At 37.4% G+C, this 72,089-nt stretch overlaps 1 non-coding gene across 1 annotated transcript; it reads right to left on the bottom strand.

Annotated features, from left to right (window-relative positions):
• Window positions 1–46,784: 46,784 nt before the first annotated feature.
• LOC127089102 (small nucleolar RNA R71) lies at window positions 46,785–46,891 on the bottom strand. Its single transcript, XR_007790879.1, has one exon. It is a non-coding gene; the product is annotated as a small nucleolar RNA R71 (small nucleolar RNA).
• Window positions 46,892–72,089: the final 25,198 nt, after the last annotated feature.

The raw sequence follows: 72,089 nt of genomic DNA, 5'->3' as shown, positions 1-72,089 counted from the left end.
GATCATGTTTTCAAGTAAGTTCATTCCTTGGAACGCTCTCTTGGACCGAAGTGATAGCTAGTATTGATCAATCGTACTAGAGTTTTTGTATTTTCATGTTTAGTATTTTAATTGTCGTCGATATTTTTCCCTTTGTTGTTAATTTTCAGTTTGTGTTTACTTTAAAGTCGATATATCAACGTGAACATGTGTTATTCCTACCTTTAATTAATATACTTTCCATTTCATCCAATTATTTTATTTAATAATCATTCTTGCAAATATCGTACTTCTTAATTATAGCTATTAATTTTAATTAACTGTTTGGTAGCCTTAATAGGATTTACCTGCCTTAATCTCTAAAAATGCCAAATTGTGAATTTTAGGTTAATGGCATTCGCCATTAGCTTCGAATTTAAAAGGCCCAACAATTTAGGCATATGGCGTTCGCCATATGCCTAATGGAGATCGCCATATCAGGAAAACAATTTTCCTCTCTTTTCTTCTCCCTCCAGTGTGTTTTTTAAAACCCTTCATTCAAATCCCTTGAACTTCCTACTCTAAACATTATTAACTCAAACCATTCAACACCCAACCATTCCACTTCTTCCCAATAATTATAAATTCACAACCACCCACTTTCTAACTTCACAATCCTTTCCATTCACTCTTCTCTTCTCAAAAAACCATAACCTTTTCTTCCTATTCCTTTTTCCTTCCTTCAAAATGCCTCCTAGAGAAGTTGGACCAAGAGAGATGGACTACATGAGGATTGCATTCTCCGAGGGAATCGATAGAGAGAATTAGAGGAGCAGATACCACAAACTCTTCAAGAGAGACGTCTTAGCAACTCGGTACCCTGATGATGTTTCTCTTCGTGATTCGGGTTTATTTGACAGTGTCCATTGGATGCTTTATAACTTAGGTATGTCTCACTTTCTTACTTTAACTAGTCCTACATTTATTCGACTTACCTACGAGTTCTTAAGCTCTTTTCGGTACACCACCCCTATAGGAGGATCACGTACCACCGGCACTGCACATTTTAGGATGTTCAATAGAAATCACGTTATTAACCAAGACCAACCGGCCGATTTACTTTCGTTCCCTCTTGGATACGAGTTTGCATGCCAACACCCTTTAGAGAGCGAATGGGAATCCAGCGCTCTCAACTTTTGGTAGCAACTAACGAGTAAAACCACCACCGACTGGGAAGGCCTTAAAGCTACCGCTATTCAAAACCAGACCATTCGGTATTTGCACTGCATTTTAGCTAGCACTATTTCTGGTCGAGAGAATACCATAAACGTAAATTCTAGGGACCTTTTTCTTCTTTATTGTGCCTTGTCTGGAATAAAAGTTAACCCGACACCATTCTTACTCGCACACTTCCAGTCCACCAGTGTTCGGACTAGGGGTCCTATTTGTGTTGGAGGGCTGATTACATCCATAGTCATTGCTTTAAACTTAGGCACGGAGTTGGTTATGCTTGAGTCGTTAGAGACTCATTTTCTGACCTTGATTATTACCGTAGCCTGTGCCTTATTAAGAATAAACTTGACGGCAAATATTTTCTGATGATTAGTAACCGAGAGGTTAAGAGAGTTACTTTACCTTGCGCCTCACGCATCGACGTGCGAATAAGCGCTAATTGGATTTTTGATCTTAACGCCCCCGAGCCCGATCATATGGAGCAAGATGTTCCCTACACTGGAACCCATACACACACCATACCTGCTTTTCCTGACTCTTATGCATGTACCTCATCCAGATATCATCCCCATAAGAAGTATGACTACACCACCATGAGGACAACTCTTGATGACGTCCTAAGTGAGATTAGACATTGGAATGATGCTGGCACAGGCCGTGATGTCCTACTTAGGAACATTCAGAGGCAGTAGGAAGAGATGAGGGTCACCATTGATCAGATCAGAGAGACTCAGCTTGACTTCGTTGAGCGGACCGAGCTCAACATGGATGGCCTCATTGAGAATATGAATGGAGTGCATGTGGAAGTGGCAGGTATAAGGGAGTATACACAGCATGTGGCCTATCCTGCATTCGATAGAGGAGGTTTGGTGTGACACAAAGGTCCTGCATTCGGTATGAGGGAGTACACACAGCATGTGCAAAATTTTCCTTAGTTGCAATCAAAGTTATTGCACCAATTTATGGAATAGATTTAATACACAACAATTAAGCGAGATTAAGTTTACAATTAATTTCACACAAGATTCAATTTATGCAGAATTTAAAGAGTTAGAGAAAGAGAGAACAACGCCATACTTGTTTAGGCAGTTCCCCTTTCGTCCTAGCTTAGGGTATGTCTGCCCCCAATTCTAAAACTAGAATTGAGATGTTTATTATCAAGTTGCAAAGTTTATACAAGACAAGAAATAATCACCACCAAGAAAGCCTATGTGTTTTTGCAGATCCTATTTACTTCTCTCCCCTTGATTCAAGTTAAACCAAGTGATTCAAGCATTCCGAACAAACCACCAATTGTAGCTACCTTATTGCAAGAACTTCATGTTCTCCAAAACTCTAGCTCGACCGATTTCGATCGGATATGTGTGAAACCTTCGAATGTAGCTACCTTATTGCAAGAACTCCAAGTTCTCCAAAATTCTAGCTCGACTGACTTTAATCACAAGACGCTTGAACCCAAACCTTTCTTCACAATCCTCCGGTTACCATTACTTGTTTAAACGAACCCACCGTTCTTCAAACCTTTCACTAGGCTGAATCTATGAAGCAAAGATTTATGCAAAAAACCCCAATACTTGGAGGACAAAACCCAATGGTTTTATTCAAGAAAAACCCACTCAAAGCCTCTACCCAAACTAAGACTACACAATCCTATTAGAATGTTATCACCACAATAATGCACTATGATCAACAAAAATTGTTATGTGTAGTTGTTGAAACATGTAATGAAGAATGAAGATGGAGAGGAACTTTAGTGTATATCTTTCACTTTTCTTGTTGACTGTTGAGAAAGAGACTCTAGAATATATATATGATGCATGGACCATGTCACAAACATAATAGAATGTTTTTACAAATATACACAGTAGAAAATTGAATAAGAACAGCGACCACTCGACCTGTTCAGACCCGCAGCAAAATTACTCAAGTGAAACTAGTCATGAGTCGACTCAAATAGGGGATAAGTCGACTCAAACATGTTTTTCCAGAGTTGAGTCGACCTATGCTCGACCTGTTCAAACCTGTGGCAACATGGCTAAAATGAAACAGGAAATGCATTGATGAAACAGGTGGATGAGTCGACTCATTTTGTTTTCCTAGGATTTAGTCGACCTATGACTCGACCTGTTCAAACCCGAGAGTTACACAAAATGGGATATGCATAAATGAGTTAACTGCTCCAAGTCATGAGTCCACACAAAGTTCTACCGCTCCAAGTCATGAGTCAACTCAAAGTTCTTAAACTGTCAAAAAAAAGTTTTTGAGATGTATTTCGGTCAATTCAAACCATTCTCTTATGAACCTAAGGTACCAACGATGATCAAGTGCATTATTCACATCTATGATATGCTCCTATATGCATGGACACATTGAACTTATACTTTGAGCATGTTAGAGGATGAATGCATTATATGATATGATGACACCGTCCAAAGTACACATTATGAGCAACTAAGAAGGTTTGACATCATTAAAACAAGGACTAAGAATCTTTGCCCTTGCATACTCCCCCTTTTTTATGATGGAAAACCGTGGCACAATCACATACTTTGATAGCCTTCCTCCCCCTGATTTTATGCATTCCTATAAAAATCTGCTATCATAAATCTACTATCATAATCAAGCTGTGTGTGTTTCCATTGCTTCTCCCCCTTTAACAACATCAAAAAGAGACAAGGGCACGGTCAATAGGAAACAAATATATTCATAAGCACGTAGTCAACTACTTTGCAACAGATTAACATTAACAACCATTCACATAAAATGAAGTCAATGTAAGAATTATAGTCACAAATAAGGCATGGAGCAAAAGAAAATAAGTAAATAACATTTCCATATTTGTTTAGCATAAACTTTAAGATAAATAAATAAATATAGTAACATGAAAGCATGAAGAAATGGAAATGCACTGAATGAATCAATCATCTAAGGTCGTCTCTTGGGACCTGAAGTTAATGATTCGAAGGCATGAAATTCAAGAATGCTCGTAATGATGAATGCATGTTAAATATGATTCTTAAGCAAATTCAACCATAATTCAAACATAGAAATGGATTAAGCTTAGACCAAACCATAAAATAAACATCAAGAATTGCATTATATAGAACACGTATACACATACATAATTGATCAAGATAGTTCAAATAGATAGGAACGATATTACCTCCAATAATGATAGGTGACGAATGCCCTCAAATAGCTCGTACTTGTCAATCAACGAATAGACATGCATAGCTATAGAGCAAGCATTATATATAAATTTAAAAGCGATCTGAGATATCGAGAACATCAAGTTCCCTACAGATGTGAAATAAAGGATTTGTCGCAAGTGGTTTTGTGAAAATATCGGCAAGTTGATTTTTGCTATCCACGCGCTCGAAGACAACATCACCTTTCTCAACATGATCCTTAAGGAAGTGATGTTGAATTTCACTATGTTTAGTGTGTCAATGTAGTATAGGATTTTTTGTTAAATTGGTGGAGCTTGTATTGTCACAAAAACTGGGAATACGTTCAAGTTGAACATTGAAGTCGAGTAATTGTTGTTTGAGCCACAAAATTTGATCACAACAATTACCGACTGCAACGTATTCCGCCTCGGCCGTTGACAAAGCAACTGAAACTTACTCTTTGCTATGCCAACTCACTAAGGAACTGGAATAAAAATGACAAGTGCCACTAGTGCTTTTCCTATCCGATTTGCAACCGGCAAAGTCGGAATCAGAGTAGCCAACCAAAGAGCAGTCACTTCCCTTAGAAAACTAAAGCCCATACTTTAAAGTACCACAGAGGTATCTATGTATGCGCTTGACGGTCTTTAAATGTGATTCTTTGGGACATGATTGATACCTAACACACATACATACACTAAACATAATATTTGGCCGAGATGCGTTAAGATAGAGGAGGGAACCGATCATACCTCTATACCTTTTTCTATTTACAACCATACCATTTTCATCCTGATCCATATTCTCCCTGCATCAACTTAGAGAATTCCTTGACCAAATTTATGTTAGTAGATCCCAAAATAATGTCATCTACATAAACTTGAACTAAAATAAAGTGTTTTCCTTGACGCTTAATAAAAAGGATTGTATCAACCTTCCCTCTTGAGAATCCTTGTTCTAGTAGAAATTTTCTAAGACGCTCATACCATGCCCTAAGGGCTTGGTTGAGACCGTACAAAGCACGCTTAAGCTTATAAACATAGTTAGAATGCTCATGGTTTTAAAAATCGGGAGGTTGAGATACATAGACCTATTCACTAATGTATCCGTTTAGAAAGGTGCTCTTAACATCCATTTGAAATAATTTGAAGTTTTGAGAACAAGCATAGGCAAGCAAGAGGCATATAGCCTCGAGTCGGGCGACCGGAGCATAAGTTTCCTCATAGTCGATGCCTTCCTCTTGGTTATACCCTTGAGTAACAAGGTGAGCCTTGTTGTGAGTTATAACTCCGTTTTTGTCTAACTTGTTCCTAAACACATATTTAGTACCGATTACTCGATGGTATCGCGGAGGGGGAACAAGATCCCACACCTTATTTCTTTTGAACCGATTAAGTTCCTCTTGCATTGCTAAAAACCAATGTTCATCGAGTAATGCATCTTTGGAGTTTTTAGGCTCAATTTGAGAGACGAAAGAGAAATGATAACAAAAGTTACTTATCTTTGACCGTGTGGTAAATCTCTTTGAGATATTTTCTAGAATATTATCGATGGGATGATCCTTAGAAGATTTCAATTCCAAAGGAAGATCATTGTTATTAATCGGATGATCCTCCTCATTATTTTCATATATGTGATCTGGCTCCGCCTCAGCTCTTTTTGGATGGGGTTCAACACTCTTTTGTTCTTGATCTTTTATTATGTTTTCCTAAGGAACACCTGAACCATCAATAATAATACCTTCTCCGACAATTTTCAGATAAGATTCATCAATGGAAACATGCACGGATTCTTCAACGATGAGTAACCTTTTGTTGTATACCCTATATGCTTTACTAGATTGAGAGTATCCAAGAAAGATATCTTCATCGGCTTTTGAGTCAAATTTACCAAGGTTTTCTTTACCATTATTTAACACAAAGCATTTACATTCAAAGACATGAAGATGTGAAACATTAGGCTTCCTTCTCTTTAGCAATTCATAAGGAGTTTTGTTTAGAATAGGTCTAATGAGTATCCTATTCAATACATAACAAGCCGTTTTATGGCATCGGCCCAAAAATATTTAGGAAGGTCATTTTCATTGATCATGGTCCTTCCAAGATCGTCTAAAACTAGGTTTTTACGTTCCACTAGTCCATTTTGTTGTGGAGTTCTTGGAGCAGAAAAATTATGATCAATGTCGTTTGTTTCACAAAATTACTCAAAGAGGTCATTTTCAAATTCACCTCTGTGATCACTTTGGATAGTAACTATGCTAGTGTTCAATTTGTTTTGAGAAATCTTGGCAAACTTTTCAAAAGCTGAAAAAGTGTCACTTTTACTTGCTAAGAAGATGGTCCAACAAAATCTAGAGTAGTCATCTACTATAACAAAACCATTGTAGTTTCCACCTATACTTTTAATTCTAGATGGCCCAAAAAGGTCCATATGGAGAAGTTCAAGGGGTCTCGTTGTGGAAACATTATTTTTAGATTTAAAAGAGATCATTGTTTGCTTTCCCATTTGGTACGCATCACATAAGTGATCTTTTGAAAAATTGATTTTAGGTAGACCAATTACTAGATCTTTTGCAATAACTTTATTTAGCAAGTCAAAGTTGACATGCGCTAATCGCCTATGCCAAAGCCAAGAGTCTTCACTCATGGAGACGAGACATTTAGCGCTAGTCAAAGATATTTCATTCAAGTCAAGCATGTATACATTATTTACCCTTCAACCCTTAAACACATCATTCTTTTTATCATTATGTTCAATCATGCAACAATCTTTTGAAAATTATATTTCATATCCTTTGTCACATGATTGGCTAATGCTAATAAGATTATGCTTAAGGCCTTCAACTAAAAGGACATCTGAGATAGTAGTAGATGAGGGATTACCTACACTACCTTTTCCGAGTATAGCTCCCTTGTTATTATCACCGTAGGTTACAAATCCTTTCTTCTTAGCCACAAAGTCAAACAATAAGGAAATATCACCCGTAATATGTCTTGAGCATCCCTTATCGAGAAATCATGTTCTCTTTGTATCCTTAAGACATTCCACCTATAAATTAAACAAAGGAAGAAGGTACCCAATTTTCATTGGGTCCTTGTGTGTGAGTGAAACTTTGGTTGCATTTGGGCAACCATTGAAAAATTCCTTTAGGAACCAAAAATCTCCTAAATCGGCATTTAGCAATAGTATGTCCCCTCTTGCAACAATATAGACAATTTAAGTTCGGAAGAGAGTTGCTTTTGCTAAATTGGTCTTTTACCACATAAGTGTACTTTTAATAAGGATTATTCATGTTACTTTTAAAATGTGATTCATCAATAGAAAAGGTAACTTTAGGTTATAAAGCCTTGCCTAATTTAGCTTGAAGAGTTCTAACCTCTCTTTGCCAAATGTGACAAGTTTCACATCCATACCATCTAAACCAAAATCCCCTATCATCTTCAGTTTTGCCTTTAGTAGCCTCTATCATAGATTTCTTAAGAGTTTCTAATTCCTTTTTGGAATCAGAAACCTTCTTTTCTTAATAACCAAAAAAGTTCTTATTTGAGGCTAAGCGTTTAAAAGCTTCCTTTGCCTCATTGTGTAGAGTACTAAAGGCTTTTTGCAAATGAAAATAAGACATTTTATCAGCATGGTTATATTTAGAATGACTTACATTCTTTTTCTTCTTTTAATGAGCCATAAGACAAATATTGACATTTTCTTCTTCGTCACTTGAGTTATCATCGCTTGAGGACTCACTATCGCTCTCCCATGCAATGTATGCTCTTCTAGCTTTGCTAGATTTCTTGTGACGTTTGTATCTTCCTTTGTCTTTCTTCAACAAGGGACAGTCCGGGTTATAGTGACCGGTCTTTCTGCAATTGTAGCACGATCCTTTTGACTTAGTTGTCTTACCTTCCTCTCGATTTGGGAATTTTGATTGTCTTCTATAGTTGACAAGATTTTTATCCGAATGTTAAACTTCATTCTTTCTAAGGTATCGGTTATACCTTCTTACAAACATCCCCATGTCTTTATTTGAATCTTTATCATCATCACTTGATTCACTCTCACACGTATCATTGGTGGATGACTTAGAACTTTAAGCCTTTAAAGCGATAGACTTCCTTTCCGTGTCCTTAGCTTTCTTCTTCTTTTCCTTCTTTTGACTCTTCTCATGTTTCTAAGGTTCATGAGCTTTTGCTCATGCTCTTGAAGCTTACCAAATAGTGTTGTCATGTCCAATTTTCTTAGATCATTTTATTCCTTAATCGCGGTGACCTTTGGTTGCCATTCCCTGTTAAGACATCTTAAGATTTTGTTAGTAGCAACATCGTTAAGGGTAGTTCTATTAAGAGTATTTAACCGATTGATTAGATGAGAAAATCGCTTTTGCATATTAACAATGGTTTCACCATCCTTGATATGAAAAAAGGTCAAATTCTTGAGTTAAAGTGTTTATTCTAGCAAGTTTGACATCATTGGTTCCCTCATGGGTAATTTGTAATGAGTCCCACATAGTTTTAGCACTAGTACAATGGGAAACCCTATAATACTCGTCAACACCTAAGGCGGAGATGATCATATTTATGGCTTTCCAATCATAGCTATACTTTTTCTCATCCTCTTCATTCCATTGTGCTTCGGGTGTAGGTATAAAAACACAATCCGCATTGGTCATAGTTATTTCCATAGGACCATCTTGGATGACTTTCCATACCTTCCTATCAATAGAGTTGATATGGATGCTCATACAATTTTTCCAATAACTGTAGTTTTCACCAGTAAAAATAGGTGCTCTATTGTACGCCCTTTTAGGATTGTTACTCATTTTCTAAAAAGTTATATGCGAAGCACAGGTAAACTGGTGCTCGTGATACCACTTGTTAAACGATAGTACGAATCTAGAAGGGGGAGGGGTTGAGTAGATCAGTACTTAAAATTTAGCACTTTTTAAAAAAAAATTAAAGGTTGCAAAAGCTCCCTAGACCATAATCGTCTATACGATCCGTTAATGGAAAGATCGGATATGCATGAACCCAAATGGAATGACTAAGATAAAGATAATCAAAAACTATCTTAATCAATCGATTAATTACACCAATCCTTGATATAGTTACCGCTAATGATGAGAAAACACAATAAGAGAACAAGTAAAATATTGATACACTTGTGTGAAGTTAATTTTATCAAACACTTGGTGTGCACTCCACACCAAGTCTTAGTTTCCTTTGTTGCAATCAAAGTGATAGCACAAATTTATCAAACAACTTTAATGCACAACAATTAAGCGAAATTAAGTTTACAATTAATTTCACACAAGACTCAATTTATGCATAATTTAAAGATTTAGAGAAAGAGAGAACAACACCATATTTGTTTAAATAGTTCCCCTTTTGTTCTCACTTAGGGTATGTCTGCCCCCAATTCTAAAACTAGAATTGAGATATTTATTATCAAGTTGAAAAGTTTATACAAGACAAGAAATGATCACCACCAAGAAAACCTAAGTTTTGTTGCAGATACTATTTACTTCTCTCCCCTTGATTCAAGTTGAACCAAGTGCTTCAATAATTCCGAACAAACCTTCGATTTTAGCTACCTTATTGCAAGAACTTCACGTTCTCCAAAACTCTAGCTCGACTGATTTCGATAGGATATGCGTGAAACCTTTGATTGTAGCTACCTTATTGCAAGAACTCCAAGTTCTCCAAAATTCTAGCTCGAATGACTTCAATCGCAAGATGCTTGAAACCAAACCTTTCTTCACAATCCTCTGGTTACCGTTACTTGTTTGAACGAACCCACCGTTCTTCAAACCTTTTACTCAACTAAATCTGTGAAGCAAAGATTTATGAAAAAAACCCCAATTACTGGAGGATAAAACCCAATGGTTTTATTCAAGAAAAACCCACTCAAAGCCTCTACCCAAACTAATATCACACAATTCTATTTGGACGTTATCACCACATCAATGCACTATAATCAACAGAAATTGTTATGTGTAGTTGTTGAAACATGCAATGAAGAATGAAGATGAAGAGGAACTTTAGTGTATATCTTTCACTTTTCTTGTTAACTGTTGAAAAAGAGACTCTAGAATAGATATATGATGAATGGACCAAGTCACAAACACAACAAAATGTTTTTGCAAAAATACACAATTGAATATTGAGTAACAACAACGACCACTCGACTTGTTCACACAGCTCACTCGACCTGTTCAGACCCGCAACAAAATTATTCTAGTGAAACAGGAGATGAGTCGACACAAATAGGTTTTTCCAGAGTTGATTCGACCTATGACTCGACCTGTTCAGACCCGTGGCAATATGGTTCAAATGAAATAGATAATGATTCAACGCAACTGGGGGATGAGTCAACCTATGACTCGACCTATTCAGACCCGAGAGTTACATAAAATGGGATATGCATAAATGAGTCTACCGCTCCAAGTCATGAGTCGGCTCAAAGTTCTACCGCTCCAAGTCATGAGTCGACTCAAAGTTCCTAAACTGTCAAAAATGAGTTTTTTGAGATGTATTTTGGTCAATTTAAACAATTCTCTTATGAACCTAAGGTACCAACGATGATCAGGTGCATTATTCACATCTATGATATTCTCATATATGCATGGACACATTGAACTTATACTTTGAGCATGTTAAAGGATGAATGCATTATATGATATGATGACACCGTCCAAAGTACACATTATGAGCAACTAAGACAGTTTGACATCATTAAAACCAGGACTAAGAATCTTTGCCCTCACAAGAGTGTCGTCGTGCCTATGTTTCACATTGTACTTAATCATTTATCATGTGCATTGGGTAATTGCTTGAGGACAAATAATGGTCTAAGTATGGGGGAATTTGATAACGAGAAATCGTATCGTGATTTTATGCTTATTTCACATGTCATCCGTCTATGTTTTTATGCATTACATCGCCTTTTACTTCCGTTTTATTTGTTTTGCAGTTGCTAGCTGATTTCATTGGAGATTTGGAAGCCTCGCGGAAAAGATGCTAAAAAGGAGCAAAAGAGTTGGTTTTTACCATTCTGTGCAGATGGTGTTCGCCACCTACTAGATGGACTTCGCCACCTGCTAGATGTCGTTCGCCATCCCCATTATCTTTCACGTCATTTAAGTATGGAAGGAATGGCGTTCAGCATTCCCCTAATGGCGTTCTCCATTATCATGCAGTAACAGAACTGCGCTAGTGGGCAGTTCAGGACCGTTTTTCTCTACCTATTTTCCCTCCACTCTCCTTGCACGATCAAAGGAAGCTAGGAGGATGCAAAACCTCTATAAATAGGACTGTGGGACGTATTTCAAATCATCCAAGTTGTACGGAAGCTCTACCGAATCGCATTTTAGTATTAAGCATAAACTTACCTGTAAAAGTGACAATAACTCACATCGAGGGATTGTCACACTTGTTTTTCTTTATTTTTCATTGTACTCTTGGATCAAGAACAAGCCTGCTGGAATTTTCAATTCAATTCAAGTTCCCATTTTCTTTAATTTTAGGTTTTCTTTTTACCACTTTTAATATATGTATGTCTTACTATTTTTATTACTTACATACCATGTTGTTCTTAGTTTTGAATGCTTTAATTATGTTGTTTTCAATTAATATCATGCCTTACTAAATTATCCTGAGTCTGGCGTATGAGGACTGTAACAATCAAATTTTAGTATTTATATATTATGTTATTATTATTATATTTTATTTTATTTATTTGGAGTGTTAATTAATTAATTGGTTGTTAGGTAGTATAATAATTGATTATATTAATTAACTTGGTGTGTATACTGTGTTGGTTTAATTTATTTGAACTAAATAGAGATATTATAATACTAGGTCTTATTGGGCCTAATAATTAAATTAGAGGTATCATTCTTTAAGCCCAAATATAATACTAGAATAGTAAGAGGTGAGGAGATTGAGAAGTAGGATTCATATGGTCATTTGACGGCAACAGAGAAAGAAAAGAGGAAAAGTAAGGAGAAAAGGGGAAGAGCAAGAGAGAAGCTAAAGTTTCCAGAAAATTGAAGAGGTAAGGGGGAGAATCCTTATTATTATGGGTTAGTATAATTGGGTCAATTGGTAGAAATATGTTTAGGTTGAAATCCCTAATTTTTATGGTTTGGTAATTGTTAGGTTTTGATGAGTAATTTTTTATTTGTGATGATTAATTGCGTTTGGAATGGATATATGGAGGGAATTGAGTGATAGATTGAGAAGCCACTTATTTTATTAAATTCCATTACATACAGGTAACATTAATGAAAAATTCCAGTTTTAGGCTGAGTAACCGGTTACCCCAAAGGTGTTAACCGATTACATGCGAAACATGAGCCAGGAATTTAATTTTTTTTACTGAGTAACCGGTTACTTTAAAAGCGTTAACCAGTTACAATGTTGAAAATCTGCCCAATATTGAATTCTGTAAACTGAGTAACGGGTTACTCTAAAAACGTTAACCGGTTACTTACTTAAAAATCTGCCCAGAATTGTATGTTGTTTTCAGGATAACCGGTTACCCCAAATACGTTAACGGGTTACTTAGTTAAAAATCTGCCTGGGAATTGAATTCTGTTAAACTGAGTAACGGGTTACCCAAAATACGTTAACCGGTTACTTGCTATGAAAAAGGGAAAATTGAGGATTTTAAATGCTGCAATCATTTTGAAATGAAATCTAAGTGTGCATATTTGATAATTAGTTTACATATGTGAATAGTATATTTGTTATGAATGTGTATATGTAGCATTGATGGATAATTCATAGAGTTGAATTATGGTGATATATGGAATGTTAAGATGGTAGAGATGATCTTAATTGCATATGTTGTTGGTATTTGTACATTCATTCATGGCATGGTCGGCTTTATGGTGGAAGCGGCGAAACTGTGGGTTCACATGGTAATAGACGTTGATCCTTGAATGGAAATAGGCGTAGCAGACGTTGATCCTTAATTGGAAATAGACGTAGTGGCTTTGATCTTGTCCGGATCGGAAGCGTGGCTTGGATTCTAGATATTGAATCAGAAAGCGGTGAAATGTTGGGTTCACATTACGGTACCACATGCATAGAGTCACATGTCTTGCATTGAGTCACATTAGAGTTATGTGATAATTGAATGTATGCATTGATGTGATTGTGATGTGTGTATGAGATATGGTAATTGAATTTGGTGATGTTTGGATACATAACTTGGCAAAATATGTGATTATGTGATAATTGTAGTTATGTGTATATTTGGGAATATAGTATTGGATTTTAATATTATACTCCTTGGGTTTTGATGGATGTTTGAAACATGTGAAATAAATGTTGGTTAATATTATTTACATGGTTATACAAGGTGTGATGAATTCCTTAAATTGTTGATTTAATCATTGTGCTTTATTATACTTCTTCATAATGATTCGAATTCTCACCCTTCTGTTTGAATGTTGCCTTTACATGGGCATCATGCAGATACTCAAGAGTAGTATTGCTGAAGTAAGCGGACAGTAGCTCACTCGAGATTTAGCCAGAGAGTTTTAGTGTTTTGGTTTAGAGACTAGGTAGTGAGTCAATGCTCTGGTCATGTAATACGGGGTAGATTAGTAGTATTGAACTCATGTCTTATTTGGATAAGTATTATGTTATTACTTGTGAACATGTTTGATTGCAACTTAATGTTTGAGAGGCCATAATGCCACATAGTATGGATATGGTTTTATTTTATCTTGAGGAGATTATTGAGAGATGATCATGGTATCGGACATGAATCATTTTATGAAATAAATGAATATTCATTATTTTCCGCTGCGAACGCATATTCTTGAATATTCATGATAATTGAAATGTGTTATTTTAAATGACCAGGTGTATTGTATATTGATGATGAATGATGTTGGTTTTGAAAGCTTTTAGTTTTTGAAAACGTCGATGTGACGCCCTTTTGTTTATATGCGTGTTTATTCACTCTGATTATATGTTAAGTATTTTGGGGTAGAAAAAGGGGTGTTACATTAGTGGTATCAGAGCAGGCCGGTCCGTCCGGCCAGGTTGTTTAATTAGGTTTGTTCCCTAGTATACGACAGGTGTGTGAGAACACTGTCGATGCTTGTTTTATTCTCCATTTCATGTTGGGAATGAAATAAGTGGGGGAGAAGCGTCTGCTTATCTTGGATGTTCCAATTGTATCGAGCTTGGACATTATGTTGTTGCCTGCAAGAGTGCAGTGTTGGCTAGTTAACCTGTTTTGAGAATGTTGTGCTTTTCCTGAACCTGAAGAGAGGTCGGATTCGAGGATGGTGTTGGTTAGAATTTAATCGGGTGTATATCAACTATTTTGAGAAGACGGTTATTTTTCCTGAGGTTGATGCTAAGGAAGATTGGTTTGTGTCTGCTAAGAAAGTTGATGAATCGGTGCAAGGTGGTGTTGAGTTGTTTATGTTGTTGGAAACTTTGGACCTTCGTGAGAAGAGGACGATTGGAGAATTGCCAATAGTTTGTGAGTTTGTGGAGGTATTTCCTGAAGATATAAGTGATTTACCGCAAGAACGTGAGGTTGATTTTTCGATTGATTTAGTTCCTGGAACTAGTCCTGTATCGATGGCTCCCTATCGAATGTTTGCTTCTGAGTTGAAAGAGTTGAAGAGTCAACTTGAAGACTTGCTTGAGAAAAGGTTTATTCGTCCTAGTGTGTCTCCGTGGGGTGCACCTGTTCTGTTGGTCAAAAAGAAAGAAGGTTCTATGAGATTATGTGTTGATTATAGACAACTGAACAAAGTGACGATTAAGAACAAGTATCCACTTCCGAGGATTGACGATCTGATGGATCAGCTGGTTGGCGCTTGTGTGTTTAGCAAGATTGATTTGAGGTCTGGGTATCATCAGATTCGTGTTAAGGCTGAGGATATCCAAAAGACTGCTTTTCAGACAAGGTATGGTCACTACGAGTACTCCGTGATGCCTTTTGGTGTGACTAATGCACCTGGTGTATTTATGGAGTATATGAATAGAATTTTTCATGATTATCTGGATAAGTTTGTTGTTGTGTTCATCGATGATATATTGATTTAATCTAAGAGTGAAGAGGATCATGCCGAGCATTTGAAGGTTGTGTTATCGGTGTTGAAAGAGAAGAAGTTATTTGCTAAACTCTGTAAATGTGAGTTTTGGTTAAGTGAAGTAAGTTTTCTTGGACATGTGATTTCGAGTGGTGGTATTTCTGTGGATCCTACGAAGATTGAAGTTGTATCTCAATGGGAAGCTCCTAAGTCTGTTGCTGAGATTAGAAGTTTCCTTAGTTTGGCTAGTTATTATAGGAAGTTCATTGAAGGATTTTCTAAGTTGTCGTTACCATTGACGCAGTTGACTAGGAAAGGTCAAGCTTTCATTTGGACTTCGCAGTGTGAAGTGAATTTTCAAGAGCTTAAGAGAAGATTGACTACGGCTCCTATTTTTATTTTACCAGATCCGTTAGAACCTTTCGTTGTGTATTGTGATGCTTCTTTGTTGGGTTTGGGAGGTGTTTTGATGCAAAAAGGGCAAGTGGTAGCTTATGCTTCAAGGCAACTTAAAGTTCATGAGAGGAATTATCCGACGCATGATTTAGAGTTGGCCGCCGTTGTGTTTGTGTTGAAGCTTTGGAGACATTATTTGTTTGGATCGAGATTTGATGTGTTTAGTGATCACAAGAGTTTGAAGTACTTGTTCGATCAGAAAGAATTGAATATGAGGCAAAGGAGATGGTTGGAATTCTTGAAAGATTATGATTTCGGTTTGAATTATCATCCTGGAAAGGCGAATGTTGTAGCCGATGCATTGAGTAGGAAGTCATTGCACATGTCTATGTTGATGATTCGAGAGTTTGAATTGTTGGAGCAATTTAGAGATTCGAGTTTGGTTTGTGAAGCGACGCCTTCGTGTGTTAAGCTTGGTATGTTGAAGCTTACGTGTGGCATTCTTGACGAGATTAGAGAAGGTTAAAAGTCAGATTTGAAATTAGTCGATGTTATGACATTGATTAATCAAGACAAAGGTGGTGACTTTCGGATTGATGAGAATGGTATCATGATGTGTCATGATCGAGTTTGTGTTCCAGATGTTGCGGATTTGAGAAAGAGGATTCTTGAGGAAGGGCATAGAAGTGGTCTGAGTATTCATCCTGGTGCTACTAAAATGTATCAAGACTTGAGGAAGATATTTTGGTGGCAAGGTATAAAGAAGGATGTAGCGGAATTTGTGTATTCATGTTTGAATTGTCAAAAGTCAAAGATTGAACATCAAAAGCCGTCTGGTTTGATGCAACCATTATCTATTCCCGAGCGGAAGTGGGATAGTATCTCTATGGATTTTGTTTTGGGCTTTCCGAGAACATCGAGTAATTGTGAGGCGATTTGGGTCGTTGTGGACAGGTTGACGAAATATGCTCATTTTATTCCGATAAGGGTGGATTATTCGATGGAGAGACTTGCTAAGTTGTACATCGAGAGGATTGTGTGTTTGCATGGCATTCCGTCGAGCATTGTTTCGGATAGAGATCTGAGGTTCACTTCGAGATTTTGGGAAGGTTTGCAAAGTGCTTTGGGTACGAAGTTGCGTTTGAGTTCGGCATATCATCCGCAAACTGATGGTCAAACGGAGAGGACTATTCAATCACTTGAAGATCTTTTGAGGTCTTATGTTTTGGAACAAGGAGGAATATGGAATAGTTTCTTGCCTTTGATCGAGTTTACGTATAACAACAGTTTCCATTCGAGTATTGGAATGGCACCTTTTGAGGCTCTTTATGGTAGAAGGTGTAGAACTCCTTTGTGTTGGTACGAATCGGGAGAGAGTGTTGTGGTTGGACCCGAGTTGATTCAAGAGACTACGGATAAGATTAAGATGATTCAAGAGAAGATGAAGGCTTCTCAGAGTCGTCAAAAGAGTTATCATGATAAGAGGAGGAAAGCTCTTGAGTTTGAGAAAGATGAGCATGTGTTTCTTCGAGTTACGCCAATAACGGGTATTGGTAGAGCTTTGAAGTCGCATAAGTTGACGCCACGTTTCATTGGTCCTTATCAGATTTCCGAGAGGGTAGGTGAAATGGCATATCGGATTGCATTACCACCGTCACTTTCTAATCTTCATGATGTGTTCCATGTGTCTCAATTGAGGAGGTACATTGCGGATCCATCGCATGTTATTCCATTAGATGATGTTCAAGTGAAGGATAACTTGACGGTTAATACATCACCTATGCGAATTGAAGATCGAGAAGTGAAGAAGCTTCGTGGTAAGGATATTTATTTGGTGAAAGTGATATGGGGCGGAGCCACCAATGGCAATATTACTTGGGAACTCGAGGATAAGACGAAGGAGTCGTATCCGGAGTTGTTCGTTTGAGGTATTTTTCGAGGCCGAAAATCTTTAAAGTGGGGGCGAGTTGTAACAACCCAATTTTAGTATTTATTTCTTATATTATTATTATTATATTTTATTTTATTTATTTGGAGTGTTAATTAATTAATTGGTTGTTAGGTAGTATAATAATTGATTATATTAATTAACTTGGTGTGTATACTGTGTTGGTTTAATTTATTTGAACTAAATAGAGATATTATAATACTAGGTCTTACTGGGCCTAATAATTAAATTAGAGGTATCATTCTTTAAGCCCAAACATAATACTAGAATAATAAGAGGTGAGGAGAGTGAGAAGTAGGATTCATTTGGTCATTTGACGCCAACAGAGAAAGAAAAGAGGAAAAGTAAGGAGAAGAGGGGAAGAACAAGAGAGAAGCTAAGGTTTCCAGAAAATTGAAGAGGTAAGGGGGAGAATCCTTATTATTATGGGTTAGTATAATTGGGTGAATGGGTAGAAATATGTTTAGGTTGAAATCCCTAAATTTTATGGTTTGGGAATTGTTAGGTTTTGATGAGTAATCTTTGATTTGTGATGATTAATTGCGTTTGGAATGGATATATGGATGAAATTTAGTGATAGATTGAGAAGCCACTTATTTTATTAAATTCCATTACATACAGGTAACGTTAAGAAAAATTCCAGTTTTAGGCTGAGTAACCGGTTACCCCAAAGGTGTTAACCGATTACATGCGAAACATGAGCCAGGAATTTAATTTTGTTTACTGAGTAACCGGTTACTTTAAAAGCGTTAACCAGTTACCATGTTGAAAATCTGCCCAATATTGAATTCTGTAAACTGAGTAACGGGTTACTCTAAAAGCGTTAACCGGTTACTTACTTAAAAATCTACCCAGAATTGTATGTTGTTTTCAGGATAACCGGTTACCCCAAATACGTTAACGGGTTACTTAGTTAAAAATCTGCCTAGGAATTGAATTCTGTTAAACTGAGTAACGGGTTACCCAAAATACGTTAACCGGTTACTTGCTGTGAAAAAGGGAAAATTGAGGATTTTAAATGCTGTAATCATTTTGAAATGAAATCTAAGTGTGCATATTTGATAATTAGTTTACATATGTGAATAGTATATTTGTTATGAATGTGTATATGTACCATTGGTGGATAATTCATAGAGTTGAATTATGGTGATATGTGGAATGTTAAGATGGTAGAGATGATCTTAATTGCATATGTTGTTGGTATTTGTACATTCATTCATGGCATGGTCGACTTTATGGTGGAAGTGGTGAAACTGTGGGTTCACATGGTAATAGACGTTGATCCTTGAATGGAAATAGGCGTAGCAGACGTTGATCCTTAATTGGAAATAGACGTAGTGGCTTTGATCTTGTCCGGATCGGAAGCGTGGCTTGGATTCTAGATATTGAATCGGAAAGCGGTGAAATGTTGGGTTCACATTACGGTACCACATGCATAGAGTCACATGTCTTGCATTGAGTCACATTAGAGTTATGTGATAATTGAATGTATGCATTGATGTGATTGTGATGTGTGTATGAGATATGGTAATTGAATTTGGTGATGTTTGGATACATAACTTGGCAAAATATGTGATTATGTGATAATTGTAGTTATGTGTATATTTGGGAATATAGTATTGGATTTTAATATTATACTCCTTGGGTTTTGATGGATGTTTGAAACATGTGAAATAAATGTTGGTTAATATTATTTACATGGTTATACAAGGTGTGATGAATTCCTTAAATTGTTGATTTAATCATTGTGCTTTATTATACTTCTTCATAATGATTCGAATTCTCACCCTTCTGTTTGAATGTTGCCTTTACATGGGCATCGTGTAGATACTCAAGAGTAGTATTGCTGAAGTAAGCGGACAGTAGCTCACTCGAGATTTAGCCGGAGAGTTTCAGTGTTTTGGTTTAGAGACTAGGTAGTGAGTCAATGCTCTGGTCATGTAACACGGGGTAGATTAGTAGTATTGAACTCATATCTTATTTGGATAAGTATTATGTTATTACTTGTGAACATGTTTGATTGTAATTTACTGTTTGAGAGGCCATAATGCCAAATTGTCTGGATATGGTATTATTTTATTTTGAGGAGATTATTAAGAGATGATCATGGTATGGGACATGAATCATTTTATGAAATACATGAATATTCATTATTTTCCGCTGCGAACACATATTCTTGAATATTCATGATAATTGAAATGTGTTATTTTAAATGACCAGGTGTATTGTATATTGATGATGAATGATGTTGGTTTTGAAAGCTTTTAGTTTTTGAAAACGTCGATGTGACGCCCTTTTATTTATATGCGTGATTATTCACTCTGATTATATGTTAAGTATTTTGGGGTAGAAAAAGGGGTGTTACAAGGACCATCGTTACCGACGGGACTCAGTAGAAATAATAGGCGCGAATATATGATTTAACTATGTTTTGGCTTTATTTTCCAAATGGATGTTTTACTGTTTTGGCACGAGAGTGTGAGAGAAATCAAGGTTCAGACCGATAGCGCGAGAGTGTGAGGAAGGAACCAGATCGTGGAAACTAGGCAACGGTCCTAAAAACAGCGAGAGCGCTTTAAGCATCATTTAGGATCTCATTTAATTTTAAAATATGCTTTCTAATTAGAATCGGCGAGCGAGATCAAAATCCTATCCTTAGGAGGTGTGATCTTTGTCAATAGCGAGAGTGTGAGATGAGACCTTTAAGTCGATATTTTCTACACAACGTAATAGAATCGTATTTAGTGCCCAAATTCTACCTAAGCTCATACGAACATGAAATCCATATCTCAGACTCATTTTTATCATAACTTTTAAACCGTTAGAAATTAGTATTTTCAATCCCGTTCATAACCATATAACATTTAGCCTTAGCTTTGCACTGCAACAATAAATAACATTAGATTGACCATTAGTCTCTGTGGGTTCGATAATCTTTTAAAACAACACCAATAGCCTGTGCACTTGCAGTCATCATCCAATAGATACGTCCGCATTCGATCAAAATTCTGGCAGTAAATTTTGGATTTTGGTTTTGTAATCTTATTCAAATCTCATAGCTAGTTAACTCGAATCATATGACTAAGATCATAAAAGGGCTGATGTGAATCATGGGAGCATTTTTTCTTGGTTCTTGGATCTTGATTCAAATTGTTCACTCTCTTGTCTTGACTATTAACCTTTGCTTGTAACTCAAATCAAATGGTTATTTCTCTCATTTTTCCTCTAATAACATACATAACATCTTTATGATATAGAACTCAAAATAAACATTTTCTCTCAAACTTTCTAAAAGGGTTTTTTAATTTTGCAATTGAAATCTCTCTTCATCTTCAATCTCTGGCATCATCCATTCTTGTTTGGATAAAGTTCTTATCTTAGAGTGTGAGATATGTTGAGGAGTTTTGTTTGTGATTAATTCTTTATAAAAAATTTTAAGATTTCAGGGGGTTGACATATTTGTGTTGTTTTGTGGTTGTGATTGAAATCTAGTAGAAAGAGAAGGAGGTTCTTCTCTCCAATGTTACTTCAGTAGAGCTGTGTGGAAGTTGCTACAAACAAAATTGGAGTTTTTCTCATCTTCAGACAATTCAAGAATAAAGAAACCAATAGGTCTTAGTAAAGGTTGTTTCATATAAGAATCTTGGAGAAACATTCTTGAAGTTATAATAATGAAGTCGAAGTTGAGTAAATATTTTGCAAGAATTCAGTGTCAGAAGTTGTGTACAGTCGAAGAGGATTTAAAGTGAATATCTTTATTTTGAGCATTATCTCGAATTGTGATTATACTAAAATAATTTATTTAATATTGTCAAAATCATAGTGATAGGATTAAGCGAGGACAAATTACCGAACCACTATAAATCTAGCATATTATCTCTCATTCTCACTCTCTTTTTTTACATTTTGTTTAAGATTGTGTCTTTAGATTTAATGTTTTCTTAGAATCACATAATATTAGGGTTTATCATACTGATAGAGATAACGTAAATAATTTTAGGTTTTGTTAGATTGAGACTCTAAAACTTTCCTACTTTTGATTCACACCAAAAATTGTAATGTTAGGTTTCTTGCATAATTTAAAAGACTCTCTTAAACATCTGGTGTAAATAATTTTTTTGTCAATTAAGACGTTTACTGATTTGGTATGTTTCATATATCATTCATTATGCGTCAGGTTAAGTGAATTATGATCAGTCAAAAAAGCACATAATTTTGTATGAATCATTCCGCTACGACAAGAAATTTTAATCGAACTTTAATTTTCAAAGGTATTTTTTTATATTGGTCTATTTTCTTGGAATGTCTACCCCTCTCCCTTCTAGACCATTTGAATCCATATTCTTCCCCAAAAATCATGTCATATATTATAAACGAGTGGACATCGCATGCCATAAAAGAATAATGATGCACACCCATGTTCCTCATCGACCTCCTATAATGCAATGCAAGTCACGCCTATGATAATATTGCATGTAAAGTGACCCTCTCAAAAGTACCTTCTTGAACCTCTCCTCTACCTATGGTATCTCTTCCAATAGCATAAAAAATTTCCATATAGAAAATGCATCCACGACAGGGCTTGCCCTTGCTTGTTCCTCTTCTAGTATCTCCTTATGAGGTGGTCTAGGAGGATCTCCTTCTAGAAATAATATCAATATAAGGATGGGAAACTCTATAAAACCATCATATGTAACTGTATGTCGTACTCCATTTAGCATACTACATATATTCTCTAGCACCAAATATGCACGGTACTCCACAAATATCCCATCAACATCTCTGCGTATGATAATGGCAGAAACAGCAAATGTGGGATCCCTAAGAATACCATGAGAATTCCCGAACTACCACAATAGCCACTTAGATACATGTTGGCGCATATGTTGAGACAAACAAGCCAACCATATAGAGTAGCAACATATAACATCCAAAGATCGTGTCTGAAAGTGCTCAATGTAGAAAGTGAAACAAATATCATCCTCCAGAATGTGGTCAAGAACAAGTATGTATGACTCAGTCGCTGGACTCCCCCTAAGTGGGATAGTCGAGCATGTACAAGGAAAGTCTTTAGTGTTGTCAAAAACATTCCCCCACATAGAAATACTTTGAAAATATTGAGGATTTATGCCTAAAAATGGTCCAGATGAAATATCATTAAGGATGTAGTACAAGTATTATGAAATTAATAATTGACATGTAAAAAGACTACCCGAAATAGACATTTTCTTTCGGTTGTTTATCTCGTCTTCCATTGATTATTTTTATCTAACTTGGGGTGCAGGTAAACCAAACAAGATTACCGTTAGTTATACTCAGGGATTATCTCTAAGTCCATGAAGTATTTAAGGTAGAAAACATAGATATATCTTGCACTTTTGTCCATCAAAATGGTTTTTCCAACCAAAAATAAGAAGTATGTCTTTAATGCACATTTTCTATGATAGGCAACATGTGCATTATCGCTAACATTATGTCTCATCCTAGTGGTTGGTATAACTTTGCTTCAGAAATGAAAATGTGACATGACATCCTCTGGTATCTAAAATCTCCATTTGGGCATCACCTGAATCAACTCTTAATTATGTCACCATTAGCTCCAGTTCCTCAGATATATGAATTGAATAGTGGTCCATCAATATTCCTGTGATTGGAAGTTGGAGAATGCGGGCTACATCATCAAGAGTAATACTCATCTCACCAATAGAAAGATGAAATAATTATGTATCTTCATGCATGCAATCTATGAATAAATGTCAACAGAAGACCATGGTCAAAATAACTATATCATATCCTATAGAGATCCTTCACTTGAGATAGCTCCAATACCTTTAGAAACCATGTTTCATATGATTTTGGTAGATTTGATATCTTTCTAGCATGGTTTATCCACTTTAGTCAGTCACGGTACTGCAACAATAATTACAACAATGCCAGACGATTCAATTAGTATAAAAAAGATGTTTAAAAAAGTCATTATAGAAATTTATCATACTCTTCTTCCCATATGTGTTTAGAAAATGGTTTACATATCGAGGAAGTAATTATATGTCCTCGGAGCCTCCTAGGAAACTATTAGATGCGGAAGTGGCAAATCCAACATATACAACAGTATCATGAGCATGTACAAAAGGAGAATTGTCATGAGCTAGAGATACATGACCATGTGAAGACAATCACACGGCATCACACAAAAATTCACCAACTACTTGCGAGGATTTAACGTTCTATCTACACACTGAAGCATGTTGATACAGTCGTCGTGTATGTATCTTTGTTGTTTGTAAGCCATTTTTCTATAATCACACAAGACAAGCCATATCATAATCATAATTAGGGGGAACTTAGAAAACCAAATGACAAACATAATCAAAGAAGATGAAACTATGGGTTTGGATTTTATTATCCGTATTATGGGTTCCGATTTTTAGATATGGATTTCCACACATCATAATATAAATAATTTCAGCATAAACCCTAGTCCACCAAATGTCCCAAAACCAGAATTAGAAAAAGCATGCATCAATATCTAACGAAGGAGTCTATTAATGTAGCTTAACTATAATCTATTAAGGGATTACATGCATAAAACTCAGAAAAAGACAAGATGAAAAACTTGCCAAATGTGAGAAATGAAGGTGCTTGGTTTGAATGAAAAAGGGGGTATAAGTACTTAGTTTGAATGAATAGAAGTAGAAATTGAGAGAATTTGAATTTTTGAGAGGTATTTTATGTCTCTTCATATTTTTTGACTTAATTTCAAATGTAATGGAGCGAGGAGAGAAAGGATAGTCACGTCTTTCAAATGGGTGTGTTCGGATTTCAATGTACATAGGGTGTGTCTAGATTTCAATGTATGTTGGGTGCGATTTTGATAAATATGTTTGTTTTGTTGTGGTGTGTCTGAATTTCAAACTCTGGACGCCGCAAAGGATATATTTTCAAATATTCACTATGGTGCTAAAAAATAAGAGTAATAAGCAATCATGTATATTTTGATTGAGATAAACAAAGCATATGTCATTGTTATTAATAATAATAATTATATTTAATTCTTTTAATTATTCATTATATTAATAATAATAATTAGAATTTAATTATTCATTAGTGGAGAATAATTAATGGAGAATCAGTAGGAGATTTGTTAGATTGATTCATTCACTACTATGGAAAATACATGTTACCTCGGGCACGAAAGGGTTTTACCTCGGTGATACAAGCGAGGTAAGGAATGACGTCATGAAAAGTTGTCACATTACCCCTAGGTTTCTAAATAACCGAGGGGATAGTTGAAATGGTCATTGGTTTGATCTCGGACAATAATATTTTTCATATTTTCAAAACTAGCACAACATACCTCTCGATTTATGCCCAAAATCGAAAAGGAAAATATTTTTTAATACAAATTACATTATTTACACATAATACTAAATTAAATTATTTATATATTACATTGTTTATACATAATATTATATTGTTTACACATAATATTACAGTAAAAATATATTTTATAAGAATTGAAGCTGATTCATCATCATCACTGTAGGTGAAGAACAAATGTTGGATCCTTATTTCATTTAATCTTGTAGAATATCAAATGTTGAATATTTTATGCATTCATTTTTGATATAAAACAAAAAAAATGGTTAGATAAATAAAATAAATATTCAATTATATGATTATTTAAGAACATAAAAATTAAATCAAAATATTTGATCCTTAAACCCAATCATTTTTATGCTCTTGCTATCCGTTATGGAGAATAATGTTTCAATGTTTCTGATATAAAACAAATAAGTTTCAATGTTTTCATGAAAAATGCTTTCATAATCAATTTTTGATATTTATAATGCTTTTATAATGTGGCATCGGGCTTCTGAATGGATGTCTTGTATGTTTCACGCGGATTACTAATGGTAGTGTCTTGAGCATTGATACTCACTAAAATGACGACAAAGATTTGTTTACGGACTACGAAGAAACTCAATAAACACGCTTATTTTTACTTTCAGTTTTAACCTTGGTTTCTAAAACAACCAAGGTAATAGATGATTGTTATTTCCAAGAAAATATTGAGTGGAAAAAAATTGAAGTAACGTGTATTGTTTCCTTTTTCAATTTTTTACCATTCACCAATTTATGTGTGTTGCAATATGATTAAGAATAAATTTATCAATCTTAACAACCGAAGAAAACAATATCTAAGATAGAAAGTTTTATTTGATTAACAACATTGGAAATTTATTCCATTAAACATTGACATGAACAACAACAAGAACAAGAAAAACACCATTGCGTGAGATAGATTGCAAGAACAGAAAAATGATTTGCTAAATGTTAGTGTAAGAAGAATAACAACACAAAACATAAAAAAGTTTATGTCTCACAATTCATCAGACATAATGATGTTTAAGAGTATGGAGCGGTTGAACTTGTGAGTTAGATTTAGGGTAAAACTTAGGGAATGAATCATTTTATAGTAAAATATGGGTATGATACCGCTCGGTTATTTGAGAAACCGAAAGAATAGAATATTTAATAATAAAATAAAATATTATATAATAAGAAAGGCACCACTTTTTTAAAAAAATGTAGTTTTTATGACTCGAAGCATGTACCTTGAATTAGTTTACCCCTCGGTTTTTCTTAAACTGAGGGTATAGATAAACATTTCTTGAAAACAATAACATAGTGCATCATGGAATTTTACCTCAGTTTTTTGTTGAGTGAGGTGAAAGCTTTGTCATAAAATGTAATACTTGTAGTGGTGACTGAAGGTTCAATAAAAATAACAACTGGGTGTTGGAATTGGGTTTCAAGTATGATAGATTTTTATAACCCAAATAAAAAGCTTAAAGAAATAAAAAAAATGGTAAAGTATGCAAGGATTTTTATCATGGTTCACCATTAACAAGGCTACCTCCAGTCCACCCACCTGAGTGATTTTTCCTTAGACAAGGACTTAATTTAATAATCAAAACTGAGTACAAATGCAATAGCAACCTGTCACTGATTTCTTAAGAATTCTGACCAAACTGGTCCCATAAGAAATCTAACAGTCACTGACTCCTTAAGATCCTGACCTACCTGGTGATTAAGAAGATTAAATCCTTAATAACTACACGTTATTGACTTCTCAGGAGCCTGACAAACCTAGTCGCTTGATGATTACAATCAAAGTTATAATAATAAGTTTTGTGTTTACATGATGCTTCAGATAAGCCGATACACAAGTTTAAATTATGTATTACATTTAACAATAGTATTCAATGAGTTTTTATTCTAAGTGTATAAGTGTAAGAAACACTTCTTATTTTTCTGTTTATGTTTCCTGAGTGTGAGCGTTGATGAATTTCCAATGCGCGTATCAAATCTTATTTTTCTTCAATCTTTAAAAAACCCTTATATAAAAGCAAATAGATATGTTGGAGGTAAAGATGAAAAGATCCTCCAACTATTTTTTGTATGAAGGTTACTTCATATGAAACACTAGAGCGACACTTGTAGTTGATAGCTGGTGAAGATGATAGGACACTGAAGACTTCTTTGACACATAGTACAGTACTTTATGCAAAACGTATATTTTCTTTTGTACTTTTGTCACATCAAATCTTTGTTGACTTTTGGCATGGACAAATTCTAATCAGAGGCTTCTAATATTTGTTAATGGAGCTTGAATAGCATTTCTAAAGTTTGTCATCAGAACTTGGTGAAACAAATAGAGTCTTTGAAAAACTGGGTTTTCGGACTTTCAAAGGCTGATAGTCAGAGCTTTTTATCACAGTCTGCCTGGATGATTATTTTTCAGAAATGTTGATTTTATAGATCATAGTTAACTGGATTATATACGCTTCTTTTCTTTGGTTCAGAGTCTGGACATCTTCATAGTCAAAATTTCTTTCCAATTTTCTGCACACTCATTAAAATGGTTAGAGTACAAAATTATTATCTACACTTTGTTATCATCAAAACATACGAATAGTTGTAGAGCCAAACTTTTTCCAATAATATCGCCCTTTTTGATGATGACAAATCCATGTATTTAGATGAATAATTTTTATTCAATAAGAAGTCATGTTTATAAAACTTCAGAGATAAGTTTCAAAGCTTCCCTTGAGTTTTATACTTCCAAAATTATCTTGACAACTTAAATATATAGAGTGGGGTTTGCAAGTTCTCCCTGAGTTTAACATTCAAAATAATTATGGTTTCAGTAGAATCTTGAATTAGATAAATATTCTAAAATCCAAATTAAGGTTTGTAAGCTTCCTATGTAGGGCTGGAAATGAACCAAACCAACTCGAAAATAGTTAGAGACTCGATTCGATAATTAATTCGTTGGACTTGGTTCATGAACCAAATGAGTCGAACTTGAGCTCAAAACTAAGTTCGTAAAATAAATGAGCTGAACTTGAGCTATGTATAGTTCGACTCGTTAGGTTCATGAGTCGACTCGGTTATATATATATATATATATATATATATATATATATATATATATATATATATATATATATATATATATATATATATATATATATATATATATATATAATATTTTTAAATCATATATCTCAATAGTATCATTTAAAAAAATAATGTATAGATTTTAACCTTTTAACTTATCAAATTAAATATTTTAAAAAATACTTGTGACATTTTTTTATACAAAGTAAAATACTTCTAACTCAAAAAAAAAACATAATGCACCGTGATTTTTAATTTTAAAGTGTCATTTTAAACTACTTCTAAATTTGTTTTTTAAACTACCACCACTTTAAAAATAACGTTTTTTAAATATTGTACCATTTATATGATTTAATTTGTATCCTTCTATATTTGACTTTATTATTATTATTAACTATTTTTAAGATTTTAAATATGCCCATTCAAGTTGAAAGCGTTATTTTGTTTTAATATTTTCCCTTTAAAAAGAATAATTTAAAATGTCAAATATAATAAAAAAATTTAAACTATAAAAAATGACTTTTTAGTCCGTGAAGTAAACAAACTGAACCTAACAAACTGAACCTAACGAGTTGAACCGAGTTGTTCAAGAACTTAAAACGAGTCGAGTTCGAGCTTAAAAAAAAGTTCGTGTCGATCTCGAGTCGAGTTTCGAGCTAAACCAATTATTATCGAGTCGAGTCGAGCTGACGACGGGTTCGACTTGACTCGACTCATTTCCAGCCCTATTCCTATGAGTTTTTATACTATCAAAAATTTCTTAGCTTGATTGTTCAGAGTGAAGTTTGCAAGCTCTCTACTGACAATCAACTAAAGTTCAGACTTAGGTTTGTAAGCTCCCCCTGAATTTTAGACTAACAAAATTTTCTTAGTTTAAACATTATTCTTAGCTTTAAATTTCATATATATGTTTGTAAGCTCCCCTTGAATTTAAGACTTAGAATCTCGATTTCAATAAAACTTTATTTTAGATAAGTATGATAAAATTCAGAGTAAGATTTGTAAGCTTCCTCTGAGTACTTATCATGGTTTCTTTAGAGTGAGGTTTGCAGCTCCCTCTGAGTTGAGACTTAAAAAAAACAATTGATGATCAATATTATGTTTGGATCATATTAGGATTGCAAGATATATCAAAATCATATTCATTTTCTCCTTCATTTGTCATTAATAAAAGAGATAGAAATAGACTAGCAAAAAAATACATAACAGAGAATAAAAAATGAAAGAAAATAAAAATATTTTTTCATTGATAAATAAAATAATACAAAAGAAGATAATGTAATACCCCAATTTTGACCCTAAGATCTCTCATGCAATTTCATCATAAGCATTAGCATTGGGATCATACCTTGGCATCCTCCTTACCCCTCTTTCATTGGGTTTGTTTTGGGAGAGATCACCAAGCACTATGTGATTGTATCATACTTGTATATTATCATTTTACTAACCAAATACCAAAAATATGTCTTTGCATTTGCCTAACTCTTTTGTAGGTAAGGCATGATCTCATTGATTTATCAAGTTCATGTCTAGGGTTTGAGACCCTCATGACAAAAGAGCACAACCATGAATTGATCCAAGAATGGTTATGGGCATCATATATGAGTTCCATTGATTCCTACATGTTATGTTGATCAAGTGCTCTTCAAGAGTTTGGAAGTGATTTGCCTTGGAAACCCTAGTTTGACTAGGTATCTTAAGTAACTTCTCCAACAAGCTATCTCACCAATTGATCAAATTTATCAAGGGACACTTAAAAATTCATCATATTATGCGTATATGATCTACCATTAACCAAGAAAGTCCAAAGAATTGAAGGTTAGCAAGTTGGTTGATGATGGTTGGCCAGATGAATTCATCTGATCAAAACTGGGTCTCCCTAGACCCTATCTCCTAAAGTTTTCACCATATGAAAATAATTCCAAGATAAAAGTTACTCTAAATGATATTTCAAACAACTTTAATGTTGAGACCTAGATCTAGTTTTGCTTGGAAAATCGTTTTCTATGTTGAAACATTATAGGTCATTTTGTCTAAACCCTAATTTGAAAGTCAACTTCCCAAGGCCATAACTTTCTCAATTTTTATGAGATAAAAGATTTCCAAGTTGAAAAATCAAACTCAAGATGTCTAATTCAACTTTGATGTTTGTAGTGAAAGCAAATTCAACTTTTATGAGCATGTGATATGAGGATACATTATAGGTCATTTTTAACCTATACCATTGAACAAGTGATTTTTCTCAACTTCAAAAATGCATAACTCTATCATTATAAATCCAAATGACATGAAATTGGTAACCATATTTAAGGTATTTGAAATAGCTACAACTTTGATGAAGACACGTTTCTCATTTGAAGCTCACATAAAAAGTTAAGCAAGGTGGAATATTGAGATATATGGCTTGACACTTAGAAAAAATTTCAACATGTTGAAATTTCCAAACTTGCACCTCAAAACACTCCATGTTCCAAGCTCCAAATGAAAAAGTGTTCAACACCAAACTTTTTCCCCTTGATCTAAACTTTCCAAAGAACCCAAGTTCTTGCATTTTGGATGAAGATTGCTAGGTCTACGCATAGCTTTAACAGGGCTGCATCATTGGAAAGAATCAATTGTACAAACTTCAATTCACAATGCCTTGCCATTCAAGCTCCATTCATACTTCAATTTGAATCATTTTTGGACCTTAATACATTGCATCATGGGCCTGTATATTCCCATGCACTCGTGCCATCCACATTGCCATTTTTGGATAGATTTTGAAGTGTGCAAATATCATTCTCTTTGACTATTAATAGAAGGCTTATGACCTCATTTGAATCACACTTTGTGCGCCAGCTTTTCCCCCCATTGAAACCCTCTCATTCTAAAGGAAAACCTGAGAAATTTCAATTTGAAATTTGAGTTTGAATCTCAACTGTTGGAGATTCAAGAACTCCGAGATCCAAAGTCTTGCAACCTCTCCAATCACTTCCTATTAGCTTCTCAAGTGTGATCAGATCGTGTTTGAAGCAAGCAACATCAAGAACTGCATGGCATTGAAGGTAATTTTCAGAAAACTTCATCTCTTTGATTCTAACTCAATTCTACTTAATTCTACTTAATTCTACTCAATTCTCTTGGATCTTCGGTTCTCTGAAGTCCTACCAATATAGGCAAGAAGATTGAGTTGCTTAGAGGTCAAATCGAAGCAAATCAGTTGACACACCTCAAAATTCAACTCCTCATATCTTTCTATATATGTGGAGTTAGTTAAAATTGAGGTCAGATTCGTGCTTTACGCCATTTTTTCTTTCAGATCATGTCCTCCTTTTTTATTCTGGTGATGGTTGAGGGTTGACCAATCCGGTGAGGTCCACCGGAGAAGAAGACCGGAGCTCTGGCTCCGACGATGTGTTGGCATCTCTCCAGACCACAGGATCCTTTTCAAATGTTTTAATCCCGTGCCTAGGTTTTGCATATCATCCCTGTAGCACATTGACTAGTGTCCATTGTGGAACGTACGCTGAGGAGCACTTGATCTGCCACCTCAATTAATGAGGGAGATCAAGTGGTCCACGTTTTTTGCTATTTTTTTATTTTCATTTTAATCCTTTTATTTTCATTAATTCATATTAATTTTAATATTGATCCAAAAAATATGAGAGTTTCACCAAAAAAATTCAAATAATTTCCTCTTTCATATTTTGAATTAAAATCATTTTTTGGATCATTATTAATATTTTTCATGATTTAATTGATTTTGTGTTTGTTTTTAATTATTTAAAAATACTTTTAAGTCTTTAAAAATTCTGAAATTTTTTCTCCAAGGTTCTTTGACCTTGTTTGACCTATGATAAATCTCATGGTCATTTCTTTGGTGTTTTGATGAGGTTTTAGGAATTTGACAAATCATATTTAATTTAAATGTATTATTTTAGTCTTTTTAATTTGAATAAATGTCAATTAACTGTGTTGACCAATTATGATGACTTGTTTGAGTTTGACTCTTGTTGTTGGGCCTTGGTCAAGATTGATTTGACTTTGTCAAGTTAATATCATTGGATTTAGGGGATTGATGGAATGTACATTCCATCTCCCAAAATAAATGGATGATATTAATTTAGTAAAAGTCCTCCTTTGACCAATTTGAGTTTTGATCCATTCCCCTCCCTCTTCATCTCATTCCCATTCTTTGTGCATTCATCTCATTTGACCTATGATATCTCAAAATCCTAAGGCTAGTTGATTGAAAAATCAACATAAGTATGGATGAGATTAGGCCACCTCTTTTGCATTTTATTTTTGTGTGTGGTATGTTTCATGAGCATAGTCCATTATACTATGTCTCTAACATACATTAAAACCAAAATTCTATTGCCCGACCTCAAATAGTTGTGACTTCTACATAAGTCCAATTTTGATTGCTTAACATAGCGCTAAATTTGTGACAAAAGGCATAGCATTCTAGTTAGTGATATTGTAAGTCTCCCCTCTTTCATGGTATTGTGTGGAAACTTGGCCTTTTTTCCTTCCTTTGGAAGATGTCTTGGCTCAAGGATTCATGCTTGTGATAAGTGGGTTGAGTGTTCTCCAAAGAATGACTTAAATATGAAAAGAAAAAGCAAAACAATACTAACTTCTAACTCATTAACAACTAACTTTTAATTTCAAGCCATTTACTTTAATGTCATTTAATTTTAGTCTTTATTCATTTGCCATTATTCATACCATTCTAATTGTTTATGTTAATGCAATTTTCACTTTGTCCACTTGGACCATATTGTGTGATATATTCCATTTTGGGTATACTTTGTTTGTTTGTGTGGTCTTTGACCATTAATGTACATAATAACAACAAAAATCCTAAAGAAACTTTTGTGTGGACTGTTGACTTGATCTTGGACAAATGGACTTAGAACTTAGGCAACATTCCTATGCTAAAGGACTTGGCCAATGCCAACTTTTGTGAAACCAAGTGATTGCAATTTGAAACTTCATCTGATACATCATTCAAGATCCTTTTGAGTTCATCTGCAACATGATCATTGTGAAGATGTTATTTTGAACCTGTGACTTGTGGAATTCATCTGTTACATGGGCTAATTTGAAGAAGATCATGGAGTGGCTAAGCTTGGATGTGGCTATCTTTATTTGATGTCTTGCTCTTCAAGATTGATATAATTGTGCATTTGTGTGTTGGTTGATTCTAAATGTCCAATGGAATCTGGGTTTCTATTGACATTCTTGTCTATTGGATTGCTACCCATTGGTCAGATCTTTTCAACACTTAACATTTTAATTTTGTGCATACGATTAGTCTCTTCATCTTCTCCCCATTTCTTAAATTTCAAAATCTCTCCCTCCTTTTAAAATTTTCTTTGTTTGAACTTATTTTGTTCTAAACTTTAACCACTTTGCAAAAAGATAGAAACTTTGGCCTTATGCCATTGCATTTTCAAACTTATTTTCTTAAATCAAATTTGTAAATAAACTTAACTATACTTGACTTAAACTTTCAAAAAAAGCCCAAAATAACTAACTCATTCAAACCATTTTTAGGCCTTTGTGCCTTTCAAACTTAATTTTTGTTAAAAGAAACGCATCCACTTCAAATTTGTATATCGAACTACGAGGTTTTGATCCCTCATTTTTATGTTGGTACGTAGGCACAAGTTCGAAGGTCTTGCCAAACACAAAAATATAATTAATGACTTCTTTTCTCATCCCCCCATTCTATTTGTTTGTAAACATCATTTTGTACTAAATACATATGCACACAAAAAAGGGCTCCCTAGGAGTACCTAAGACACTTTGGGTGCTAACACCTTCCCTCTGTGTAACCAACCCCCTTACCTGTAATCTATGACATTTTATTAGTTTTGATTTGAAAACTTCTTACTTTTGGGATTTGTTCGTACTTTTCCCTTTTCCCTTGGAAATAATAAAAGTGCGGTGGCGACTTTGGTTTTATTGATGTCTAACTTATCCATAGCTTGATGATCATGAATTTACCACTACAGAAATTAAATGGCGACTCTGCTGGGGAGTAGTCTCCAGTGGGTTTAGCCTACTTTTTTGTGTGTATATAATTATATATATGTGATGTTTGTATATATGTATGTGTGATATAATCTGCTTGTTGTGCTTGGTGATCTCTGAGTGGTGAGATAAGTTCTAACCCGAACTTGAGTGCAATTAAGATAGGAGGATGGTATAGTCATGTTCGACTTGTGTGGAGTAGTCCTTAACAAGTTGGCTTGAGATCCATTTGCTCAGTGGAGACCCTTTTGGATTTGGAAATGTCACACAAGTATTTGTGGTTAGGCATTACTATCTCTAATTTGGGTACGAGAAGCTGAGGACCGTAGAACATTTACCCCCTCTTGGCCTATTTAGGACGTAGTGCAGAAACTGTTCAAGTGTAGACTTGATAACAGTTGTTACACGATACTACACTCAGACGAGTTTCTCTTGAGAATATTATGGATCAATGAGTCAGTCATCTTAACCTGTAATATTCGATAGATGAAATTAAGACTCTGGGAACTTTTTAGAACATGATCTACAGATTTTTATCCTTGGTTCACTCCTTTGGGATGGTTCTTACCTAGACTCCATGCTGGTGACTTACAACAAACCCTTGATTCTTGGTTGATCCAATCAAGTCTTGTCAATATCAATGGAACTTGGGTGTTGATAAGGTGTAAACCATAATCCACCAAAATGGATGATTGATCTTGACAATGACTTGATTCATCCCTTGACCTTTGTTTATTTGCCTTGTGTGTGATCCCTTATTTGTGATTGTTGCATTCATGCATTCATGCGCATCATTACATTCATCACACAAAAATTTCAAGGAATTGAGGTATTATTTGCAAATATTTTCAGACCATGGATTGGGGACAAAGGCACACTAAGAAGTACAGTTTCAGATGTCCCGACTTAAAAGAGTTAAGGAAGCTAGCATCTTTTGTATTAGATCCCTTGGACTTCAAACAACGCCATGGAAAGCTTCTGTCCATCTTGTCTGCCGATGTGGTTGAAGGACTTTTGAGTGTATTAGTGCAGTTCTATGATCCTCTCTACCGTTGTTTCACTTTCCCAGATTTTCATCTTGTGCCTACATTGGAGGAGTATTCTCATCTTTTGGGGATACCTATTTCTAGTAGAGTGCCTTTTAGTGGATTGGAGGAGATTCCCCGATCTAGTATTATTGTTGAAGCTCTTCACTTGAAGAAGTCTGAGATAGAGGCTCATTGGGTGAAGAAAGGAGGATTGTTTGGGTTGCCATCTGATTTCCTCATCAAGGAAGCTACTACTTTTGCTCAAGATGGTAGTGTGGATGCTTTTGAAGCTATCTTTGTGTTGCTCATTTATGGATTAGCTTTGTTCCCTAACATTGACGATTTTGTTGATGTTAACGCCTTTAGACTTTTCTTGATTGGGAATCATGTGCCTACTCTATTGGGTGATATGTATTTCTCTTTGCATCTAAGGAATTCTAAGGGTGGTGGAACTATTGTCTGTTGCATTCCTCTTCTGTACAAGTGGTTTATTTCGCACTTACCTCAGACACCTGCTTTTATGGAGAACAAACAATGTCTACGGTGGTCTTAGAGACTTATGTCTCTCACTAATGATGATATAGTTTGGTATGATCCGTCTTTGAGTAGTTTGGAGATTATTGATGGTTGTGGTAAATTCTCCAATGTGCCTCTGATTGGTACGCAAGGAGGAACTAACTACAACCCTGCTTTGGCTCGTTGTCAACTTGGGTTCCCCTTGAGAGACAAACCTAATAACACTTTGTTAGAAGGTCTTTTCTATCAAGAGGGTAAATATCCCCAACATTTGAAGCAGAAGATTGTGCATGCTTGGCATAATGTGCATAGGAAAGGAAGATCCGAGCTTGGTCCGCGTAATTGTGTAGCTTTGAAGCTTACACTCTTTGGGTGAAGAAGAGAGCTTTGGAGTTGAAGATGCCCTATCCTTGTGAAAGACCTATGTCTATGGTTGTGGTTGAGCCATTAACTCTCCCTAACCAAGATGTAGAGGAGTTGGAAGACGCACTCGTCAAGATGAAGCAAGAGAAAGATATGTGGGAAGAGCGTTTCCGTTCTTTGAGCAAGAAGCATGAAGAGTTGCAATTAGAGTCTAAGGACAAAGATGAACTTATTGAGCTACTTGAAGACCGAGTGACAAAGATACAGAGAGAGCCAGAGGTTTCATCTTCTGGCATGCCTCAGCCTTCCATTGCTTGGAAGAAGATTGTTGATCAGCTTGTCCTCGAGAAGGCTCAAATGAAGGCTTCTTTTGAGACCGAGATCCGTCACATTTGAAGGAAGTACGCGCCTTTAGCTAGGTCTTCTGACATTGTTGTTAGGGATCCTTAGGATGACTAGTCTCCTTTTCTCTTGTATTTTCATTTGGTTTCTGAGATTGTACTTAGTGTAATCCTTCCAATTATATAAATGAAAATAGATTTTTGGTTATATAAAAATTATTGCAATTGTTGATAGATATGTATATTTGAAAATGATATAGTAAGTTCCTTGAAAACAAAAATAAATAAACAAGCATTGCATTTCATGCATCATTTGCATAAGCAGGTTTCTTATTCGCCAGATGTCTCATTGGTGTTTCTTCTGTGCTTTAGCCAAGCTGACTCATCGGTACAACACTCGCGCCAATCTGAAAATTATGGAGCATCTAGAGCAAGAGAACATAGAGCTGAAGGACGAGATCGCCCGCGTGACTGCCATGATGGAGTCAGTTCTTGCAGCTCAGAGCCAAGCTTCTCCAATGCCTGCAACTCCTCCTCCTCAGAGGACTGTTATTTTAGAGGTGGCTACCTCTACCATGCCTGCTGTTACCGCTCATTTTGCACCCAGTATGCCTGCCGGATTCCCGTGGGGAATGCCGCCGAACTTTATGCCTGCCGACATCTAGCCCGGTCATGTCTGTGCCACCTCCAGCTGTGCACACCTTACCTCGTGTAGAGGACACCATTTATCACTCTGAGCCGTCTGAGGGTCCGGATGTTTATGAGAAAATGGATGAAATGAAAGTTCAGTTTCTTGAGTTGCGCAAGGAATTGAAGACTCTATAGGGTAAGGACTTATTTGGAAAGAGCGCTGCTGAGTTGTGTTTAGTGCCCAACGTCAAGATCCCGGTGAATTTAAAAGTGCCTGACTTTGAAAAGTACAAAGGGAACACTTGTCCACTCAGTTATCTAGTGATGTAGGCTCGCAGGGTGTCTACTCAGACTGACAATGATCAACTGTTGATTCACTACTTCCAAGACAGTCTGACCGATGTTGCGCTCAGATGGTATATGGGATTAGACAGTGCAAGCGTTCGTACTTTCAACGACTTGGGGGAGGCTTTTGTCAAGAAATATAAGTACAACATGGACATGGTGCCTAATAGAGACCAGCTGAGGTCTATGTCTCAGAGGGATAAGGAGACGTTTAAAGAGTATGCGCAAAGATAGGGGGAATTGGCTGCCCAGATCACTCCTCCTTTAGAGGAAAAAGAGATGACAAAGATCTTTCTGAAAACTCTGAGTTCATTTTATTATGAACGAATTATTGCTAGTTCCCCCAGTGACTTTACTGAGATGGTAAACATGGGTATGAGGCTTAAGGAAGGAGTCCGAGAGGGACGTTTGTCGAAAGAAGAAGCATCGTCATGTAAGAGGTATGTCAGCAACTTTGGGAAGAAAAAGGACAATGTAGCGAATGCAATAAGCAGTGGGAGGAAGAGGAGGCCTTGGATCAGAAGGAATCAACCATCCCATCAACATCACCATCAAGTATCTTTAGTCATTCCAGTTTTCTCTAATAATCAATCAAAACCAGTTCAATGACAACAACGTCAACAACAACAACCGCAACAACAAGCAAACACCTACAACAACAGCAATACCAATAACAATCATTATCAATAAAACTTTGAGAGGAAGAAGGTCTCTTTTGACCCAATTCCTATGTCTTATACAGAATTGTATCTGTCTTTGGTTCTCAAGAACCTAATCCAACCAAGAAACCCGCCGCAAATTCCAGAACCACTTGCATGGTGGTACAAGCCTGAGCTCCGTTGTGCTTTTCATTAAGGAGCACACGAACATGACATTGAGAACTGCTATCCGCTTAAGTATGAGGTTCAGAAGCTGATGAAGAGTGGAATGGTGTCCTTCGAGGACCGTGCGCCGAATGTGAAAGCAAATCCATTGCCCGCTCATGGGAACTCTTCTGTCAATATGGTGGATGGTTGTCCTGGCGAGTTTAAGGTTTTTTTATGTGTGTTTTATCCGAAGATCCTTGGTCTAGAAGCACAAGAACATTTGTATGTTGAATGATTGTGAGCATAACCACGATGGTTGTGTTGTTTGCAGTATTAATTCAAGGGGTTACGAAGTTGTGAAAAGGGACATCCAACGACTGATGGATGAAGTCATGATTCAAATTGTTTAATCCCGTCATGTAGATGACGATGTAAATGTCATAGTGCCCATTTTAAAGCAGCCAGAGAGATTGGTAATTCAGTATGACAACAACAATAGTAATAATGTTAGCAATAGATCAGTATCACCACTAGTTATATGGTTAGCGGGCCCAGTCCCGTATTCATCTGATAAAGTTGTGTCATATCAGTATAATGCTACAATGATAGAAGGTGGTCAAGAGGTCCCGTTACCTACGACTAGAACTTTAGTGAGCATTGTTGATGTTACCAAGGTGACCCGCAATGGTCGTGTGTTTGGGCCGGTGTTCCCAAAGGATAAGGAAGAATCAGTTGTTAGAAAGAAGATGGAAGTGCTTGTTGTAGATCCAGTTGGTGCTTTAAAGGGTAAGTCTTGTTAATCCAGCGATTTGAAGGCTAATGATGATGATGAGGTACTTCATTTGATCAAGAGAAGTGAGTTCAATATGGTGGAGCAGCTGCTCCAACCCCCCTCAAAAATCTCAGTGTTGTCTCTGCTCATGAACTCTGAAGCTCACAGAGAAGCACTGCAGAAAGTTTTGGAACAAGCATTCGTAGAACATGATGTTATAGTGGATCAATTTGATCATATCGTGGCTAACATCACTTCTTGCAATAATCTTAGCTTCTGTGATGAAGAACTCCCTGAGGATGGTAGAAATCATAATCTGGCTTTGCATATTTCTATGAATTGCAAAGAAGATGCTTTGTCAAATGTTCTTGTTGACACCGGGTCGTCACTGAATGTGCTACCGAAGTCAACTCTGTCCAAGCTATCATACCAAGGAGCGCCTATGAGGTATATCAGTGTAATCATCAAAGCTTTTGACGGTTCATGCAAAATGGTTATTGGTGAAGTGGACCTTCCAGTTAAGATAGGTCCGAGTGATTTTCAAATTACTTTTCAAGTAATGGATATCCACCCGGCCTACAGTTGCTTGTTGGGAAGGCCATGGATCCATGAGGCAGGAGTTGTTACCTCCACTTTGCATCAGAAACTTAAATTTGTGAAGAATGGAAAACTTGTGATTATTGGCGGGGAGAATGTGTTGTTGGTTAGCCATCTGTCATCTTTCTCTTATGTTGAAGTTGAGGATGAGGTTGGAACTCCATTCCAGGCCTTATCTATTGCTGCTAAAAAGGGAGCTGGGGCACCTATGTCCTCATTGAAAGAGGCCAAGAAGATTGTGGAGGAGGGTAATATTGATCAGTGGGGGCGCATGGTAGAGGTCTCCGACAACAAAGGAAGAACCGGTTTGGGGTTCCAGAAAGGTTCATCAACTGCAAGGTCTGAAGATATGCAACTTAGCTTCCATGGCGGAGGGTTCATTCATGGCATAAATCAACACTTAGTTGATGTGCTAGAGGATGACGAAGAGGAAGGCTGCACCAATTTTGTGACCATGGAAAGGCTTGCAACAATTGGACTGCTGTTGATATTCCTGTTATTTTGCATCAATCTAAGTAATTGCTTTTATATGTTTTCAAAATCCTTCTCCTATGCTTAAGGGAGAAGAGAACATTGTTTGGGCATTTTCAAATTGATCATCAATAAAATTAATTATATTCATCCACATCTATGATGTTTTGTTTTTACTTTTTACTTTATTCTGAAAATGGTAATCACGAAAAAACATAAATAAACAAGATAATTGTCCATATCCATAATATTTGGTCACAAATCCACTTCTCTAAAATCAAAGTATCAAATCATTATACAGGTTGGTTCCTAACCCCATTGAATACAATGATTCTTCTCCTTCTCCAAATTTTGAATTCCCTGTGTTTGAGGCCAAGGAGGAAAGTGACGAAGAAGTGAGTGATGAATTATCTCGTCTTCTTGATCAAGATGAAAAGTCCATTAAGCCGTTCGAAGAGCAGATTGAGTTAGACAACAAGGGTTCCGAGGATGATGTGAAGGAAGTCAAGATTGGGTCTCGCCTGTGTCCAGATGTCAAGGAGGGGTTGATTGATCTTCTTCGAGAGTATTCAGATGTGTTTACTCGGTCCTATCAAGACATGCCTGGTTTGGATTCTGAGATTGTGGAGCATAGATTGTCATTGAAGCTAGAATGCCCGCCAGTCAAGCAGAAGTTGAGAAGAACACATCCTGATATGGCTGTCATGATCAAAGAGGAAGTGCAGAAGCAGATTGACGTCGGTTTCCTTGTAGCCGCTGAGCATCCGCAATGGATGGCCAATATTGTGCATGTGCCGAAGAAAGATGGAAAAGTCCGCATGTGTGTTGATTATAGAGACTTGAATAAAGCCAGTCTGAAAGATGATTTCCCTCTGCCACACATTGATATGTTGGTAGATAATACTGCTAAATTCAAAGTCTTTTCGTTTATGGATGGATTTTCTAGATATAATCAGATCAAGATGGCACCCGAAGATATGGAGAAGACCACATTCATTACACCTTGGGGAACATTCTGTTATAGAGTGATGCCTTTCGGTCTAAAGAATGCTGGTGCAACTTACCAAAGAGCAATGACTACTCTTTTTCATGATATGATGCATAAAGAGATTGAAGTTTATGTCGATGACATGATTGCTAAATCAATTGATGAAGAGGAACATGTTGAGCATTTATTGAAGCTATTCTAGCGTTTGAGGAAATATAAACTCCGCTTGAATCCCAATAAGTGTACTTTTGGTGTTCGTTCTAGTAAGTTGTTGGGCTTTATTGTCAGCGAGAAGGGTATTGAAGTTGATCCTGCAAAGGTCAAAGCAATACAAGAGATGCCTGCGCCCAAAACTGAGAAGCAAGTCAGTGGTTTTCTCGGCCGCTTGAATTATATTTCCAGATTCATTTCCCACATGACTGCCACATGTGCGCCTATATTCAAGCTTCTTCGGAAAGATCAGTCTTGTGATTGGACCAAAGATTGTCATAAAGCTTTCGATAGTATTAAAGAGTATTTGCTTGAGCCTCTGATTTTGTCTCTGCCTGTTGAAGGAAGACTGTTGATCATGTATTTGAATGTGCTTAATGAGAGTATGGGTTTGTTCTTGGTCAGCAAGATGATACTGGAAAGAAAGAATTTGCAATTTACTACCTCAGTAAGAAGTTCACCAATTGTGAGACTCGGTATTCTATGCTTGAGAAGACTTGTTGCACATTGGCTTGGGCTACTAAGTGTTTGCGACAGTATATGTTGAATCATACCACTTGGTTGATATCCAAAATGGATCCAATCAAGTATATATTTGAAAAGCCTGCTTTAACTGGGAGGATTTCCCGTTGGAAGATGTTTTTATCAGAGTATGATATTGAATACCGATCTCAAAAAGTGATCAAAGGTAGTATCTTGGCTGACCATTTGGCTCACCAACCAAATGAAGATTATCAGTCAGTGCAATATGATTTTCCTGATGAAGAGATTTTGTACTTGAAAGTGAAAGATTGTGAGGAACCATTGCTTGAAGAAGGGCCAGAACCTGGTTCCCGTTGGGGCATGGTTTTTGATGGAGTTGTTAATCAATATGGTAATGGCATTGGGGAAGTGATCATTACTCCTCAAGGTATGCATCTACCATTTACAACTAGATTGACTTTCAAGTGTACAAACAATATGGCAAAATATGAAGCTTGCATTATGGGGCTTGAAGAGGCCATGAATCTCAGAATCAAGGATTTAGATGTCTTTGGAAATTCAGCTTTGGTTGAGAATCATATCAAAGGTGATTGGGAGACAAATCAACCCGGTTTGGTACCGTATAGAGATTATGCGATGAGTATTTCATATTTCTTTACAGAAGTTGAGTTCCATCATATTCCTCGAGATGAGAACCGGATGGCAGATGCTCTTGCAACGTTTGCGTCAATGATTATGGTGAAGTATTGGAATGAGGTTCCCAATTTATCGCTAATGTGTCTTAATATACCAACTCATGTGTTTGCTATTGAAGGAGTCAGAGACGAGAAGTTGTGGTATTACGACATCAAATGTTTCCTCTAAAGTCAGATTTACACGTCTGGGGCATCATTGAAAGATAAGAAGACTTTGAGAAGATTAGTCGCTAATTTCTACTTGAATGGTGATATATTGTACAAGAGAAACTTTGACATGGTTTTACTCAGATGCATGGATAGACACGAAGCAAACTTGTTGATGACTGAAGTGCGTGAAGGTTCCTTTGGTACTTATTTCAATGGACATACAATGGCAAAGAAGATGTTGCGAGCAGGCTACTGTTGGCTGACAATGGAATGTGATTGTTGCAAGCTTGTGATGAAATGCCACAAGTGTCAAATTTATGCTGATAAGGTTCATGTTCCTCCGACACTATTGAATGTTATTTCTTCCCCATGGCCCTTCTCCATGTGGGAAATTGATATGATTGAGCCCAAAGCTTCGAACGGACATCGTTTCATTTTAGTGGCAATCGACTACTTCACAAAATGGGTTGAAGCGGCATCGTATGCAAATGTAACCTAGCAAGTTGTTGTAAGGTTTATCAAGAATCAGATCATATGCCGTTATGGTGTGCCAAGTAAGATCATTATTGACAATGGATCGAACTTGAATAATAATATGGTGGAAGCTCTTTGCAAAGACTTCAAGATTGCACACCATAATTCTTCTCCCTACAGACCTAAGATGAACGGGGTCGTTGAAGCTGTAAATAAGAACATTAAGAAGATTATTCAGAAGATGGTTGTCACATATAAGGATTGGCATGAGATGCTCCCATTTGCTTTGCATGGGTATCGTACATTCATCCGCACTTCAATAGGGGCAACTCCTTTCTCTCTTGTATATGGTATGGCAGCAGTACTCCCCGTAGAGGTTGAGATTCCTTCATTACGTGTGCTCATGGGAAAACCTTGTTCTTTAAACTTTCCCTTTTCAAGTACGTTATCTTTCCTTTCAATGTTATTTCCCTTTCTATTATTTAATTAAAAAAAATACTTATTATAATATATATTTATTCTAAATCAAGTCCCTAGTGTGAGAAATTTCTATTATCTATTCCCTCAAATTTTCATGAGCCATAACAAAAATTCAACACACTCAGTAAGTATAAAGGTTGCCTATTTCATCAAACTTGAGAAAAATTAAGACAAAAAAAAATTATTACCGCCCCAACACTCTAAACAAACCTCAACATGTTAGATCAGAAAGGTACCTGTTATACAAGTCCCTGGACTTTTAACTTTATAGTAACCCCGAGTAGTTTATACAAGAAGTCAGCACCATCTTAATAGCAAACTACGTGGAGGGCCGACGAATATAAGTGAATGATTCCCAAAATAAAAAAATATATATCAGGAAATGCACTAACTAAGTTAGGTGATCCTTACCAGATCATTTAATCTAAAGGCTGCAGATCATACAAAAACATAATACGAAAGATCCATTATGAGTTGGTTCAGCAGGTATCTGGTGCTGAACTTGGTAGGGCGGACTACGGTCCGATCCCCCGCAATTTGCAATGGACCAAATAACGAAGTTATCCGACTAATGTACCAGAGCTTCAAGCTAAAAAGGGGATCAGAATCACTAACCGGTCACTCCACTATGTGCGCGAAACGATAAAGGGCTTAATGTGATTTCGCTAGAATGAAAACGGGTGAAAAAAAGAGTGAAAGATCTAGGCTAGCTATAATGGCATGACTCGAACTGGTTTGCATAAGGTGAGGTTACCTGAGGTTGTAACGGTAGTTGTTGATGTCAAGATTAAACTCAAGTTACTCCTAAACAAAATCTACTTGCAACCTAGTACGAATTGATGTGTGTTTTGAAATTTCATCTGGCTAAATTTTTAAACGATTTCTATATTGTATTTTGCTTGAGGACAAGCAAAGGTCTAAGTATGGGGGAGTTTGATAACATGAAATAATATCACATTCTAGGACTCGATTTAATTAAATTATATTATTATTCACTTCAATTTATTTCATTTTATTCGATACTACTTGGTATTTTGCTTTCTATTTATCTCAGGTAGTTTATTTGAAGCCTAAGTGAAAAAGGAAGAAAAGGAGGTGCAAAAAGAAATGAAAAGAAGCAAATTCCACCAAGCCAAGGCCCATCCAAAAAGCACAGGCGTTGCGCCTGTGACGAGCGCCACACAAGGTGTGACGAGCGTCACGCCCTGCCTACTTGTGTTACGAGCGTAACAAATGGTGTGACGGACGTCACACCATTCTCCTATATTTTTGGCTTCAGAAGCGCAACAGAGGCACATTGAAGCCTATTGTTACGCTTGACTATTGGAACGTGAGGATTTTTTACACGGAAAGCCTTTGGAAACCGTTACAAAAAGTGAGCAATATAAATAGTGGCATTTGGCAAACCCTGCAGTCTCTCTCGGCCGTCTCTCTGCTTCGTTCAATTTTTCTCTTCCAGCCGTGCAAGCATACCATTACCTTTTTACAGTTTTTGCTTTATTTGCAATTTTTTATTTTCTTTTCCAGCAATTCCTTTAAGCACTTAATTAATTTTTCACACAATAGTTTCTACACCGGAAACTATTGTGTATCTTTTACCGGATCTAACCTTACGTTAGACCCTAGATTTTTATTCCTTCACTTTTATTTTCCTGCCCGATTGAAGAATTCAAGAACAAATCCAACCGGTCTGTGATGAAGTGTTCAAAGATTGCTATAAATTATTCAGGTTCTTTAATTATTGTTTGAATTTATATATGCCCTGCTTTATTGTTTATTTATATTATTTGCCTGAGATGAATTTATTTAAGCATAATGATTGTTTAGATCTATTTAGCATGTCTGGCTAATTTACTTAGGTATCGGTATGTAAAGTAGCGGAATGAAGGAATCAAAACTAAGTTGGCTAAATTACGTTTAAAAATAAAGTCACTCTTTTTATGGTCTCAATTTACAGGTTTAATAACAAGGTTTTTGTACGAGAGTAAAAGACATAAAGAAGTTAAATTCAATAGAACGAGAGTTTGAGTTTTTAACTGGACATAGTAAATTGAGCATTAATTCTAGATCAGGGCGAAAGCAATTTTTAGAGTTAATTAAATTCTGGTCTTTTTCAAAAAGTATTTTTAAAAGTTAAACGTGAGGACGAGAGTTAAGCATTTGAATTTAATTATATAATCTAAGTCAACAGAGCGAGAGTTTGAGACGAGGGTGTTTAAACGATTAGTGTTTTCTTAAAAAGAGTTTCTATAGATTCTGTTGTTTTCAAAATATGATTTTGGACTTAACCAATAAGTGACAGCTGCGTTAATATAAAGTCATAGTCTATTCAACAATGCGAGAGTTTGAGAAAAGACTTTTAATCAATAGTATTTACTGAAAAGATTTATTTTAAAAAAAACCAAAAAAACAAACGAAGATTTGATTCCCTAATTACGACGAACTACATACCGATATCCGCTTAATTGATATTTAATTTATATCTTATTTTAGTTTTAACTTTTCCCTCAAACAATCAAAGTATCATCCGCCTTAGCTTTACGAAGTAACCTTAGAAAACGGTATATCGATTCATAAGTCCCTGTGGGATCGATATCTTTTAAAACTACGCGATAGAACTGTGCACTTGTAGTTTGTACCCCAAATTCGACTCATAAATATGGACCAACTACCAACGACGACATCATGGATGCTATCGATGGTATGCAAGCGCAAAATCTCGAAGTGATGCAGATGATGCGCCAGATGCAACAACAACAAGAAGCGAGGAATGCAATAACCGATCAGCGGTTCGCTCAGTTGCTCAGCAGGTTTGATGATTTGGAAGTACATCAAAGATCACCAGGTCCAAGAACACGCGGCGGAAGGCAGCATTGACTCTAGTTTCTTTTTTCTTTTTGTATTTCTTTTGTTTTCTCTGAAACATTGGGGACAATGTATCATTTAACTGTGGGGGGGAAAACCTTGTTCTTTAAACTTTCTCTTTTCAAGTACGTTATCTTTCTTTTTAATGTTAAAGCTAATGGTGTCACTTCAGAGGCAATTCGACTTCGTCTCTTTCCTTTCTCGTTAAGAGATAGCGCTAGAAGATGGCTTCAATCTCTTCCTTCCAACTCAGTCACCACATGGAACGAGTTGAAGAAAGTCTTTCTTGCCCGATATCTTCCGCCGAGCAAAACAGCTATGTTAAGAGCCCAGATAAATGGATTTAAACAGAAAGATAACGAGTCTCTTTTCGAAGAATGGGAAAGATACAAAGACATGATGAGACTTTGTCCACACCATGGTTTAGAGGACTGGTTAGTGATTCATACCTTCTATAATGGTCCCTTGTACAACACGAGGTTAACAATAGACGCCGCCGCAGGTGGTGCACTTATGAACAAACCTTACGCTGATGCTTATCAACTTATTGAGAGCATGGCCCAAAACCACTATCAGTGGGGAAGCGAAAGAACAATGGTAGAAAAACCTCAGGCGAAAAGTGGCATGTACGAGATAAGTAACCTTGATCATGTTAATGCAAAAGTGGATGCTCTGGTCCAGAAAATTGAAAGTTTAAATGTATCACCTCCAGCCACCGTGGTTGCCATAACTCAGAATTGCGAAGTCTGTGGAATCCAAGGTAACACTCCTGCAGATTGTCAGCTCCTAACAGGAATCCAAGCAGAGCAAGTAAACTATGCTCAAGGAAATCCCTACTCGCATACCTATAACTCCAACTGGAAGAATCATCCTAATTTTTCATATAAGAGTAATAATGCCTTATACGCGCCTGGACAAGCTCCAAATCAAGCCCCAGCTATACCTCCTGGATATCAAAAGCCGATCCCATCTACACCTAACAATAACGTTCCTAGGAAATCCAACTTGGAAATCATGATGGAGAACTTCATAGCTTCTCAACAGCAAACCAATAAAGATTTCTTAAACCAGAATGTACACACTGGCGAACAAATAAAACAAATAGCAAGTAAAGTAGATGCCCTGGCTACCCATAACAAAATGCTGGAAACACAAATATCACAAGTAGCTCAACAACAAGCGCCTACTGCTTCCCCAACTGGTACATTTCCTGGACATCCCTAACCTAACCCGAGAAGCCACGCTCATGCAATCATACTAAGAAGTGGAACGGAAGTGGAAGGACCGTCTGATCCAAGGATAGAAAACCAAAACTCTAAAAAGTCAACTGAGGAAGAAAATAAACCTAAGGAAAAGGAAGAGAGTAATAAGGAAACCGTAGAAAAGAAAGAACCTTATGTACCTCCACCACCTTATAAACCACCTATCCCTTACCCCCAAAGGCTTATTAAAACCAAAGATGCGGGCCAATTTAAAAAATTTGTTGACCTACTGAAACAATTAAACGTCATAATTCTTTTTACAGAAGCTATTACGCAGATGCCCTCATATGCTAAGTTCTTAAAAGAAATTCTTTCTAATAAAAGGAAACTTGAAGATAGCGAAACCGTTACACTCACTGCTGAATGTAGCGCTATAATCCAGAATATGCCTCCTAAACTTAAAGATCCGGGTAGTTTCTTTATACCCTGTCACATAGGAAAACTTGTCATAGATAAAGCCTTATGCGATTTAGGAGCCGGTATTAGTGTTATACCTTTATCCATATGCAAGAAACTTGAAATGGGAGAATTAAGACCAACTAAAATGTCTGTGCAACTAGCAGATCGTTCTGTTAGATATCCTGTAGGAATTCTTGAAAACGTTCCCGTGCGCATAGGTCAATTCTACATTCCAACCGATTTTATAATTATGGACATTAGAGAAGATGAAGTTACACCCATTATACTGGGAAGGCCGTTCTTAGCAACTGCCGGTGCAATCATAGACGTAAAACGAGGACGACTCACTTTCGAAGTAGGAGAAGAGAAAATTGAGTTCATTCTTTCCCAATTTTTGAAAGCACCTGCAATAGAAGACACATGTTACTTCATGGATATCATCGATGAATGCATAAAAGAAACAGAGTTAGAAAATGAAAAATCATCTGACTATCTTGTAGAAGACAAACTTAACCAATGTTTAGCAATAACACCGGACCCTACGCAATGCCTTAAGAAACCAACCCTAGACCTGAAAACACTTCCCAAAAATCTGAGATATGAATTCCTAGACTTAGAACTTGAACGACCAATGATAGTTAATGCAGACCTAGGAAAACTCGAAACAGAAAAACTCCTGCATATCTTAAGAAAATATCCAACCGCACTAGGATACAACATCACCGACCTTAAAGGAATAAGTCCTTCTATTTGTATGCACCACATCATGCTAGAAGAAGACTGTAAAACTTCTAGGGAACACCAGAGGAGACTGAACCCTATCCTGAGTGAGGTAGTGAAGAAGGAAATAACCAAGTTATTAGAGGCAGGTATCATATATCCTATATCTGATAGCAAATGGGTTAGTCCGGTACACGTAGTACCAAAGAAGGGAGGTATAACAGTTATTGAAAATGAAAAAGAAGAAACTATAACTAAACGAATCGAATCGGGATGGAGAATGTGCATTGACTATAGGAAACTAAACAAAGCAACCCGAAAAGATCATTTCCCTTTACCATTCATTGACCAGATGTTAGAACGATTAGCAAAACATTCTCATTTCTGCTATCTAGACGGTTATTCAGGCTTCTTTCAAATACCAATTCATCCTGATGACCAAGAAAAGACAACGTTCAGATGTCCTTTTGGTACCTTCGCTTATCGACGAATGCCGTTCGGCTTATGCAATGCTCCCGCAACCTTCCAAAGGTGCATGATGGCGATATTCGCCGATTTTCTCGAAAACATCATGGAGGTATTTATGGACGATTTCTCCGTATGCGGACAAAGCTTTGAAGAATGTCTTGAAAACCTAGAAAGAGTTCTAGAACGATGTGTAAAAGTAAACCTAGTACTTAATTGGGAAAAATGTCACTTTATGGTACAAGAAGGAATTGTTTTAGGACACATCATCTCAAACAGAGGGATTGAAGTAGACAAGGCCAAAATAGAGGTAATCGAAAACCTTCAACCTCCGAAAACTGTAAGAGAAGTACGAAGCTTCTTAGGACATGCCGGTTTTTACCGACGATTCATTAAAGACTTCTCTAAAATAACTAAACCTTTGACCGGACTATTGATGAAAGATGCTGAATTCATCCTCGACAACAAATGTTTAGAAGCATTTCAAACGCTTAAACAAGCATTGATCTCCGCGCCCATAATGCAGACACCAGATTGGAATGAACCATTCGAAATAATGTGTGATTCCAGTGATTACGCTGTGGGTGCTGTTTTAGGACAACGAAAGGATAAAAAGCTTCACGTCATATACTACGCAAGTAGAACTCTAGATGAAGCACAAATGAATTACGCCACAACCGAGAAAGAACTTTTAGCAGTAGTATTTGCGCTAGATAAATTTCGTTCTTACTTGGTCGGAGCCAAAATAATCATTTACACTGACCACGCTGCTATCAAGTACCTCTTAACAAAAAAGGATGCTAAACCTAGACTCCTAAGGTGGATCTTGTTGCTACAAGAGTTCGATTTGGAAATCAAAGACAAGAAAGGAACTGAAAACGTAGTAGCAGATCACCTCTCTAGACTTGAAAACCTAGAATCGGAAAGAACATCGATCAACGATGATTTCTCGTACGATAAACTTATAGCTACTTTGGAAGAAAATAAAGCTGATAAACAGGTAGAAACCACCTTAGCTATATCTGTTACACCATGGTACGCTGATCTCGTCAATTATTTAGCTGCCGGAATAGTCCCACCTACTTTATCCTACCAGCAAAAGAAATGATTCTTCTATGACATAAAACACTATTACTGGGATGACCCTTTACTTTTCAAAAGAGGCCCCGATGGTATTTTCCGTCGGTGTATACCTGAAGAAGAGGTAGAAAATATAATCCAACATTGTCACTCCGCTCCTTATGGTGGACATGCAAGTACATCCAAGACCTGCTCCAAAATCCTACAAGCCGGTTTTTATTGGCCAAATATAAGGAAGGATGTGCATGCGGCTATCAAGAAATGTGATAGGTGCCAACGCACAGGAAACATATCTAGACGTGACGAGATGCCACAAAAGGGCATTTTGGAAGTAGAGATTTTCGACGTGTGGGGAATAGATTTCATGGGACCTTTCCCACCTTCTTTCGGTAACAAGTACATACTCGTAGCGGTTGACTACGTATCAAAATGGATTGAAGCTATAGCTTCTCCAACAAACGACACACGAGTAGTAACTAGAATCTTTAAGAATATAATATTTCCAAGATTTGGTGTCCCAAGAATAGTAGTCAGTGATGGCGGATCGCATTTCATATCTAAGGTACTCGAAAAACTACTGTTTAAGTATGGCGTAAGGCATAGAGTAGCGACATCTTACCACCCTCAAACCAGTGGGCAAGTGGAAACAATGAAGATTCGCAAGTCTTGCACTTAGACGTAATGCCTCCAGACTTTATAGATTATATTTGATAGTTTTTATGTCAAGCTTGCGACATTAAACAAAGCGCTTAGTGGGAGACAACCCACAGATATTTTTATTCCTATTTTCTCTTTAATTATTATTTTAAATTTTATTTAGTATTCATTCTTAATTTATTTTAATTTATTAAAAAAAAACTTTTCTCTTCTTCTTTCGGCATTTGGCCAAATCCTGACTAAAACTCTTGTTTTTCTTTTCTCTAGCTAACACTAACCTGATGGGCCAAATTGATCGTATGGGTATCAAATTCAGAGGGAAAGCTCAGAAACAAAAGTTTGAGGAACTAGCAGCGAGAGAGATGCTACCTAGTTTGTATGCTGATGACTGGGCAATGACTGCCCTTGGACTAAGAGAGAGTGTCCTGTATTTGCTGAGTCAGATAGGGTGGGAAACCTCTCCTATCCGTAGACATTTCGTCACCTACCGGAGACTGACACTAGAATTCCTTAGCTCCCTGATCTATCTACCTAGCCATGGAAAAGGAATAAGCAGAGGTTTTATTTAGTTCAGAATGTTCAACATGGAGTATCAATTTAACATTCAAGATTTTACCACCCTTTTAGGTTTCCCTACCTCTTTTGATACATTCACTGTGAGCCAAGAAGACCTTTTTGAATATAGAGAACTTGAACATTTTTGGGGAAGCTTGACTGAAAATGACGATCCCGAGGAACATGAGTTTCTTTCTGGAAACATACATAACCCGGCCTTTCGTTATTTCTGAAATTCTAGTTATCAGACTTTGGATGTCACACTGGTTGTTATGACATCCAATTCTGCACAGACAGGGATTATGCAGAACTTAACAGTAAGTGCAGTAAATAACACAAGTAATTGTTCACCCAGTTCAGTCCAACATGACCTACGTCTGGGGGCTACCAAGCCAGGGAGGAAATCCACTATTAGTAGTATCAATTCAAAGCTAAACTCACCCGTTTACAACTTATCACTTAATCCCTACCCAATGCAATTTCAATCTTACACTAAGATCAGAGTTCCTACTCACTCCCCCTCAATCACCTCAGTGATATTAAAGACACTTTGAAGTCACACTTCAAAAACAACTCTTGATTATGCTTCACAGCTTAAATCAAGATACACAGCACTCACGCTTAAAAGCTTTGAGTGACACAACACTTACAACTCAATGAACACCCTATGCCAAAGCAATCATCTACTTGATAATGGCTTGGCTTACAAGATACGTCTAATACTAGACTCACAAAAATACAGTTGTGAAGTATGATGGACACACTAAATCTTCACGCCTCAAAATCCCCGAAACTGAATGAAGGAACGCCTTCCTTTTTATATTGCAGCACCTGGGCTTTTGCACCTGTATTCTCCTGAATTTAAGGTCACTCAAGTTCCCATAAATTCAACATTTAGGTTGCTAACAAATAGGCTATTTGTTAGGTTCATTGACTGTAGCTTGGTTGTTGATTTCCTGGATTTTCTCTCAGCTGTTGAATCCCTAAAGAATAGCCTGAGAAAAAGCTGAAACAGAAAACTGAACAACCTACAATTTAGCATATGCTGTCAGGAATGAATGTCACGACATTCAGCTTGACATCAAGGTCCATATGATGAGTCTGTTTTTCCAGAAAATAGACTGTACAATTTTGCTGACCTGTACATGATCAAAATGATCATACTACAGTAACAGCTTACATTAATAAATGTCAAAGTGTCCAACTTCACATTTACACATTTGGCCTTAAGTTAGTTCTGTTATTCTCTTGAAGAACAAACTAAGTTACATGCTGAAGTATAACAGAACACCACTTTGTCTAATCTTCAGCAGCTGCTTTCAATGATGAATGTCATAACATCCAGTTTGACATTCAGTCAGTAGGCCTTATGCCAAGTCTGGTTCTTCCTTGATAACCAGACTGCACTTAAATACTAAGTTCTAACAGAACTCCTGCTGTTCTATTCCTTAGTATCTGTTGAATGTCACAGCATCCAGTTTGACATTCAATAAATCCTGTGTTAGCTAGTCCTGCAGTAACTACAATGTAGTTACACGTACATGTCATGACATCAGTCAAGACATTAGTACCCATCTAGTGTTTTACCATATAATGCAGCCAATTAAACACCTACAAACTCCCCCTTTGGCAAATTTTTGGCTAAAACACTTTGATCCCCATAACAGAGTTCATGGCAGCGGAATCACACACCTAGCAGGAAATAATACTAGCTAATACACTCAGAGTGGCAGCACACTCACACACATGGAAGTTAAATAAAAACTTCACATAGCAGCACACACATATTAGAAGTTGCACCTAAACTTCAACATCAGCTGCAGGGGGGGGGGGGAAGTTAAATAAAAACTTCACACACATATCAGCATACACACAGAGGCATACAACAGCATACACAGAAGCTACATACACACTTCATCACACAGCAGCTGCAGTAGGGGAAAACTTCAATCTGTCATGAATGAGAACCTGTTTTAATAAAGTTTAACAATGTAAACTTCTGTTGTCCTGGGGTATCACTTGTCACTCCCCCTTTTTGTCAAAAATGTTGCCAAAGCAACACTTTAATTTACAGATCCACAAATAGTAATTAGAATTACACACATGACAGAAAAACACAAAAGATGTGATTAATCCTCAGCCTCATCATCAGCCTCCTCATTAGCCTCCTCTTCAGAGCTGGCCTCTTCCTCCTCCTCAGCAATTTGCCCATCAGCTCCATCCGTGTCCTCAGCAGTAGACTCCAGTTGCAAGATGAGCTGTTCCAGTGTATGCTTTCTAGCTTCCAGCTCTTTGCAGGTCTCTTTGAGAACTGCAATAACATCAGCTTTGTCTGGTTGGTTGCCAGCTTTGGAAGTCTCTCCCGATGTCAAGACAATGTCAGGGACATGCTTGCCCAGGAACAGTTTGTAGCTGAAAGCCAATGGACTCTCTCTTCTTTTCACGAAGTTATTATCTGTCAGGATGTGTGAAAATTGATTCAACACAATTCCACATATGAGAGATGGAAAGGCAATGGGTCCCTTCACACTAAAGCTCCCAGCATGCTTCATTGTCTGATCAAATATGTAAGCACCATAGTCCACCTTTGCCTTGGTTCCCACTGCATAGATGAACTTCCCTAATGCCACAGACACAGTTGACTTGTGGTTAGTGGGTACCCAGTTGGCTGCTCCAACTTTGTGTAGCATTGCATACTTAACACTTAGTTGGCTGGCCACTAGCTTCCCTTTGAGAGGCCATTTTCGGACTTGCTTTGCTGTGATGACTTGACAGACTGTATTGTCAGTCACTTCAAGCTCTGGTTGCTCTTCATCCGCTCTTCCCAGATACTGATTTATCACAGAGGGGGAAAAGGTCACACATTTGCCACGCACATAGACCTTTCGAAATTCCTTGGATCTCCCATCAGCACACTCCTCTGACAGATTTACAATGAACTCCTTCACTAAGGTCTCATAGCACTTAGGAAGTTGAGACACAGTTCTTATCAACCCTGCTTATTTGATGAGATCCACAATCTCCTTACAGTCCAATGCATTATGTGCCAGTTCTCTCTCCATGGCCAGCCTCTTGTGGTATACATACTTCCACCTGTTAACACTGGAGGCAAAGTGGAAGGACACATTGTCAATGGGAACTTCTGGGACACTGGTTGCCAGCCTGCTGGAAGAAGGCTTCTTCTTGGGCATGGATGTTGTGACATCACATGGGACATCAGATTCAGACTCAACCACCACAGCCTTGGTCTTAAACTTCTTAGGCACTTCTTTGCTCCAAGCTTTTGTAGGTCCATAGCTTTTCCTCTTGTGTGCACTCTCTGACTCTGGTTGCTTATGAGGATTTGTTTCACCAACTTCCTTGGAGGGGGACTTCTGCTCCACAGCCTTTTTCTCCCTTCTAGTCCTAACTCTCTTGGCTATCCTAGGGACAACTGTAGCCAGAAGTTCATTGTCCGAGAGCTCTTCCACGTTAATCGTTTCAGTCCTAGGGTTGTCCTCAACACCTGGAGTAACATTGGCCTTCTCACCTCTCACTTTGCCTGAGGGTTTTTCAGTCTTTGATCCCTCATGAGCATCTGGTTGCTCAACATTGTCAGTGACATTTTTCCTCAACACTACAGCTTTATCTTGACATGCAGCAATATCAGGAATGATTGTGTTCAAGGGAACAGAAACCCCAGGAACATTTCGATTGCCAGATAGTATCTGAGTGACGATAGTTGCAATGGAGTTATGTACATACCTTGACCCTTCCCTTGTGTGTTCATCAAGGGCGATTTCTGATGAAAACCCGGTGACCGTTTCCTTAGGTCTTCTTGCATGGGACGAAGTTGCTGCGTCACCAGCTGGATCCTCCCGGGTAGGGTGGTAAGAGTCGGTGCTGAGAGAATCAGACATGGTGGTGTACGAGGAGGTATCGGATTGACGAGCCATGCTGAAAATCTGAGAGGGAAGATGAACCGTTTCTTTGGACGAGGGTTTGCACGAGTGGAGAATGAAACGACTGAATGTGAAACGCTTTATGCAAGAGTAAAGTCTATTGGATTTTGACCACTCAGCGCTCACTATTTGTTTAATAATTTGACTTATTAAACAGTAGCTAACTAACTTCATTAGTTGCTACAACTTTTCAGACGCACGCATTCCCTTTTTGCCCTTACTATTTTCACCCTTAGTAATGTACAATGTCATGACATTTTGGGTGACATTGTACTCTGTCTGCATCAGGTTCCTCCAAACTAGAGATGACCACTTGCCACCACAAGCTAGGTACTGAGTTTCTGCCGACGTCAATAACACACACCTCTGTCTATCCCTTGCTGTCATCTCAGTTGTATGATGGCCAATGGGAACCAAGGGCTCATTACTTTTGAGCAGACACTTTCCATAGCCTGTCTTTTTATCTAAAGGCAGATATGAGGCTCTTCTCATAGCTCCCTTGGAAATGCTCTTCTTCACTCCTTTTACCTGAAGGGGATCAAGTCTTCCATGTCCCAGCTTCCCTTCCTGATCTCCCTTGGCCAAAGGACACTTGGGAAGGTTGATAGAGTATTTAGATTTCCATAGATAACAATTATCTTTGGATCTATCTCCTCTCATCACTTCTTGATTGCACCCATTCAACACCACACATCCTCCCTTGGTAAACTCCACCTTGTATCCTTGGTCACACAGCTGGCTTATGCTTATGAGGTTCACAGTTAGTCCTTTCACTAACAATACATCACTCAATTTTGGAGTTTCTGGACAGTCAAGTTTCCCAACACCCATGACTTCTCTTTTAGTTCCATCACCTAATGTCACAGACTTGGTGTTAGAGGGATGTAGATTCACCACTAGGTTGTTCATCCCAGTCATATGCCTTGAGCAGCCACTATCAAGGTACCAATCTTGTCTGATATGTCCCCTTGAAGAAGTGTGGGCAAGGTTAGCAACACACTGTTGATTCTCAGGCAAGAAGTGAATCTTGGATGCCAGCTTCTTAGGATTGACCTGAGGTGTCTGCTTAGCCGCCCATGTTTGTTTCTTAATGGGGACATTATGCGTAGACACCTTTTTCTTAGGTCTACCTTGAGGGGTCTGGTTTGGGTAACCATGCAGCCTATAGCAGAATGGTTTTATGTGACCGAATCTGCCACAGTAATGACATTTCCATCTCTTGAATTTCTTCTTCTGATGATTGTTCATTCTGGTTCCTCGATGTTGTGACTTTGGATGTGACTTCCCTTTGGATTTCTGAACTTTAGCCTTTGGGCGTTTGCGTTCAGCTGAGGATCTTTTCCCAAAGCCTAAACCAGATGTGGTTCCAGATTTCTGTCCTGTCTTCAGGATTTCTTCCAGGGTGTCAGATCCCTTATTCAACATTTTGATGGATTTGGTCATTTGGTCTAGCTTAGAGATCAGCAAAGATATCTCACCCTTCAGACCCTCTATGACTTTCAGCTGCTCTAGTTTCTCAGCTTCTAGCTCTTTGATGAGTTTCTTATGCTTTTCTCCTTGGATGCAAACTTCTGCACTTTTAACACATAATTCTTTATATGAGACAGCAAGCTCATCCAAGGTGAGTTCATCTCCACTTGAGTTCTCCTCTGAGGAACAAACACTGGTCAGAGCAGTGACATGTTTGGTCGATTCTCCTTCAGATTCACTCTTAGTGTCTTCTTCTGACCAGGTGACAAATAGCCCTTTCCTTTGCCTCATGAGAAGGGTAGGGCAGTCAGCCTTAATATGACCATGGCACTGGCTTCCCTTGCCTTGGTTGGCCTTTTCTTCATAAGTTGATCTTTTCTTTATGTCAGACGGGACGTTCTTGACATTAGGTCTACCCTGTTGATCAAATTTCTTTATGAGCTTGTTGAACTGTCTCCCAAGCATGGCTAAGGCTTCTGATATACTTTCATCACCTCCAGTACATCCTGCTTCTGACTCCTCTTCAGCATTAGATACAAAAGCTATGCTTTTGTTCTTCTTCTCAGCATACTCACCCAAGCCCATTTCAAAGGTTTGGAGGGAACCAATGAGCTCATCCACCTTCATGTTGCATATGTCCTGCGCCTCCTCTATGGCTGTGACCTTCATAGCAAATCTCTTAGGCAAGGACCTGAGAATCTTTCTTACAAGTTTCTCTTCAGCCATTTTCTCACCTAGTCCACCAGAGGTGTTTGCAATTTCAAGAATATTCATGTGAAAGTCATGAATAGTCTCATCCTCTTTCATCCTCAGATTTTCAAACTTGGTGGTCAACATCTGAAGTTTGGACATTTTCACCTTGGAAGTACCTTCATGAGTTACCTTGAGGGTATCCCAAACTTCCTTAGCTAGTTCACAATGGTGTACCAGCCTGAAGATGTTCTTGCTGATTCCATTGAACAGTGCATTCAAGGCCTTGGAATTTCCAAGAGCTAACGCCTCTTGCTCCTTGTCCCACTCTTCTTCAGGAATCTGCACACTGACTCCATCTTCACCTGTCCTCACTGGATGTTCCCATCCTTTGTTGACAGCTCTCCAGACTTTGCTGTCTAGAGATCTTAAGAAGGCTATCATACGAGGCTTCCAGTCATCATAATTAGATCCATCCAACATGGGTGGTCTGTTTGAGTGTCCTAAGTCCTTGTCCATGGTACTAGAAAGTAACTTCCCTAGATCTCACCCAGAAATTCACAGGCAGGGTGCCTGCTCTGATGCCAATTGAAATTTTAGTTATCAGACTTTGGATGTCACACTGGTTGTTATGACATCCAATTCTGCACAGACAGGGATTATGCAGAACTTAACAGTAAGTGCAGTAAATAACACAAGTAATTGTTCACCCAGTTCAGTCCAACATGACCTACGTCTGGGGGCTACCAAGCCAGGGAGGAAATCCACTATTAGTAGTATCAATTCAAAGCTAAACTCACCCGTTTACAACTTATCACTTAATCCCTACCCAATGCAATTTCAATCTTACACTAAGATCAGAGTTCCTACTCACTCCCCCTCAATCACCTCAGTGATATTAAAGACACTTTGAAGTCACACTTCAAAAACAACTCTTGATTATGCTTCACAGCTTAAATCAAGATACACAGCACTCACACTTAAAAGCTTTGAGTGACACAACACTTACAACTCAATGAACATCCTATGCCAAAGCAATCATCTACTTGATAATGGCTTGGCTTACAAGATACGTCTAATACTAGACTCACAAAAATACAGCTGTGAAGTATGATGGACACACTAAATCTTCACGCCTCAAAATCCCCGAAACTGAATGAAGGAACGCCTTCCTTTTTATATTGCAGCACCTGGGCTTTTGCACCTGTATTCTCCTGAATTTAAGGTCACTCAAGTTCCCATAAATTCAACATTTAGGTTACTAACAAATAGCCTATTTGTTAGGTTCATTGACTGTAGCTTGGTTGTTGATTTCCTGGATTTTCTCTCAGCTGTTGAATCCCTAAAGAATAGCCTGAGAAAAAGCTGAAACAGAAAACTGAACAACCTACAATTTAGCATATGCTGTCAGGAATGAATGTCACGACATTCAGCTTGACATCAAGGTCCATATGCTGAGTCTGTTTTTCCAGAAAACAGACTGTACAATTTTGCTGACTTGTACATGATCAAAATGATCATACTACAGTAACAGCTTACATTAATAAATGTCAAAGTGTCCAACTTAACATTTACACATTTGGCCTTAAGTTAGTTCTGTTATTCTCTTGAAGAACAAACTAAGTTACATGCTGAAGTATAACAGAACACCACTCTGTCTAATCTTCAGCAGCTGCTTTCAATGATGAATGTCATAACATCCAGTTTGACATTCAGTCAGTAGGCCTTATGCCAGGTCTGGTTCTTCCTTGATAACCAGACTGCACTTAAATACTAAGTTCTAACAGAACTCCTGCTGTTCTATTCCTTAGTATCTGTTGAATGTCACAACATCCAGTTTGACATTCAATAAATCCTGTGTTAGCTAGTCCTGCAGTAACTACAATGTAGTTACACGTACATGTCATGACATCAGTCAAGACATTAGTACCCATATAGTGTTTTACCATATAATGGAGCCAATTAAACACCTACAATTTCCATAAGATCCTGGCCCAAACCCTTTTCGGGAAGAAGTCAAACAATACCTCATTTACACGTGATGAACTCTTCATCATATTTTGTGCTTCCCAGAACCGTCCAGTAAACGGTGCCACTTTTATGTTGGCGAATTTTGACCGCCTTATCCAAGATGAACGAGCACCAATTTAAATAGGCGGATTGATAACCATGATTGGTAATGCTATCGGATTACGTCAACCTATGCTTGACCTAAGCCCTTTTTGTGGCATTGCGACTATGAGCATACCCTTCCTCTTCAACACTATGTTTATAGCAAACCTAGGGCCTGAAGAGTTTGAGCTTATAATTAACAACCAAGTCCTTTGCCTATTCACCTTGCCTAGTCCAAGGACTAGTGTTCACAACCGCAATAACTCGCTCTACAACCTGAACGGAACATCTTCTCCTGCTAGATCTACTGAATCCATCCAGGACTATGAGATTTGTGACGACCAGATCCCTTATGCTGAATCTGACCCTCGGACACCATCTGGTTATTATGATATTGACCCTCCTCCTCAACCTATCCCGACCGAAGAGTCGGCAATATCCGATCATAGACATCATATGCCCGGAGATAATTATAACACCATCATTCAAGCTTTGATGTCAGAACAGGACGCCCTCAGAGAAGAGCTAGCTAATATGGGACAAGAATTTCTGGGATACATGAGCACTATGACAAATCAATTCCACGAGTTGCTAAACCGTGTTAACTCCTTTGCCCCTCCGGCCAGAGATCCCGCAAGTGGCTAGAAGTTGTTTTTCTTAGTTACTTAGTTTTAGTTTAGGCTATTCATTAGTTTTTACATTATTTTTAATATTAGTATTTGTTTCTCTTTCGCATTTTTGTTTTTGTTTTCCAATGTTACATTATGATTATTTTATGAAGCTATTGATTTATTTTACTTTATTATGGCTTATGCAATATCTAGCAATAATGCTCTCTACTGTTACTACCTACATGACTTATTAAAGATATATATATATTATGGAAAGTAGAATAGCATGCAAGGCTATTTAAAATTATCACAATAGCAAAATAAAATAAAACATATGCATCACAAAATAACAACAATAAAATATAATGGTAAACACAAAGTACGTTGCCAGAATGATTGTGTGACGAGCGTCACACAATCCATGACGGACGTCACACCGAGTGCCTGTCACGCCCGTAACACCCCTGTCACGAGCGTAACACCGTCTGGCTATGTGAACGTTACTAACCGTTGAGACACGATCGTTACACCACTTCACCTTTTTACCTTCCCCATTTATTCACATTTACCCACATTTATTTACTTTTCAACCACTCCCTTTCCAACTTCCTAATTTTTTCCTATAAATACCCACTATACCTTTCTTCATACACCACAAACCATTCTATAAAATACATTTCATCTTCTTACCTTCTACTTCTTTCAAACCACTTATCGATATGGCGGGCAACCAAGCTTTCGGAAATATCATCTTCCGATCCGAAGATGATAATTATCAAAGGGAGCAATTCGAGCGTTTCCAACAGCGAGGCGTCCAATCCACCAGGTACCCTGATTTAACTTGTTTACAACAATTAGGATTACTTCAAGGTATAGAATGGATGCTCCGCCTTGCTGGTTTAACCTTTCTGTGCACTCACAATCAACCTACCTATCCATCCCTAACCTTAGAATTTTTAAGTTCCTATTCGTACAACACTCCCACCGGTGAAGACGAGTACTTAACCGGTATCGCAACCTTCCGTTTGTTCAACACTGAGTACTCCCTATCCCAAAACCAATTGAGTACCATGCTACAGTTCCCCGTAGAAGGTCAAGTCCACCCGAGAATCCCTCCGAATTCCCAGTGGCACATACACGCCTTCGACCTCTTTAGGAAAATATCCGGTGTAGAAACCAACAACTGGGATGTGCTCCTTGCTTCCCATATACATAACCCAACCATCCGGTACTTTATCCGCATCCTGCAAAACACAGTTTTTGGAAGATCGAACAACAGCAAAGTAAACGCCAAGGAATTATTCTTCCTCCAATGCGTCTTTGAAAGCGATACTCAGGTAAACGCTGCCTCCTTCCTATTTCATCACATCCGCACCCTATATGCTAGAGGCCGTCAACCTTTTGTAATAGGTGGACTAATAACCACAATAGCACTTGGCTTAAACCTAGGGGACCGACTCCAAAATTTAGACTCTTTACCTCCCCTATCTATGGATATAAGTTACTGTCGGTCCAGCCGTCTAATCAAAAACAGAGTAGGCGGAGGGTATTACCTTATGGTGAACAACCAGGAAGTCCCAAGCGTTGTTCTACCCAACATTGCCCTAACAGATGTCACCAATCCCAACCACCACATCTATAATCTGAATGCTCCCGAAGCCACCGAGCCTTCACAAGCAAACCCGCCTTCAGACGAGTTCGCCGAAATGGAGCAGGGTGATCAAGTTCCTGCACAATAATCAGTCCCGCTCAACCCTTCCGATAATGCAGCTGGTCCATCCTCACGACGTCGTCGACGAAGAAGGCCAGCAACCAACGACGACATCATGGATGCTATCAATGGTATGCAAGCGCAAAATCTCGAAGTGATGTAGATGATGCGCCAGATAACGTACTTGAAAGGGAAAGTTTAAAGAACAAGGTTTTCCCCCCACACTTAAATGATACATTGTCCCCAATGTTTCAGAGAAAACAAAAGAAATACAAAAAGAAAAAAGAAACTAGAGTCAATGCTGCCTTCCGCCGCGTGTTCTTGGACCTGGTGATCTTTGACGTACTTCCAAATCATCAAACCTGCTGAGCAACTGAGCGAACCACTGATCGGTTATTGCATTCCTCGCTTCTTGTTGTTGTTGCATCTGGCGCATCATCTGCATCACTTCGAGATTCTGCGCTTGCATACCATCGATAGCATCCATGATGTCGTCGTTGGTAGCTGGTCCATCTTTATGAGTCGAATTTGGGGTACAAACTGCAAGTGCACAGTTCTATCGCGTAGTTTTAAAAGATATCGATCCCACAGGGACTTATGAATCGATATACCGTTTTCTAAGTTTACTTCGTAAAGCTAAGGCGGATGATACTTTGATTGTTCGAGGGAAAAGTTAAAACTAAAATAAGATATAGATTAAATATCTGTAGCGGTGTATTCGTCGCTATATGATCTATCGATTAAATCATAAGCTAAGAGATACATGAAATTTCGAGTCGCCACCGCACTTTTATTTATCCAAAGGACTGGCTAAAAAGCGAACAAAAGCCTAAGAAGTTTTACACGTAGAAAACTAATAAAAAGATCAGAGAGTCTGGGTAAGGGGTAAATTACGCAATGGGAAGGTGTTAGGCACCCACTACGTCCTAGGTACTCCTAGGGAGCCCTTTTCACACTTGTTATGCTAAATTGTTATTTATTATGACAAAAATATTGTGCAAACATGATTGGGATGGTGAGAAAAGAATATACATTTTTTATTGGATTATTGGGTTATTGGGTTCGAACGGATGAACCCGTTGCCTACGTACCTTCCATCAAAGGTAAGGATCAGAACGCCGTAGTTCGGCTAAAAGATTTCCAAAAGTGGGTTAGGTTCAATTTTAAACACAAACCCTAGGTCTTACGTTATCCACGGGAGAAAACTCAACCTTATACAAACAACAACGTCCACCATGTGAGAACAGCTTCAACTTGCCAGGGAGGGGTTAACCCTATAATAGGCAAGGAAGACTTACAATTCAATCACTAAAGACAGAAGGTGAGATTAACATCAACCACTAAGATAAATCAAACCTATAGCTCATGTATGAAAAGATTAATGGACAAAGCCAAAACAAGTGAATGAGTGAAGTTACTGATTATGATTATGAAAATGAAGTCAAAGTATGATTAAGATTGATTCAAATAAGTATTATGAAATGGAGTTTGGAAAAAGGTCAAGGACTTGGGTCCAGGTTTTTAGTTAGAAAACATGAAGATGTTTGCACAACACTTATGTCAAATTTAAAAGATAAAGTGTGAAAAGGTTTAGGACATAATGAATGATGAATGGATGAAGATGGAAAGTAAAACTTCTTAGAAGGTTCACTTCTTGAAATCATATAGCAGATGATTCAAGTGTGTCCTTTGGAATAGCAATTAATAATAACAAACAAACAAAGCAAGCAAAAGCGGATATCGGATGCCAATCACTGGTCTTATACCAATCTCCTAAAACAAAATGGGATATCAGATGCCACTCAATGGACTTACACTAATCTCCACAGGCAAAGAAATAAAAGCGGATACCGGATACCAATAGATGGATTTACACCAGTCTCCTAAAACAGAAATAGGATATCAGATGCCACTCAATGGACTTACACCAATCTCCTCAGAAGAAAACAAAGATGAAACAGGGAAATCAACTGCCAATCTATCTGGACTTAGGTTAATTCCACAGTATGGTCCTAGGAAATCCAATGCCACATTACAGGGACTTACAATGGATCCTCACATACAAGAACAAAAGCAACAATATGATCACAGGAATGCAAATGCCAACTTACAGGGACTTATAACTGCAACCTCACATACAAAACCAAACAGATCAAATTATGATCACAGGAAAACAGATGCCAACTTACAGGGACTTATAACTGTATCCTCACATACAAACAGATGAAACAAACTATGGTCACAGGAAAGCAGATGCCAACTTACAGGGACTTATAACTGCAACCTCACATACAAATCAAACAGATCAAATTATGATCACAGGATAACAGATGCCAACTTACAGGGACTTATAACTGTATCCTCACATACACACAGATAAACAGAAGATATGAGTGACCAATGAGGTCTTACACTCTATCCTTCCATATCATAGGAGCAAATGCCAAGGCAATGGACTTACAATTGCCCTCAATGGGCAAACAACAATGATAGCATCACAAAGATAAATGAGATGATCATGCATTAATGGCAATTGATGATGATGATAAATGCATAGCATACAAGCAAGCAAGTGCACATGAAGCAGTCAATCAATCAATGAATATCAAACAGCACACTCTATAGCCAAAACAATGGGGGCTCACACAAGAGGGTTTGACTTTGAAAGTCCACTGTAATAGGTGAAGGTCGCTCTTAACCTGGCCATTGAGAGGCTCAGGTGAAGCAGATGAAAAGGAGATGAGGGGTGTGCCTCATTGCTTCAATCTCATATCAGAGAGAGCATCAAAGAAAGTGTGGGAGTTCAGAAAGTAGGAACTCTCTCCACATTATTGACTCGATTAGATCTTGGGTATTTATCTCAATGCTTCAACCATGAAATGGGAGCAAAGAGAGGACACACTGAATAGTGGGGGATAGATTGCTTATCCCTACCTTCCACCAATTGCCTTACTTGAAGGACTTTTCCTGCTTGGGACAATCTTAAACACACACAGGCATTGCCTCTTAAGGAGGACTTCAGACAGTTTGCCCGGTCAAATAACAGACCGGGTCTCCAGACTACATGAAGAAGAAGTAATTATACCTCAAAGCAAATGCTAAAAAGCAAAGCAAGCAAGCAAGTTCAAAGAACTTAGGCAACTAAAGTACCTGAAAAAGTCAAACTTATTAGTAAACAGCTCAACAGTCAAAATCAAAAGGAAATAACCCAATAGTCAACCACAGAGGGACCAATTGTGCAAGGCACAAAGACTCAAGCACATGAGTCAACCTACAAAACAAGGGTTAGCACATTAAACAATCAAACTAAAACACATTTGAATGATCCTCAAGGCATTGGTGCTTAACCTGAAACAGATGAACTCAACATAAGCTTAGAAGACCACTAGGACTAGCCTAGGGTCAAAGATGAAAGAAAAAGTCAAGGCAGCAAGGAAAAGTCAACCCAAACCAAATCTAAACATTCAAGAAGCATTATCAATTGGATTCATAATAAAATCATGCATCAATGTCATTTCATATGCAAAAGGATGCAAAGCATGGCAAGAGAAACATACAAAAGTCAACAGCAAAGACTTCATTCAAAAGTCAACTCAAACATTTTCAAAAATCATGAAATAAATCACACTCAATCCTAACATCTAACATGGTAAGCATGTAAAGTTTCATGGCATTTGGATGAGGGGAAAGCAGTCAATTAAAATCATGAAGTCAAACCAAATTCAAGTAAGCATGGTGAAAGTCAACAAGCATGGGTCAACTTCAAAAAATCATATCAATTTGAAAACAGAAGAGAAATGAATGAGATTAACACCAATGCAAAGCTTGAAGTGTCTAGTTATCACATATGAAATTTCATGGTCATACAATAAGATTTGAGAATTTCACAAAAGATTTGGCAAGGCATAGCACAAAAAGTCAACAAATGACCAAGTATGGAAGAAAATTCTCAATCAAATGGAAAACAGCAAGATTAATTCCAAGAAAATTCATACACAAACTAGACATGTGATAGATGGTTCATGCAAAATTTGGGGTCAATTGGATAAGAGGAAGCATGTGAACAAAAATTGGGAAAATGCATATCATTCATATAGCACCAAATGTAACACATAACTTCAGAAAATCATAACTCTCAATCCACAAATGATAAATGCACAAACTTTATATGGAAATGAAGGGCAATGTGTCTAGTTTCACCACAAAAAATTTCAAGCTCATTGGATGCAACATGAGTATTTCACAATTGAAATGGCAAAGGGTGTCATTTATGCATACATGTCAAGAAAATAATTATCATTTAAAATCCAGCCACTGAAAAATTAATTAAAATTCACAATAAAATACTAGACTCATTTGTGATCATGATGGAAAAAATTTCATAATTTTTGGATGAAATTTGAATTAAAAATGAATTGTTTAAGTTGAGTGAATAATGGATGAAGTATGAACATGAAAGCATGGCAAATGGGGTCAACATGTGGTCAACGATGGCATTGTGGTAAATAGCGCAGTCACTTAACTAAACTGCAGCGTTTTGATGAGGGAAACGAAATGTTCCCATTGGCTCTCAGCCAATGGAACAGTAACTCGGCCAATGGAAGCAATTTCTGGGTTTTCACACAGCTAGGGTTTAACAGCCAGGCAATCATTCAACTTCATGGTCATTGACAAACCTCAAACAACACGATGCAACATCAAGAAACAAACATGGCCATGCAACATCATCATCATGCAGTATTAACCAACAACAACAAAACATTAACCATGGAAAATCTGGGCATATAGCAAAACAGCAGCAGGGTTTCTTAAGGGTTTATGCAGCTGGGCATCATGAACATCAACATCATTCGACCAAACAAACAGACAACAGCATGGTATTGGTAATGTTCCTACTGCAACCAAACAACAGCATACAACAATGTTTCACATGGATTTCAGGACAATGCTCATAAGGTTTTAAACTGCAGCAAGGTATATGGCATCAACAGCAACACAAAAATTCGACCAGCATAGCATTGAAATACTTCATGCAACATGAGCAACAACAATAGCCAACCCTCATAAAAACATGATTTCTGGGAAAGCCAGGGTTTCAACAACAGCAGCATTCATTATCCAACTTCATGGTTCATCAACAAATCGAAATCAAACAAAATCATGAGAAAAATCTGGACATAGTTTAAGGTTGCAGCTACAGGGTATCATCATCATGTTCAATCGAGCTTAACAACAATATTTTCCAGAAATGAAAATCAAATACACACAACTGACCAGCAAGCTCTAACTAACATGAATCTACCAACCATTTCCACTAGAACTCATTGGTTGTCACAAATCGAGCAAGAATATAAACCATTTCCAAATTTCATTTCAACATAACTAGCATGATACTTAACCATTTTTAGTAATTTCAAGCTTAATGTAACCACAAGAACATACTCTACACATGGCATAGCATTGATTTAAGAAATTAGAGTTTCGAAAATTTACTTGGATTTGAAGAAAAGTGTGGAGCAGTGGTTATTTGATGGTTTGAAGCTGAAACAGAAGGAGATGGTGCTTGGTAATGGAAGTTCCTCGAGTTTGTTTGACTCAATCTTGCTTGGAAACAACCAAATCGTGATATGCCATGGTTGGTGGTTGGTGAAAACAGAATGAGGAAATGCAGTTACAGCAAGGATTTGAGACTGCAAACAACTTCCAAAGGGTGCTTGGATGATGAAGGAATGGAGGTTACTCAAGGGTTTTTGAAGTTTGTGCAGAAATTCACCCAAGTGCAAAAATGCAAGATGAGAGGAAAAAGTGTTTTTGGTCGAGGGAGGCTGTCAAGCTAGGGTTGAAAATGCTGAAAAAATCCCTTATAAGGGTCTGTTTAGAGTTGGTTTAAAGGATGCTTAATCCTACTTATGTTTAATGACCTCCTTTGCATTTTGCTAATGTTGAACTAAATGGACATGGAGGGTGCAAGTGGTACACGAGTTGGGCCTTAATTATGCTGCCAAGGACTTTGCCAATTGCTGTTTTTGGTTGCTTCATGAACTGCTGTACTTGATTTTACTCAATGAACCAAAATGCATAAAAATGCCAACTTTGTACCTTGGTCCAAAATGGTAGTAAAATGGTGATATGATGATGGTTTAAGGCTTGAGACAAGTCACAAATGTGATTTAAAACATTTTCCAATTGGCAAAAATGAGAAAAAGTCCATAAATCAAAAAGTCAACTGTGAGTCAAACTTTGATTTTAAATGAAAAAGGTCCAAAAATGCCATTTTGATTGGTAGGGTTTTAGGACATGAAATTTATATTTTTGGAAAGAGGATGAAAAATGTGGTTTGTAGGAAAAAACCCCACCAAATTTGGCCTTATGGTTTGAGAGATATGCCCCTTTGAAGTTCAAAAATTGGTGAAAATGATTTGATCATATCTTGACAACCACACATGGGATTTGGGTGTTCTTGGACTTTTTAAAAATGGGAGAACAAGATCTTCAACTTTCATGTAGGGCAAAAATTCATTTGGAGCTTGTATCATGATGTAAGTTTAAGATCAAGAAGTTTCCATTTTTGGCAGTTGAAATTACAGGTCCACTTTCTATTTCTGGAAAATTTCTGATTTTACTTCAAATTCTTCCATGATGAGGTTGAACATGATAGATGAGGCTTATACAAGCATGAATGAACTCCTTCAGATCAATTCTATCCATCAAATTCTTGATTAAATCAACAGTTGACCAAGTTTGACTGTCTGTTGACTTTTCTAGGGTTTTGAGTGACTGGACCACTTCTGATGAATTCCAAACCCTAATTCCTTGAGAACTTGACTTCAAATGATGTCTCAAGTTGTATGAACTCTTGATGATTGATCATGGTGCCCAAATTCTGCAAGAATGGCCACCATCCATTGCTTTGACTGATCAATGACTGACTTTGACCTAATTGCTGATGATTGCTTCAACTGCAAGCAACAAGGTTAGACTGACAATATTTTTGTACTTTTTGAATGATAAACATATGAAAGCAAAGATATACAAATGCAAAGTATGCTTGGTGATCAAGAAACAAACCACAAGGCAATCTATCCACTAAGAGGAAAGCAAAGGCATGCATTGATCCTTGAGGTTATGATATGAATGATATGGGCCATGAGGGATCTTAGGGCCCAAAATTGGGGTCTTACAGATGCCCCTATTTAAGGTCATTCTAGCCGGAGAAGTGAAGTTTAGAAATCTTCATCTCGACGCGGTAGAATGGACTTAAATAACAGTAATGAGACAAATTTTGGTCCCTAAGAGACCTCATGATGCAAATGTATGTATGCAAAAGACACAAATTCTGTGGGGAATATGATTCACACAGAAGAAAAGACGATCCATCGGAGTAGTACACTCACCAGGAACAGAGACTCTAACAAGACTCTATGGGGATAATAAAAGAAAAAGAAATGTGTGGACAATACACGACTCTAAACTGGGGAAAAAACAAAACTGACACAACGTGATCAAAACACGACTCTGATTAAGGAAAACAGAAAAACAGACTGGAGAACTCACTGGGGAGTGAAGGACTCACACTGGGAAAAGATTTCCAAATGGAAAATAAATCCATTGGAGAGACACAAGCTGACTCCTGGGGAGAAGCAACAAAAAGGTTCCACTGGGGAAGTAGCAAAGAAAATGAGATGTTACCAGGCATACGGGTAACAAACTCAGGAAAATCTGACTCCACAGGGGGACCGAGGTCATAATAGGGAGCAGAAAGGAGGGAACACCAAGGATACCGGTTACTGGGTATATAATAGGTGACCGATCAAAACGTGAATTGGATTCCACTTCCAAGACACTCATCATCCTGAAGAGAGCTATAACAGCAGACTTGTCTATAGGATGGATATTCAATTCCACAAGGAAAATGAATCTTACTCTGAGGGGAAAACAATCAAAAGATCGACTCAAGAGTGAACGAGATATAATATCCATTACCGTCAGAACGTGGATAGAATACTCAGATGAGACATATTATTCATTACCGGCAGACCGTGAATAATATACTCGAAAGGAAAATTATCCCGACCCGGTTACTGGGTTGTTTATAGGATAAAATCCGAAGACGTGAATTGGTTTTCACTTCCAAAACACTCATCATCCGAAAGGAGGGCTTGAAAAAGCAAAACAACTTACAGGATGGACATCCGAATCCACAACGGGAAGACGAACCTTACTCAACTGGGGACACAAACCCAAAGAGTGCATGAGATATAATATCCATTACCGGCAGACCGTGGATAAGAATACTCGCATGAGATATATTATCTATTACCGTCAGAACGTAGATAATAACCTCGCATGGTAAGAAACACCAGAGATACCGGTTACTGGGTATATAATAGGTGATCTACCGAAAACGTGAATTGGATTCCACTTCCAAAACACTCATCATCCAAAACACAAACTGGTTAAAGGACGGATATTCGATTCTACAAAGAATACGAATCTTGCTCAGCTGGGGAAAATCAACAAAGGATTCCAACTAAAGAGCGCATGAGAAATATTATTCATTACCGGCAGACCGTGAATAATACACTCGAAAGGGAAAGACACCAGAGATACCGGTTACTGGGTATATAATAGGTGACTAACCAAAAAGAGAGACAATCGATACCAAGCATACGGGTAAACGAAAGACAACTCAAAGGGATAAATTGCAAGCATCCGGCAATTATCCAACAACAAGAAAATATCCGACTCCACAAAGGGAAATAACGAATCTTACCCGACTGGGGAAACACAAAAGGCTTCGACTGAAGAGTGCATGAGATATATTATTCATTACCGGCAGACCGTGAATAATATACTCGCATGGAAGACTATCCACAACCGGTTACTGGGTTAACAAAGGATAAATCAACCGAAAAGAAAGGCATCGGGATACCAAACTAGGTATATAATGATAACCAATCAAAAGGAGCAACAGACATTTCCAACAAAAGGGTAAATGAAAGGCGATCTGCTGAGGAATAAATTGCAAGCATCCGGCAATTATCGACAGAAGACTAACTGGGGATGCATTGGTAAACAACCAATGATCCGGGGAACAAATCACTAGCATACGGTGAAAAGACCCACTGGGGATAAAATTGCTAGCATACGGCAATTATCCACAAAAGACTTGCTACGGATATAAGTGCTGATCTGAGCAACTTACACAAGCAAAGGAAAATCATCATCAAATACTAGATGAAGATAACCACAAAATTAGGGCTTACATCTACCGAATACGGGGTAGAAGACCAACAACTCCGCGTGGGGATAGAACAAATCACAAATCCGCACGGGAAACCAAAATAGGGTTTATAACAAAACCGCAAACTGCTGAAGAGCAGGGAAAAGGATTTTACAACTACCGGGTAGTAGGTAGGAAACCAAAAACTCTGGCTGGAGAATAAAAGGTGTATAACCACAAATTCTGTTAAAAAAGCCAGGAAAGATAGGACTTATAACTACCGGTTATGAGGGTAGAGGCCCAAAAACATTCCGCTGGGGAACAACCCACTGGGAAACACAAGACATTTGACAAATAGCCAATTCGGGAATAATCCGAAAAGACAGACTAAATCAAGACACGTCCTAATGAGGATATAACTCAAATAGGAAAATCCATCCCAATATATGTGTTGGGAGGAAACGGAAGAAACCGTCATCCATGAGGATATATCTCAGTGGGGAACTGCAGAAGGAAAGACAACATTTTCTGCTTATGGGGTTGACTCTATATGGAGAGATTTTAAACACCCGACATCTGCTTGGGGAGATCTGTAAAGAGATCTATATCACCCAAAAGCAGGAGACACGACAAACAAAAGATATATGGCAAGAAATGCAACATGAATATCTGAATGTTTATGAATATGCATGAATATGCGTAATTTATGTTTGATGAATGCTGACAA

This window comes from Lathyrus oleraceus, chromosome 5 (genome assembly GCF_024323335.1).
Source record: "Lathyrus oleraceus cultivar Zhongwan6 chromosome 5, CAAS_Psat_ZW6_1.0, whole genome shotgun sequence".
NCBI classification, from domain to species: Eukaryota; Viridiplantae; Streptophyta; class Magnoliopsida; order Fabales; family Fabaceae; genus Lathyrus; species Lathyrus oleraceus.
Note: the sequence above shows the minus strand (reverse complement) of the source record. Positions and strands in the feature narration are given on the sequence as shown.